Here is a 70,342-nt window from a genome sequence, read left to right on the forward strand (position 1 = left end):
TGTAGGACGTGAGAGAACAGAATCCCTGGAGCTGTTGGAGCGCTGAGGACATCTAGCTTTACCAAGGAAGAGTGCAGTGTGTTGCCCTCCCCTCTGAATACATTGACTGACTGGGAAAGGCTACTAGGCCTGGATGTTTCTTAGAAGGGCAGAGGAGCCTGCTGGTACTCACTGTATTTGTAGGCAAAAGGGTGCCTACACGAGGGTGCCTAGTGTCTAGAAAAGTGAAGAAACGTTAAAGTAGAGCAGAACTGCGAATACGACCTAATGGAAACTGTTAAGCACTTTCGCTTCAGCAGGGCTTTTCAGGCCTTAGCTTGAGGCAAGTACTCACGTCAAGTTTCCCTGTAGCTCTAGAGCATGACAGGAGGAGCTCCCACCCATGCTATGGAAGCACCGTGTTTCCTTAGAGAAAACTCCTTTTCTTTCCAGAGGGCTGCCTGCAGTGACTAGAGGCCAGTCAAAAACAGTGTTATTTAGGTATCTTCAGTGCAGCGTGGATAGAGGTTTTAAAATGGAAACGCAAGGTTTGTGCTCTCAGGTGTTCTTTTCCAGTGAACATGCAGCCGAACACCTTCTGATTTCTAACAAGTCAAAAGAGACTCTAGCTACACACTTGTCCCTTGCTGAATCAACTTTTCTTCACAGGGTGTTCTGCATGTATCGAACTCCCTCATCCTTGGAACGTTCTATGTATGCTATCGGGCCTAACCCTATTCTAAAGTCCTGCAGTGTAACAGGAAAATATTTGCTTTGGTTCCAGTAGGAATGCAAGCCTCTTTAACCTGTAGGTATGGTGTCCTTGGGTAAGAGTTCCTAGAAGGAAGGCGAAGCAGATTGCTTTTTTTAGTGTAGGTCCAATGAGGGCAATGAGGCAGACTTCCATGGCATGTAGGATGTGCGAGAACAGAATCCCTGGAGCTGTTGAAGAGCTGAGTCCACCTAGCTTCTTAAGGAAGGGTGCAGCGAGTTGCCCTACACTCTGAATACGTAGAGTTACTGGGAAAGGCTTTTATGTCTGGATGTGTCCTGGAAGGGCAAAGGAGACTGCTGGTACTCACTGTATTTGCAAGAAAAAGGGTGCCTACACGAGGGTGCCTAGTGTCAGGAAAAGTGAAGAAACGTTAAAGTAGAGCAGAACTGCGAATACGACCTAGTGGAAACTGCTAAGCGCTTTCGCTTCAGGAGGGCTTTTCAGGCCTTAGCTTGAGGCAAGTACTCACGTCAAGTTTCCCTGTAGCTCTAGAGCATGACAGGAGGAGCTCCCACCCATGCTATGGAAGCACCGTGTTTCCTTAGAGAAAACTCCTTTTCTTTCCAGAGGGCTGCCTGCAGTGACTAGAGGCCAGTCAAAAACAGTGTTATTTAGGTATCTTCAGTGCAGCGTGGATAGAGGTTTTAAAATGGAAACGCAAGGTTTGTGCTCTCAGGTGTTCTTTTCCAGTGAACATGCAGCCGAACACCTTCTGATTTCTAACAAGTCAAAAGAGACTCTAGCTACACACTTGTCCCTTGCTGAATCAACTTTTCTTCACAGGGTGTTCTGCATGTATCGAACTCCCTCATCCTTGGAACGTTCTATGTATGCTATCGGGCCTAACCCTATTCTAAAGTCATGCAGTGTAACAGGAAAATATTTGCTTTGGTTCCAGTAGGAATGCAAGCCTCTTTAACCTGTAGGTATGGTGTCCTTGGGTAAGAGTTCCTAGAAGGAAGGCGAAGCAGATTGCTTTTTTTGTGTAGGTCCAATGAGGGCAATGAGGCAGACTTCCATGGCATGTAGGACGTGCGAGAACAGAATCCCTGGAGCTGTTGAAGATCTGAGTCCACCTAGCTTCTTAAGGAAGGGTGCAGCGAGTTGCCCTACACTCTGAATACGTAGAGTTACTGGGAAAGGCTTTTATGTCTGGATGTGTCCTGGAAGGGCAAAGGAGACTGCTGGTACTCACTGTATTTGCAAGAAAAAGGGTGCCTACACGAGGGTGCCTAGTGTCAGGAAAAGTGAAGAAACGTTAAAGTAGAGCAGAACTGCGAATACGACCTAATGGAAACTGCTAAGCGCTTTCGCTTCAGGAGGGCTTTTCAGGCCTTAGCTTGAGGCAAGTACTCACGTCAAGTTTCCCTGTAGCTCTAGAGCATGACAGGAGGAGCTCCCACCCATGCTATGGAAGCACCGTGTTTCCTTAGAGAAAACTCCTTTTCTTTCCAGAGGGCTGCCTGCAGTGACTAGAGGCCAGTCAAAAACAGTGTTATTTAGGTATCTTCAGTGCAGCGTGGATAGAGGTTTTAAAATGGAAACGCAAGGTTTGTGCTCTCAGGTGTTCTTTTCCAGTGAACATGCAGCCGAACACCTTCTGATTTCTAACAAGTCAAAAGAGACTCTAGCTACACACTTGTCCCTTGCTGAATCAACTTTTCTTCACAGGGTGTTCTGCATGTATCGAACTCCCTCATCCTTGGAACGTTCTATGTATGCTATCGGGCCTAACCCTATTCTAAAGTCCTGCAGTGTAACAGGAAAATATTTGCTTTGGTTCCAGTAGGAATGCAAGCCTCTTTAACCTGTAGGTATGGTGTCCTTGGGTAAGAGTTCCTAGAAGGAAGGCGAAGCAGATTGCTTTTTTTAGTGTAGGTCCAATGAGGGCAATGAGGCAGACTTCCATGGCATGTAGGATGTGCGAGAACAGAATCCCTGGAGCTGTTGAAGAGCTGAGTCCACCTAGCTTCTTAAGGAAGGGTGCAGCGAGTTGCCCTACACTCTGAATACGTAGAGTTACTGGGAAAGGCTTTTATGTCTGGATGTGTCCTGGAAGGGCAAAGGAGACTGCTGGTACTCACTGTATTTGCAAGAAAAAGGGTGCCTACACGAGGGTGCCTAGTGTCAGGAAAAGTGAAGAAACGTTAAAGTAGAGCAGAACTGCGAATACGACCTAGTGGAAACTGCTAAGCGCTTTCGCTTCAGGAGGGCTTTTCAGGCCTTAGCTTGAGGCAAGTACTCACGTCAAGTTTCCCTGTAGCTCTAGAGCATGACAGGAGGAGCTCCCCCACATGCTATGGAAGCACCGTGTTTCCTTAGAGAAAACGCCTTTTTTTCCAGAGGGCTCCCTACAGTGACTAGAGGCCAGTCAAAAACAGTGTTATTTAGGGATCTTCAGGCTAGCATGGATAGTGATTTAAAATGGGAAAGCAAGGCTTGTGCCATCAGGTCTTCTATTCCGGTGAACATGCAGCCAAAACCCTTCTGAATTCTTACAAGTCAAAAGAGACTCTAGCTACACCCTTGTCCCTTGCTGAATCAACTTTTCTTCACAGGGTGTTCTGCATGTATCGAACGCCCTCATTCTTGGAAAGTTCTATGTATGCTATCAGGCCTAAGCCTATTTTAAAGCCCTGCAGTGTACCAGGAAAAACTGTGCTTTGGTTGCAGTAGGAATGCAAGCCTCCTTTCTCCTGTAGGTATGGGGTCCTTGGGTCAGAGTTCCTAGAGGACGGCGAAGCAGATTGTGTTTCTTAGTGTAGGTCCAATGAGGACACTGAGGCAGACTTCCATGGCATGTAGGACGTGCGAGAACAGAATCCCTGGAGCTGTTGAAGAGCTGAGTCCACCTAGCTTCTTAAGGAAGGGTGCAGCGAGTTGCCCTACACTCTGAATACGTAGAGTTACTGGGAAAGGCTTTTATGTCTGGATGTGTCCTGGAAGGGGAAAGGAGACTGCTGGTACTCACTGTATTTGCTAGAAAAAGGGGGGCTACACGAGGGTGCCTAGTGTCAGGAAAAGTGAAGAAACGTTAAAGCAGAGCAGAACTGCGAATACGACCTAATGGAAACTGCTAAGCGCTTTCGCTTCAGCAGGGCTTTTCAGGCCTTAGCTTGAGGTAAGTACTCACGTCAAGTTTCCCTGTAGCTCTAGAGCATGACAGGAGGAGCTCCCACCCATGCTATGGAAGCACCGTGTTTCCTTAGAGAAAACTCCTTTTCTTTCCAGAGGGCTGCCTGCAGTGACTAGAGGCCAGTCAAAAACAGTGTTATTTAGGTATCTTCAGTGCAGCGTGGATAGAGCTTTTCAACTGGGAAAGCAAGGTTTGTGCTCTCAGGTGTTCTTTTCCAGTGAACATGCAGCCGAACACCCTCTGATTTCTAACAAGTCAAAAGAGACTCTAGCTACACCCTTGTCCCTTGCTGAATCAACTTTTCTTCACAGGGTGTTCTGCATGTATCGAACGCCCTCATTCTTGGAAAGTTCTATGTATGCTATCAGGCCTAAGCCTATTTTAAAGCCCTGCAGTGTACCAGGAAAAACTGTGCTTTGGTTGCAGTAGGAATGCAAGCCTCCTTTCTCCTGTAGGTATGGGGTCCTTGGGTCAGAGTTCCTAGAGGACGGCGAAGCAGATTGTGTTTCTTAGTGTAGGTCCAATGAGGGCAATGAGGTAGACTTCCATGGCATGTAGGACGTGCGAGAACAGAATCCCTGGAGCTGTTGAAGAGCTGAGTCCACCTAGCTTCTTAAGGAAGGGTGCAGCGAGTTGCCCTACACTCTGAATACGTAGAGTTACTGGGAAAGGCTTTTATGTCTGGATGTGTCCTGGAAGGGGAAAGGAGACTGCTGGTACTCACTGTATTTGCAAGAAAAAGGGTGCCTACACGAGGGTACCTAGTGTCAGGAAAAGTGAAGAAACGTTAAAGCAGAGCAGAACTGCGAATACGACCTAATGGAAACTGCTAAGCGCTTTCGCTTCAGCAGGGCTTTTCAGGCCTTAGCTTGAGGCAAGTTCTCACGTCAAGTTTCCCTGTAGCTCTAGAGCATGACAGGAGGAGCTCCCACCCATGCTATGGAAGCACCGTGTTTTCTTAGAGAAAACTCCTTTTCTTTCCAGAGGGCTGCCTGCAGTGACTAGAGGCCAGTCAAAAACAGTGTTATTTAGGTATCTTCAATGCAGCATGGATAGAGCTTTTAAAATGGAAACGCAAGGTTTGTGCCATCAGGTGTTCTTTTCCAGTGAACATGCAGCCGAACACCTTCTGATTTCTAACAAGTCAAAAGAGACTCTAGCTACACCCTGGTCCCTTGCTGTATCAACTTTTCTTCACAGGGTGTTCTGCATGTATCGAACTCCTTCATCCTTGGAACGTTCTATGTATGCTATCGGGCCTAACCCTATTGTAAAGTCCTGCAGTGTAACAGGAAAAACTTTGCTTTGGTTCCAGTAGGAATGCAAGCCTCCTTTATCGTGTAGGTATGGGGTCCTTGGGTAAGAGTTTCTAGAAGGAAGGCGAAGCAGATTGCGTTTTTTAGTGTAGCTCCAATGAGGGCAATGAGGCAGACTTCCATGGCATGTAGGACGTGAGAGAACAGAATCCCTGGAGCTGTTGGAGCGCTGAGGACATCTAGCTTTACCAAGGAAGAGTGCAGTGTGTTGCCCTCCCCTCTGAATACATTGACTGACTGGGAAAGGCTACTAGGCCTGGATGTTTCTTAGAAGGGCAGAGGAGCCTGCTGGTACTCACTGTATTTGTAGGCAAAAGGGTGCCTACACGAGGGTGCCTAGTGTCTAGAAAAGTGAAGAAACGTTAAAGTAGAGCAGAACTGCGAATACGACCTAATGGAAACTGTTAAGCACTTTCGCTTCAGCAGGGCTTTTCAGGCCTTAGCTTGAGGCAAGTACTCACGTCAAGTTTCCCTGTAGCTCTAGAGCATGACAGGAGGAGCTCCCACCCATGCTATGGAAGCACCGTGTTTCCTTAGAGAAAACTCCTTTTCTTTCCAGAGGGCTGCCTGCAGTGACTAGAGGCCAGTCAAAAACAGTGTTATTTAGGTATCTTCAGTGCAGCGTGGATAGAGGTTTTAAAATGGAAACGCAAGGTTTGTGCTCTCAGGTGTTCTTTTCCAGTGAACATGCAGCCGAACACCTTCTGATTTCTAACAAGTCAAAAGAGACTCTAGCTACACACTTGTCCCTTGCTGAATCAACTTTTCTTCACAGGGTGTTCTGCATGTATCGAACTCCCTCATCCTTGGAACGTTCTATGTATGCTATCGGGCCTAACCCTATTCTAAAGTCCTGCAGTGTAACAGGAAAATATTTGCTTTGGTTCCAGTAGGAATGCAAGCCTCTTTAACCTGTAGGTATGGTGTCCTTGGGTAAGAGTTCCTAGAAGGAAGGCGAAGCAGATTGCTTTTTTTAGTGTAGGTCCAATGAGGGCAATGAGGCAGACTTCCATGGCATGTAGGATGTGCGAGAACAGAATCCCTGGAGCTGTTGAAGAGCTGAGTCCACCTAGATTCTTAAGGAAGGGTGCAGCGAGTTGCCCTACACTCTGAATACGTAGAGTTACTGGGAAAGGCTTTTATGTCTGGATGTGTCCTGGAAGGGCAAAGGAGACTGCTGGTACTCACTGTATTTGCAAGAAAAAGGGTGCCTACACGAGGGTGCCTAGTGTCAGGAAAAGTGAAGAAACGTTAAAGTAGAGCAGAACTGCGAATACGACCTAGTGGAAACTGCTAAGCGCTTTCGCTTCAGGAGGGCTTTTCAGGCCTTAGCTTGAGGCAAGTACTCACGTCAAGTTTCCCTGTAGCTCTAGAGCATGACAGGAGGAGCTCCCCCACATGCTATGGAAGCACCGTGTTTCCTTAGAGAAAACGCCTTTTTTTCCAGAGGGCTCCCTACAGTGACTAGAGGCCAGTCAAAAACAGTGTTATTTAGGGATCTTCAGGCTAGCATGGATAGTGATTTAAAATGGGAAAGCAAGGCTTGTGCCATCAGGTCTTCTATTCCGGTGAACATGCAGCCAAAACCCTTCTGAATTCTTACAAGTCAAAAGAGACTCTAGCTACACCCTTGTCCCTTGCTGAATCAACTTTTCTTCACAGGGTGTTCTACATGTATCGAACGCCCTCATTCTTGGAAAGTTCTATGTATGCTATCAGGCCTAAGCCTATTTTCAAGCCCTGCAGTGTACCAGGAAAAACTGTGCTTTGGTTGCAGTAGGAATGCAAGCCTCCTTTCTCCTGTAGGTATGGGGTCCTTGGGTCAGAGTTCCTAGAGGACGGCGAAGCAGATTGTGTTTCTTAGTGTAGGTCCAATGAGGGCAATGAGGCAGACTTCCATGGCATGTAGGACGTGCGAGAACAGAATCCCTGGAGCTGTTGAAGAGCTGAGTCCACCTAGCTTCTTAAGGAAGGGTGCAGCGAGTTGCCCTACACTCTGAATACGTAGAGTTACTGGGAAAGGCTTTTATGTCTGGATGTGTCCTGGAAGGGCAAAGGAGACTGCTGGTACTCACTGTATTTGCAAGAAAAAGGGTGCCTACACGAGGGTGCCTAGTGTCTAGAAAAGTGAAGAAACGTTAAAGTAGAGCAGAACTGCGAATACGACCTAATGGAAACTGTTAAGCACTTTCGCTTCAGCAGGGCTTTTCAGGCCTTAGCTTGAGGCAAGTACTCACGTCAAGTTTCCCTGTAGTTCTAGAGCATGACAGGAGGAGCTCCCACCCATGCTATGGAAGCACCGTGTTTCCTTAGAGAAAACTCCTTTTCTTTCCAGAGGGCTGCCTGCAGTGACTAGAGGCCAGTCAAAAACAGTGTTATTTAGGTATCTTCAGTGCAGCGTGGATAGAGGTTTTAAAATGGAAACGCAAGGTTTGTGCTCTCAGGTGTTCTTTTCCAGTGAACATGCAGCCGAACACCTTCTGATTTCTAACAAGTCAAAAGAGACTCTAGCTACACACTTGTCCCTTGCTGAATCAACTTTTCTTCACAGGGTGTTCTGCATGTATCGAACTCCCTCATCCTTGGAACGTTCTATGTATGCTATCGGGCCTAACCCTATTCTAAAGTCCTGCAGTGTAACAGGAAAATATTTGCTTTGGTTCCAGTAGGAATGCAAGCCTCTTTAACCTGTAGGTATGGTGTCCTTGGGTAAGAGTTCCTAGAAGGAAGGCGAAGCAGATTGCTTTTTTTGTGTAGGTCCAATGAGGGCAATGAGGCAGACTTCCATGCCATGTAGGACGTGCGAGAACAGAATCCCTGGAGCTGTTGAAGATCTGAGTCCACCTAGCTTCTTAAGGAAGGGTGCAGCGAGTTGCCCTACACTCTGAATACGTAGAGTTACTGGGAAAGGCTTTTATGTCTGGATGTGTCCTGGAAGGGCAAAGGAGACTGCTGGTACTCACTGTATTTGCAAGAAAAAGGGTGCCTACACGAGGGTGCCTAGTGTCAGGAAAAGTGAAGAAACGTTAAAGTAGAGCAGAACTGCGAATACGACCTAATGGAAACTGCTAAGCGCTTTCGCTTCAGGAGGGCTTTTCAGGCCTTAGCTTGAGGCAAGTACTCACGTCAAGTTTCCCTGTAGCTCTAGAGCATGACAGGAGGAGCTCCCACCCATGCTATGGAAGCACCGTGTTTCCTTAGAGAAAACTCCTTTTCTTTCCAGAGGGCTGCCTGCAGTGACTAGAGGCCAGTCAAAAACAGTGTTATTTAGGTATCTTCAGTGCAGCGTGGATAGAGCTTTTCAACTGGGAAAGCAAGGTTTGTGCTCTCAGGTGTTCTTTTCCAGTGAACATGCAGCCGAACACCTTCTGATTTCTAACAAGTCAAAAGAGACTCTAGCTACACACTTGTCCCTTGCTGAATCAACTTTTCTTCACAGGGTGTTCTGCATGTATCGAACGCCCTCATTCTTGGAAAGTTCTATGTATGCTATCAGGCCTAAGCCTATTTTCAAGCCCTGCAGTGTACCAGGAAAAACTGTGCTTTGGTTGCAGTAGGAATGCAAGCCTCCTTTCTCCTGCAGGTATGGGGTCCTTGGGTCAGAGTTCCTAGAGGACGGCGAAGCAGATTGTGTTTCTTAGTGTAGGTCCAATGAGGGCAATGAGGCAGACTTCCATGGCATGTAGGACGTGCGAGAACAGAATCCCTGGAGCTGTTGAAGAGCTGAGTCCACCTAGCTTCTTAAGGAAGGGTGCAGCGAGTTGCCCTACACTCTGAATACGTAGAGTTACTGGGAAAGGCTTTTATGTCTGGATGTGTCCTGGAAGGGGAAAGGAGACTGCTGGTACTCACTGTATTTGCAAGAAAAAGGGTGCCTACACGAGGGTGCCTAGTGTCAGGAAAAGTTAAAAAACGTTAAAGCAGAGCAGAACTGCGAATACGACCTAATGGAAACTGCTAAGCGCTTTCGCTTCAGCAGGGCTTTTCAGGCCTTAGCTTGAGGTAAGTACTCACGTCAAGTTTCCCTGTAGCTCTAGAGCATGACAGGAGGAGCTCCCACCCATGCTATGGAAGCACCGTGTTTCCTTAGAGAAAACTCCTTTTCTTTCCAGAGGGCTGCCTGCAGTGACTAGAGGCCAGTCAAAAACAGTGTTATTTAGGTATCTTCAGTGCAGCGTGGATAGAGCTTTTCAACTGGGAAAGCAAGGTTTGTGCTCTCAGGTGTTCTTTTCCAGTGAACATGCAGCCGAACACCTTCTGATTTCTAACAAGTCAAAAGAGACTCTAGCTACACACTTGTCCCTTGCTGAATCAACTTTTCTTCACAGGGTGTTCTGCATGTATCGAACGCCCTCATTCTTGGAAAGTTCTTTGTATGCTATCAGGCCTAAGCCTATTTTCAAGCCCTGCAGTGTACCAGGAAAAACTGTGCTTTGGTTGCAGTAGGAATGCAAGCCTCCTTTCTCCTGTAGGTATGGGGTCCTTGGGTCAGAGTTCCTAGAGGACGGCGAAGCAGATTGTGTTTCTTAGTGTAGGTCCAATGAGGGCAATGAGGCAGACTTCCATGGCATGTAGGACGTGCGAGAACAGAATCCCTGGAGCTGTTGAAGAGCTGAGTCCACCTAGCTTCTTAAGGAAGGGTGCAGCGAGTTGCCCTACACTCTGAATACGTAGAGTTACTGGGAAAGGCTTTTATGTCTGGATGTGTCCTGGAAGGGGAAAGGAGACTGCTGGTACTCACTGTATTTGCAAGAAAAAGGGTGGCTACACGAGGGTGCCTAGTGTCAGGAAAAGTGAAGAAACGTTAAAGCAGAGCAGAACTGCGAATACGACCTAATGGAAACTGCTAAGCGCTTTCGCTTCAGCAGGGCTTTTCAGGCCTTAGCTTGAGGTAAGTACTCACGTCAAGTTTCCCTGTAGCTCTAGAGCATGACAGGAGGAGCTCCCACCCATGCTATGGAAGCACCGTGTTTCCTTAGAGAAAACTCCTTTTCTTTCCGGAGGGCTGCCTGCAGTGACTAGAGGCCAGTCAAAAACAGTGTTATTTAGGTATCTTCAGTGCAGCGTGGATAGAGCTTTTCAACTGGGAAAGCAAGGTTTGTGCTCTCAGGTGTTCTTTTCCAGTGAACATGCAGCCGAACACCCTCTGATTTCTAACAAGTCAAAAGAGACTCTAGCTACACCCTTGTCCCTTGCTGAATCAACTTTTCTTCACAGGGTGTTCTGCATGTATCGAACGCCCTCATTCTTGGAAAGTTCTATGTATGCTATCAGGCCTAAGCCTATTTTAAAGCCCTGCAGTGTACCAGGAAAAACTGTGCTTTGGTTGCAGTAGGAATGCAAGCCTCCTTTCTCCTGTAGGTATGGGGTCCTTGGGTCAGAGTTCCTAGAGGACGGCGAAGCAGATTGTGTTTCTTAGTGTAGGTCCAATGAGGGCAATGAGGCAGACTTCCATGGCATGTAGGACGTGCGAGAACAGAATCCCTGGAGCTGTTGAAGAGCTGAGTCCACCTAGCTTCTTAAGGAAGGGTGCAGCGAGTTGCCCTACACTCTGAATACGTAGAGTTACTGGGAAAGGCTTTTATGTCTGGATGTGTCCTGGAAGGGCAAAGGAGACTGCTGGTACTCACTGTATTTGCAAGAAAAAGGGTGCCTACACGAGGGTGCCTAGTGTCTAGAAAAGTGAAGAAACGTTAAAGTAGAGCAGAACTGCGAATACGACCTAATGGAAACTGTTAAGCACTTTCGCTTCAGCAGGGCTTTTCAGGCCTTAGCTTGAGGCAAGTACTCACGTCAAGTTTCCCTGTAGCTCTAGAGCATGACAGGAGGAGCTCCCACCCATGCTATGGAAGCACCGTGTTTCCTTAGAGAAAACTCCTTTTCTTTCCAGAGGGCTGCCTGCAGTGACTAGAGGCCAGTCAAAAACAGTGTTATTTAGGTATCTTCAGTGCAGCGTGGATAGAGGTTTTAAAATGGAAACGCAAGGTTTGTGCTCTCAGGTGTTCTTTTCCAGTGAACATGCAGCCGAACACCTTCTGATTTCTAACAAGTCAAAAGAGACTCTAGCTACACACTTGTCCCTTGCTGAATCAACTTTTCTTCACAGGGTGTTCTGCATGTATCGAACTCCCTCATCCTTGGAACGTTCTATGTATGCTATCGGGCCTAACCCTATTCTAAAGTCCTGCAGTGTAACAGGAAAATATTTGCTTTGGTTCCAGTAGGAATGCAAGCCTCTTTAACCTGTAGGTATGGTGTCCTTGGGTAAGAGTTCCTAGAAGGAAGGCGAAGCAGATTGCTTTTTTTGTGTAGGTCCAATGAGGGCAATGAGGCAGACTTCCATGGCATGTAGGACGTGCGAGAACAGAATCCCTGGAGCTGTTGAAGATCTGAGTCCACCTAGCTTCTTAAGGAAGGGTGCAGCGAGTTGCCCTACACTCTGAATACGTAGAGTTACTGGGAAAGGCTTTTATGTCTGGATGTGTCCTGGAAGGGCAAAGGAGACTGCTGGTACTCACTGTATTTGCAAGAAAAAGGGTGCCTACACGAGGGTGCCTAGTGTCAGGAAAAGTGAAGAAACGTTAAAGTAGAGCAGAACTGCGAATACGACCTAATGGAAACTGCTAAGCGCTTTCGCTTCAGGAGGGCTTTTCAGGCCTTAGCTTGAGGCAAGTACTCACGTCAAGTTTCCCTGTAGCTCTAGAGCATGACAGGAGGAGCTCCCACCCATGCTATGGAAGCACCGTGTTTCCTTAGAGAAAACTCCTTTTCTTTCCAGAGGGCTGCCTGCAGTGACTAGAGGCCAGTCAAAAACAGTGTTATTTAGGTATCTTCAGTGCAGCGTGGATAGAGCTTTTCAACTGGGAAAGCAAGGTTTGTGCTCTCAGGTGTTCTTTTCCAGTGAACATGCAGCCGAACACCTTCTGATTTCTAACAAGTCAAAAGAGACTCTAGCTACACACTTGTCCCTTGCTGAATCAACTTTTCTTCACAGGGTGTTCTGCATGTATCGAACGCCCTCATTCTTGGAAAGTTCTATGTATGCTATCAGGCCTAAGCCTATTTTCAAGCCCTGCAGTGTACCAGGAAAAACTGTGCTTTGGTTGCAGTAGGAATGCAAGCCTCCTTTCTCCTGCAGGTATGGGGTCCTTGGGTCAGAGTTCCTAGAGGACGGCGAAGCAGATTGTGTTTCTTAGTGTAGGTCCAATGAGGGCAATGAGGCAGACTTCCATGGCATGTAGGACGTGCGAGAACAGAATCCCTGGAGCTGTTGAAGAGCTGAGTCCACCTAGCTTCTTAAGGAAGGGTGCAGCGAGTTGCCCTACACTCTGAATACGTAGAGTTACTGGGAAAGGCTTTTATGTCTGGATGTGTCCTGGAAGGGGAAAGGAGACTGCTGGTACTCACTGTATTTGCAAGAAAAAGGGTGCCTACACGAGGGTACCTAGTGTCAGGAAAAGTGAAGAAACGTTAAAGCAGAGCAGAACTGCGAATACGACCTAATGGAAACTGCTAAGCGCTTTCGCTTCAGCAGGGCTTTTCAGGCCTTAGCTTGAGGCAAGTTCTCACGTCAAGTTTCCCTGTACCTCTAGAGCATGACAGGAGGAGCTCCCACCCATGCTATGGAAGCACCGTGTTTTCTTAGAGAAAACTCCTTTTCTTTCCAGAGGGCTGCCTGCAGTGACTAGAGGCCAGTCAAAAACAGTGTTATTTAGGTATCTTCAATGCAGCATGGATAGAGCTTTTAAAATGGAAACGCAAGGTTTGTGCCATCAGGTGTTCTTTTCCAGTGAACATGCAGCCGAACACCTTCTGATTTCTAACAAGTCAAAAGAGACTCTAGCTACACCCTGGTCCCTTGCTGTATCAACTATTCTTCACAGGGTGTTCTGCATGTATCGAACTCCTTCATCCTTGGAACGTTCTATGTATGCTATCGGGCCTAACCCTATTGTAAAGTCCTGCAGTGTAACAGGAAAAACTTTGCTTTGGTTCCAGTAGGAATGCAAGCCTCCTTTATCGTGTAGGTATGGGGTCCTTGGGTAAGAGTTTCTAGAAGGAAGGCGAAGCAGATTGCGTTTTTTAGTGTAGCTCCAATGAGGGCAATGAGGCAGACTTCCATGGCATGTAGGACGTGAGAGAACAGAATCCCTGGAGCTGTTGGAGCGCTGAGGACATCTAGCTTTACCAAGGAAGAGTGCAGTGTGTTGCCCTCCCCTCTGAATACATTGACTGACTGCGAAAGGCTACTAGGCCTGGATGTTTCTTAGAAGGGCAGAGGAGCCTGCTGGTACTCACTGTATTTGTAGGCAAAAGGGTGCCTACACGAGGGTGCCTAGTGTCTAGAAAAGTGAAGAAACGTTAAAGTAGAGCAGAACTGCGTATACGACCTAATGGAAACTGTTAAGCACTTTCGCTTCAGCAGGGCTTTTCAGGCCTTAGCTTGAGGCAAGTACTCACGTCAAGTTTCCCTGTAGCTCTAGAGCATGACAGGAGGAGCTCCCACCCATGCTATGGAAGCACCGTGTTTCCTTAGAGAAAACTCCTTTTCTTTCCAGAGGGCTGCCTGCAGTGACTAGAGGCCAGTCAAAAACAGTGTTATTTAGGTATCTTCAGTGCAGCGTGGATAGAGGTTTTAAAATGGAAACGCAAGGTTTGTGCTCTCAGGTGTTCTTTTCCAGTGAACATGCAGCCGAACACCTTCTGATTTCTAACAAGTCAAAAGAGACTCTAGCTACACACTTGTCCCTTGCTGAATCAACTTTTCTTCACAGGGTGTTCTGCATGTATCGAACTCCCTCATCCTTGGAACGTTCTATGTATGCTATCGGGCCTAACCCTATTCTAAAGTCCTGCAGTGTAACAGGAAAATATTTGCTTTGGTTCCAGTAGGAATGCAAGCCTCTTTAACCTGTAGGTATGGTGTCCTTGGGTAAGAGTTCCTAGAAGGAAGGCGAAGCAGATTGCTTTTTTTAGTGTAGGTCCAATGAGGGCAATGAGGCAGACTTCCATGGCATGTAGGATGTGCGAGAACAGAATCCCTGGAGCTGTTGAAGAGCTGAGTCCACCTAGCTTCTTAAGGAAGGGTGCAGCGAGTTGCCCTACACTCTGAATACGTAGAGTTACTGGGAAAGGCTTTTATGTCTGGATGTGTCCTGGAAGGGCAAAGGAGACTGCTGGTACTCACTGTATTTGCAAGAAAAAGGGTGCCTACACGAGGGTGCCTAGTGTCAGGAAAAGTGAAGAAACGTTAAAGTAGAGCAGAACTGCGAATACGACCTAGTGGAAACTGCTAAGCGCTTTCGCTTCAGGAGGGCTTTTCAGGCCTTAGCTTGAGGCAAGTACTCACGTCAAGTTTCCCTGTAGCTCTAGAGCATGACAGGAGGAGCTCCCCCACATGCTATGGAAGCACCGTGTTTCCTTAGAGAAAACGCCTTTTTTTCCAGAGGGCTCCCTACAGTGACTAGAGGCCAGTCAAAAACAGTGTTATTTAGGGATCTTCAGGCTAGCATGGATAGTGATTTAAAATGGGAAAGCAAGGCTTGTGCCATCAGGTCTTCTATTCCGGTGAACATGCAGCCAAAACCCTTCTGAATTCTTACAAGTCAAAAGAGACTCTAGCTACACCCTTGTCCCTTGCTGAATCAACTTTTCTTCACAGGGTGTTCTACATGTATCGAACGCCCTCATTCTTGGAAAGTTCTATGTATGCTATCAGGCCTAAGCCTATTTTCAAGCCCTGCAGTGTACCAGGAAAACTGTGCTTTGGTTGCAGTAGGAATGCAAGCCTCCTTTCTCCTGTAGGTATGGGGTCCTTGGGTCAGAGTTCCTAGAGGACGGCGAAGCAGATTGTGTTTCTTAGTGTAGGTCCAATGAGGGCAATGAGGCAGACTTCCATGGCATGTAGGACGTGAGAGAACAGAATCCCTGGAGCTGTTGGAGCGCTGAGGACATCTAGCTTTACCAAGGAAGAGTGCAGTGTGTTGCCCTCCCCTCTGAATACATTGACTGACTGGGAAAGGCTACTAGGCCTGGATGTTTCTTAGAAGGGCAGAGGAGCCTGCTGGTACTCACTGTATTTGTAGGCAAAAGGGTGCCTACACGAGGGTGCCTAGTGTCTAGAAAAGTGAAGAAACGTTAAAGTAGAGCAGAACTGCGAATACGACCTAATGGAAACTGTTAAGCACTTTCGCTTCAGCAGGGCTTTTCAGGCCTTAGCTTGAGGCAAGTACTCACGTCAAGTTTCCCTGTAGCTCTAGAGCATGACAGGAGGAGCTCCCACCCATGCTATGGAAGCACCGTGTTTCCTTAGAGAAAACTCCTTTTCTTTCCAGAGGGCTGCCTGCAGTGACTAGAGGCCAGTCAAAAACAGTGTTATTTAGGTATCTTCAGTGCAGCGTGGATAGAGGTTTTAAAATGGAAACGCAAGGTTTGTGCTCTCAGGTGTTCTTTTCCAGTGAACATGCAGCCGAACACCTTCTGATTTCTAACAAGTCAAAAGAGACTCTAGCTACACACTTGTCCCTTGCTGAATCAACTTTTCTTCACAGGGTGTTCTGCATGTATCGAACTCCCTCATCCTTGGAAAGTTCTATGTATGCTATCGGGCCTAACCCTATTCTAAAGTCCTGCAGTGTAACAGGAAAATATTTGCTTTGGTTCCAGTAGGAATGCAAGCCTCTTTAACCTGTAGGTATGGTGTCCTTGGGTAAGAGTTCCTAGAAGGAATGCGAAGCAGATTGCTTTTTTTGTGTAGGTCCAATGAGGGCAATGAGGCAGACTTCCATGGCATGTAGGACGTGCGAGAACAGAATCCCTGGAGCTGTTGAAGATCTGAGTCCACCTAGCTTCTTAAGGAAGGGTGCAGCGAGTTGCCCTACACTCTGAATACGTAGAGTTACTGGGAAAGGCTTTTATGTCTGGATGTGTCCTGGAAGGGCAAAGGAGACTGCTGGTACTCACTGTATTTGCAAGAAAAAGGGTGCCTACACGAGGGTGCCTAGTGTCAGGAAAAGTGAAGAAACGTTAAAGTAGAGCAGAACTGCGAATACGACCTAATGGAAACTGCTAAGCGCTTTCGCTTCAGGAGGGCTTTTCAGGCCTTAGCTTGAGGCAAGTACTCACGTCAAGTTTCCCTGTAGCTCTAGAGCATGACAGGAGGAGCTCCCACCCATGCTATGGAAGCACCGTGTTTCCTTAGAGAAAACTCCTTTTCTTTCCAGAGGGCTGCCTGCAGTGACTAGAGGCCAGTCAAAAACAGTGTTATTTAGGTATCTTCAGTGCAGCGTGGATAGAGGTTTTAAAATGGAAACGCAAGGTTTGTGCTCTCAGGTGTTCTTTTCCAGTGAACATGCAGCCGAACACCTTCTGATTTCTAACAAGTCAAAAGAGACTCTAGCTACACACTTGTCCCTTGCTGAATCAACTTTTCTTCACAGGGTGTTCTGCATGTATCGAACTCCCTCATCCTTTGAACGTTCTATGTATGCTATCGGGCCTAACCCTATTCTAAAGTCCTGCAGTGTAACAGGAAAATATTTGCTTTGGTTCCAGTAGGAATGCAAGCCTCTTTAACCTGTAGGTATGGTGTCCTTGGGTAAGAGTTCCTAGAAGGAAGGCGAAGCAGATTGCTTTTTTTAGTGTAGGTCCAATGAGGGCAATGAGGCAGACTTCCATGGCATGTAGGATGTGCGAGAACAGAATCCCTGGAGCTGTTGAAGAGCTGAGTCCACCTAGCTTCTTAAGGAAGGGTGCAGCGAGTTGCCCTACACTCTGAATAAGTAGAGTTACTGGGAAAGGCTTTTATGTCTGGATGTGTCCTGGAAGGGCAAAGGAGACTGCTGGTACTCACTGTATTTGCAAGAAAAAGGGTGCCTACACGAGGGTGCCTAGTGTCAGGAAAAGTGAAGAAACGTTAAAGTAGAGCAGAACTGCGAATACGACCTAGTGGAAACTGCTAAGCGCTTTCGCTTCAGGAGGGCTTTTCAGGCCTTAGCTTGAGGCAAGTACTCACGTCAAGTTTCCCTGTAGCTCTAGAGCATGACAGGAGGAGCTCCCCCACATGCTATGGAAGCACCGTGTTTCCTTAGAGAAAACGCCTTTTTTTCCAGAGGGCTCCCTACAGTGACTAGAGGCCAGTCAAAAACAGTGTTATTTAGGGATCTTCAGGCTAGCATGGATAGTGATTTAAAATGGGAAAGCAAGGCTTGTGCCATCAGGTCTTCTATTCCGGTGAACATGCAGCCAAAACCCTTCTGAATTCTTACAAGTCAAAAGAGACTCTAGCTACACCCTTGTCCCTTGCTGAATCAACTTTTCTTCACAGGGTGTTCTACATGTATCGAACGCCCTCATTCTTGGAAAGTTCTATGTATGCTATCAGGCCTAAGCCTATTTTCAAGCCCTGCAGTGTACCAGGAAAAACTGTGCTTTGGTTGCAGTAGGAATGCAAGCCTCCTTTCTCCTGTAGGTATGGGGTCCTTGGGTCAGAGTTCCTAGAGGACGGCGAAGCAGATTGTGTTTCTTAGTGTAGGTCCAATGAGGGCAATGAGGCAGACTTCCATGGCATGTAGGACGTGCGAGAACAGAATCCCTGGAGCTGTTGAAGAGCTGAGTCCACCTAGCTTCTTAAGGAAGGGTGCAGCGAGTTGCCCTACACTCTGAATACGTAGAGTTACTGGGAAAGGCTTTTATGTCTGGATGTGTCCTGGAAGGGCAAAGGAGACTGCTGGTACTCACTGTATTTGCAAGAAAAAGGGTGCCTACACGAGGGTGCCTAGTGTCTAGAAAAGTGAAGAAACGTTAAAGTATAGCAGAACTGCGAATACGACCTAATGGAAACTGTTAAGCACTTTCGCTTCAGCAGGGCTTTTCAGGCCTTAGCTTGAGGCAAGTACTCACGTCAAGTTTCCCTGTAGCTCTAGAGCATGACAGGAGGAGCTCCCACCCATGCTATGGAAGCACCGTGTTTCCTTAGAGAAAACTCCTTTTCTTTCCAGAGGGCTGCCTGCAGTGACTAGAGGCCAGTCAAAAACAGTGTTATTTAGGTATCTTCAGTGCAGCGTGGATAGAGGTTTTAAAATGGAAACGCAAGGTTTGTGCTCTCAGGTGTTCTTTTCCAGTGAACATGCAGCCGAACACCTTCTGATTTCTAACAAGTCAAAAGAGACTCTAGCTACACACTTGTCCCTTGCTGAATCAACTTTTCTTCACAGGGTGTTCTGCATGTATCGAACTCCCTCATCCTTGGAACGTTCTATGTATGCTATCGGGCCTAACCCTATTCTAAAGTCATGCAGTGTAACAGGAAAATATTTGCTTTGGTTCCAGTAGGAATGCAAGCCTCTTTAACCTGTAGGTATGGTGTCCTTGGGTAAGAGTTCCTAGAAGGAAGGCGAAGCAGATTGCTTTTTTTGTGTAGGTCCAATGAGGGCAATGAGGCAGACTTCCATGGCATGTAGGACGTGCGAGAACAGAATCCCTGGAGCTGTTGAAGATCTGAGTCCACCTAGCTTCTTAAGGAAGGGTGCAGCGAGTTGCCCTACACTCTGAATACGTAGAGTTACTGGGAAAGGCTTTTATGTCTGGATGTGTCCTGGAAGGGCAAAGGAGACTGCTGGTACTCACTGTATTTGCAAGAAAAAGGGTGCCTACACGAGGGTGCCTAGTGTCAGGAAAATTGAAGAAACGTTAAAGTAGAGCAGAACTGCGAATACGACCTAATGGAAACTGCTAAGCGCTTTCGCTTCAGGAGGGCTTTTCAGGCCTTAGCTTGAGGCAAGTACTCACGTCAAGTTTCCCTGTAGCTCTAGAGCATGACAGGAGGAGCTCCCACCCATGCTATGGAAGCACCGTGTTTCCTTAGAGAAAACTCCTTTTCTTTCCAGAGGGCTGCCTGCAGTGACTAGAGGCCAGTCAAAAACAGTGTTATTTAGGTATCTTCAGTGCAGCGTGGATAGAGGTTTTAAAATGGAAACGCAAGGTTTGTGCTCTCAGGTGTTCTTTTCCAGTGAACATGCAGCCGAACACCTTCTGATTTCTAACAAGTCAAAAGAGACTCTAGCTACACACTTGTCCCTTGCTGAATCAACTTTTCTTCACAGGGTGTTCTGCATGTATCGAACTCCCTCATCCTTGGAACGTTCTATGTATGCTATCGGGCCTAACCCTATTCTAAAGTCCTGCAGTGTAACAGGAAAATATTTGCTTTGGTTCCAGTAGGAATGCAAGCCTCTTTAACCTGTAGGTATGGTGTCCTTGGGTAAGAGTTCCTAGAAGGAAGGCGAAGCAGATTGCTTTTTTTAGTGTAGGTCCAATGAGGGCAATGAGGCAGACTTCCATGGCATGTAGGATGTGCGAGAACAGAATCCCTGGAGCTGTTGAAGAGCTGAGTCCACCTAGCTTCTTAAGGAAGGGTGCAGCGAGTTGCCCTACACTCTGAATACGTAGAGTTACTGGGAAAGGCTTTTATGTCTGGATGTGTCCTGGAAGGGCAAAGGAGACTGCTGGTACTCACTGTATTTGCAAGAAAAAGGGTGCCTACACGAGGGTGCCTAGTGTCAGGAAAAGTGAAGAAACGTTAAAGTAGAGCAGAACTGCGAATACGACCTAGTGGAAACTGCTAAGCGCTTTCGCTTCAGGAGGGCTTTTCAGGCCTTAGCTTGAGGCAAGTACTCACGTCAAGTTTCCCTGTAGCTCTAGAGCATGACAGGAGGAGCTCCCCCACATGCTATGGAAGCACCGTGTTTCCTTAGAGAAAACGCCTTTTTTTCCAGAGGGCTCCCTACAGTGACTAGAGGCCAGTCAAAAACAGTGTTATTTAGGGATCTTCAGGCTAGCATGGATAGTGATTTAAAATGGGAAAGCAAGGCTTGTGCCATCAGGTCTTCTATTCCGGTGAACATGCAGCCAAAACCCTTCTGAATTCTTACAAGTCAAAAGAGACTCTAGCTACACCCTTGTCCCTTGCTGAATCAACTTTTCTTCACAGGGTGTTCTGCATGTATCGAACGCCCTCATTCTTGGAAAGTTCTATGTATGCTATCAGGCCTAAGCCTATTTTAAAGCCCTGCAGTGTACCAGGAAAAACTGTGCTTTGGTTGCAGTAGGAATGCAAGCCTCCTTTCTCCTGTAGGTATGGGGTCCTTGGGTCAGAGTTCCTAGAGGACGGCGAAGCAGATTGTGTTTCTTAGTGTAGGTCCAATGAGGACACTGAGGCAGACTTCCATGGCATGTAGGACGTGCGAGAACAGAATCCCTGGAGCTGTTGAAGAGCTGAGTCCACCTAGCTTCTTAAGGAAGGGTGCAGCGAGTTGCCCTACACTCTGAATACGTAGAGTTACTGGGAAAGGCTTTTATGTCTGGATGTGTCCTGGAAGGGGAAAGGAGACTGCTGGTACTCACTGTATTTGCTAGAAAAAGGGGGGCTACACGAGGGTGCCTAGTGTCAGGAAAAGTGAAGAAACGTTAAAGCAGAGCAGAACTGCGAATACGACCTAATGGAAACTGCTAAGCGCTTTCGCTTCAGCAGGGCTTTTCAGGCCTTAGCTTGAGGTAAGTACTCACGTCAAGTTTCCCTGTAGCTCTAGAGCATGACAGGAGGAGCTCCCACCCATGCTATGGAAGCACCGTGTTTCCTTAGAGAAAACTCCTTTTCTTTCCAGAGGGCTGCCTGCAGTGACTAGAGGCCAGTCAAAAACAGTGTTATTTAGGTATCTTCAGTGCAGCGTGGATAGAGCTTTTCAACTGGGAAAGCAAGGTTTGTGCTCTCAGGTGTTCTTTTCCAGTGAACATGCAGCCGAACACCCTCTGATTTCTAACAAGTCAAAAGAGACTCTAGCTACACCCTTGTCCCTTGCTGAATCAACTTTTCTTCACAGGGTGTTCTGCATGTATCGAACGCCCTCATTCTTGGAAAGTTCTATGTATGCTATCAGGCCTAAGCCTATTTTAAAGCCCTGCAGTGTACCAGGAAAAACTGTGCTTTGGTTGCAGTAGGAATGCAAGCCTCCTTTCTCCTGTAGGTATGGGGTCCTTGGGTCAGAGTTCATAGAGGACGGCGAAGCAGATTGTGTTTCTTAGTGTAGGTCCAATGAGGGCAATGAGGTAGACTTCCATGGCATGTAGGACGTGCGAGAACAGAATCCCTGGAGCTGTTGAAGAGCTGAGTCCACCTAGCTTCTTAAGGAAGGGTGCAGCGAGTTGCCCTACACTCTGAATACGTAGAGTTACTGGGAAAGGCTTTTATGTCTGGATGTGTCCTGGAAGGGGAAAGGAGACTGCTGGTACTCACTGTATTTGCAAGAAAAAGGGTGCCTACACGAGGGTACCTAGTGTCAGGAAAAGTGAAGAAACGTTAAAGCAGAGCAGAACTGCGAATACGACCTAATGGAAACTGCTAAGCGCTTTCGCTTCAGCAGGGCTTTTCAGGCCTTAGCTTGAGGCAAGTTCTCACGTCAAGTTTCCCTGTAGCTCTAGAGCATGACAGGAGGAGCTCCCACCCATGCTATGGAAGCACCGTGTTTTCTTAGAGAAAACTCCTTTTCTTTCCAGAGGGCTGCCTGCAGTGACTAGAGGCCAGTCAAAAACAGTGTTATTTAGGTATCTTCAATGCAGCATGGATAGAGCTTTTAAAATGGAAACGCAAGGTTTGTGCCATCAGGTGTTCTTTTCCAGTGAACATGCAGCCGAACACCTTCTGATTTCTAACAAGTCAAAAGAGACTCTAGCTACACCCTGGTCCCTTGCTGTATCAACTTTTCTTCACAGGGTGTTCTGCATGTATCGAACTCCTTCATCCTTGGAACGTTCTATGTATGCTATCGGGCCTAACCCTATTGTAAAGTCCTGCAGTGTAACAGGAAAAACTTTGCTTTGGTTCCAGTAGGAATGCAAGCCTCCTTTATCGTGTAGGTATGGGGTCCTTGGGTAAGAGTTTCTAGAAGGAAGGCGAAGCAGATTGCGTTTTTTAGTGTAGCTCCAATGAGGGCAATGAGGCAGACTTCCATGGCATGTAGGACGTGAGAGAACAGAATCCCTGGAGCTGTTGGAGCGCTGAGGACATCTAGCTTTACCAAGGAAGAGTGCAGTGTGTTGCCCTCCCCTCTGAATACATTGACTGACTGGGAAAGGCTACTAGGCCTGGATGTTTCTTAGAAGGGCAGAGGAGCCTGCTGGTACTCACTGTATTTGTAGGCAAAAGGGTGCCTACACGAGGGTGCCTAGTGTCTAGAAAAGTGAAGAAACGTTAAAGTAGAGCAGAACTGCGAATACGACCTAATGGAAACTGTTAAGCACTTTCGCTTCAGCAGGGCTTTTCAGGCCTTAGCTTGAGGCAAGTACTCACGTCAAGTTTCCCTGTAGCTCTAGAGCATGACAGGAGGAGCTCCCACCCATGCTATGGAAGCACCGTGTTTCCTTAGAGAAAACTCCTTTTCTTTCCAGAGGGCTGCCTGCAGTGACTAGAGGCCAGTCAAAAACAGTGTTATTTAGGTATCTTCAGTGCAGCGTGGATAGAGGTTTTAAAATGGAAACGCAAGGTTTGTGCTCTCAGGTGTTCTTTTCCAGTGAACATGCAGCCGAACACCTTCTGATTTCTAACAAGTCAAAAGAGACTCTAGCTACACACTTGTCCCTTGCTGAATCAACTTTTCTTCACAGGGTGTTCTGCATGTATCGAACTCCCTCATCCTTGGAACGTTCTATGTATGCTATCGGGCCTAACCCTATTCTAAAGTCCTGCAGTGTAACAGGAAAATATTTGCTTTGGTTCCAGTAGGAATGCAAGCCTCTTTAACCTGTAGGTATGGTGTCCTTGGGTAAGAGTTCCTAGAAGGAAGGCGAAGCAGATTGCTTTTTTTAGTGTAGGTCCAATGAGGGCAATGAGGCAGACTTCCATGGCATGTAGGATGTGCGAGAACAGAATCCCTGGAGCTGTTGAAGAGCTGAGTCCACCTAGCTTCTTAAGGAAGGGTGCAGCGAGTTGCCCTACACTCTGAATACGTAGAGTTACTGGGAAAGGCTTTTATGTCTGGATGTGTCCTGGAAGGGCAAAGGAGACTGCTGGTACTCACTGTATTTGCAAGAAAAAGGGTGCCTACACGAGGGTGCCTAGTGTCAGGAAAAGTGAAGAAACGTTAAAGTAGAGCAGAACTGCGAATACGACCTAGTGGAAACTGCTAAGCGCTTTCGCTTCAGGAGGGCTTTTCAGGCCTTAGCTTGAGGCAAGTACTCACGTCAAGTTTCCCTGTAGCTCTAGAGCATGACAGGAGGAGCTCCCCCACATGCTATGGAAGCACCGTGTTTCCTTAGAGAAAACGCCTTTTTTTCCAGAGGGCTCCCTACAGTGACTAGAGGCCAGTCAAAAACAGTGTTATTTAGGGATCTTCAGGCTAGCATGGATAGTGATTTAAAATGGGAAAGCAAGGCTTGTGCCATCAGGTCTTCTATTCCGGTGAACATGCAGCCAAAACCCTTCTGAATTCTTACAAGTCAAAAGAGACTCTAGCTACACCCTTGTCCCTTGCTGAATCAACTTTTCTTCACAGGGTGTTCTACATGTATCGAACGCCCTCATTCTTGGAAAGTTCTATGTATGCTATCAGGCCTAAGCCTATTTTCAAGCCCTGCAGTGTACCAGGAAAAACTGTGCTTTGGTTGCAGTAGGAATGCAAGCCTCCTTTCTCCTGTAGGTATGGGGTCCTTGGGTCAGAGTTCCTAGAGGACGGCGAAGCAGATTGTGTTTCTTAGTGTAGGTCCAATGAGGGCAATGAGGCAGACTTCCATGGCATGTAGGACGTGCGAGAACAGAATCCCTGGAGCTGTTGAAGAGCTGAGTCCACCTAGCTTCTTAAGGAAGGGTGCAGCGAGTTGCCCTACACTCTGAATACGTAGAGTTACTGGGAAAGGCTTTTATGTCTGGATGTGTCCTGGAAGGGCAAAGGAGACTGCTGGTACTCACTGTATTTGCAAGGAAAAGGGTGCCTACACGAGGGTGCCTAGTGTCTAGAAAAGTGAAGAAACGTTAAAGTAGAGCAGAACTGCGAATACGACCTAATGGAAACTGTTAAGCACTTTCGCTTCAGCAGGGCTTTTCAGGCCTTAGCTTGAGGCAAGTACTCACGTCAAGTTTCCCTGTAGTTCTAGAGCATGACAGGAGGAGCTCCCACCCATGCTATGGAAGCACCGTGTTTCCTTAGAGAAAACTCCTTTTCTTTCCAGAGGGCTGCCTGCAGTGACTAGAGGCCAGTCAAAAACAGTGTTATTTAGGTATCTTCAGTGCAGCGTGGATAGAGGTTTTAAAATGGAAACGCAAGGTTTGTGCTCTCAGGTGTTCTTTTCCAGTGAACATGCAGCCGAACACCTTCTGATTTCTAACAAGTCAAAAGAGACTCTAGCTACACACTTGTCCCTTGCTGAATCAACTTTTCTTCACAGGGTGTTCTGCATGTATCGAACTCCCTCATCCTTGGAACGTTCTATGTATGCTATCGGGCCTAACCCTATTCTAAAGTCCTGCAGTGTAACAGGAAAATATTTGCTTTGGTTCCAGTAGGAATGCAAGCCTCTTTAACCTGTAGGTATGGTGTCCTTGGGTAAGAGTTCCTAGAAGGAAGGCGAAGCAGATTGCTTTTTTTGTGTAGGTCCAATGAGGGCAATGAGGCAGACTTCCATGCCATGTAGGACGTGCGAGAACAGAATCCCTGGAGCTGTTGAAGATCTGAGTCCACCTAGCTTCTTAAGGAAGGGTGCAGCGAGTTGCCCTACACTCTGAATACGTAGAGTTACTGGGAAAGGCTTTTATGTCTGGATGTGTCCTGGAAGGGCAAAGGAGACTGCTGGTACTCACTGTATTTGCAAGAAAAAGGGTGCCTACACGAGGGTGCCTAGTGTCAGGAAAAGTGAAGAAACGTTAAAGTAGAGCAGAACTGCGAATACGACCTAATGGAAACTGCTAAGCGCTTTCGCTTCAGGAGGGCTTTTCAGGCCTTAGCTTGAGGCAAGTACTCACGTCAAGTTTCCCTGTAGCTCTAGAGCATGACAGGAGGAGCTCCCACCCATGCTATGGAAGCACCGTGTTTCCTTAGAGAAAACTCCTTTTCTTTCCAGAGGGCTGCCTGCAGTGACTAGAGGCCAGTCAAAAACAGTGTTATTTAGGTATCTTCAGTGCAGCGTGGATAGAGCTTTTCAACTGGGAAAGCAAGGTTTGTGCTCTCAGGTGTTCTTTTCCAGTGAACATGCAGCCGAACACCTTCTGATTTCTAACAAGTCAAAAGAGACTCTAGCTACACACTTGTCCCTTGCTGAATCAACTTTTCTTCACAGGGTGTTCTGCATGTATCGAACGCCCTCATTCTTGGAAAGTTCTATGTATGCTATCAGGCCTAAGCCTATTTTCAAGCCCTGCAGTGTACCAGGAAAAACTGTGCTTTGGTTGCAGTAGGAATGCAAGCCTCCTTTCTCCTGCAGGTATGGGGTCCTTGGGTCAGAGTTCCTAGAGGACGGCGAAGCAGATTGTGTTTCTTAGTGTAGGTCCAATGAGGGCAATGAGGCAGACTTCCATGGCATGTAGGACGTGCGAGAACAGAATCCCTGGAGCTGTTGAAGAGCTGAGTCCACCTAGCTTCTTAAGGAAGGGTGCAGCGAGTTGCCCTACACTCTGAATACGTAGAGTTACTGGGAAAGGCTTTTATGTCTGGATGTGTCCTGGAAGGGGAAAGGAGACTGCTGGTACTCACTGTATTTGCAAGAAAAAGGGTGCCTACACGAGGGTGCCTAGTGTCAGGAAAAGTGAAGAAACGTTAAAGCAGAGCAGAACTGCGAATACGACCTAATGGAAACTGCTAAGCGCTTTCGCTTCAGCAGGGCTTTTCAGGCCTTAGCTTGAGGTAAGTACTCACGTCAAGTTTCCCTGTAGCTCTAGAGCATGACAGGAGGAGCTCCCACCCATGCTATGGAAGCACCGTGTTTCCTTAGAGAAAACTCCTTTTCTTTCCAGAGGGCTGCCTGCAGTGACTAGAGGCCAGTCAAAAACAGTGTTATTTAGGTATCTTCAGTGCAGCGTGGATAGAGCTTTTCAACTGGGAAAGCAAGGTTTGTGCTCTCAGGTGTTCTTTTCCAGTGAACATGCAGCCGAACACCTTCTGATTTCTAACAAGTCAAAAGAGACTCTAGCTACACACTTGTCCCTTGCTGAATCAACTTTTCTTCACAGGGTGTTCTGCATGTATCGAACGCCCTCATTCTTGGAAAGTTCTTTGTATGCTATCAGGCCTAAGCCTATTTTCAAGCCCTGCAGTGTACCAGGAAAAACTGTGCTTTGGTTGCAGTAGGAATGCAAGCCTCCTTTCTCCTGTAGGTATGGGGTCCTTGGGTCAGAGTTCCTAGAGGACGGCGAAGCAGATTGTGTTTCTTAGTGTAGGTCCAATGAGGGCAATGAGGCAGACTTCCATGGCATGTAGGACGTGCGAGAACAGAATCCCTGGAGCTGTTGAAGAGCTGAGTCCACCTAGCTTCTTAAGGAAGGGTGCAGCGAGTTGCCCTACACTCTGAATACGTAGAGTTACTGGGAAAGGCTTTTATGTCTGGATGTGTCCTGGAAGGGGAAAGGAGACTGCTGGTACTCACTGTATTTGCAAGAAAAAGGGTGGCTACACGAGGGTGCCTAGTGTCAGGAAAAGTGAAGAAACGTTAAAGCAGAGCAGAACTGCGAATACGACCTAATGGAAACTGCTAAGCGCTTTTGCTTCAGCAGGGCTTTTCAGGCCTTAGCTTGAGGTAAGTACTCACGTCAAGTTTCCCTGTAGCTCTAGAGCATGACAGGAGGAGCTCCCACCCATGCTATGGAAGCACCGTGTTTCCTTAGAGAAAACTCCTTTTCTTTCCAGAGGGCTGCCTGCAGTGACTAGAGGCCAGTCAAAAACAGTGTTATTTAGGTATCTTCAGTGCAGCGTGGATAGAGCTTTTCAACTGGGAAAGCAAGGTTTGTGCTCTCAGGTGTTCTTTTCCAGTGAACATGCAGCCGAACACCCTCTGATTTCTAACAAGTCAAAAGAGACTCTAGCTACACCCTTGTCCCTTGCTGAATCAACTTTTCTTCACAGGGTGTTCTGCATGTATCGAACGCCCTCATTCTTGGAAAGTTCTATGTATGCTATCAGGCCTAAGCCTATTTTAAAGCCCTGCAGTGTACCAGGAAAAACTGTGCTTTGGTTGCAGTAGGAATGCAAGCCTCCTTTCTCCTGTAGGTATGGGGTCCTTGGGTCAGAGTTCCTAGAGGACGGCGAAGCAGATTGTGTTTCTTAGTGTAGGTCCAATGAGGGCAATGAGGTAGACTTCCATGGCATGTAGGACGTGCGAGAACAGAATCCCTGGAGCTGTTGAAGAGCTGAGTCCACCTAGCTACTTAAGGAAGGGTGCAGCGAGTTGCCCTACACTCTGAATACGTAGAGTTACTGGGAAAGGCTTTTATGTCTGGATGTGTCCTGGAAGGGGAAAGGAGACTGCTGGTACTCACTGTATTTGCAAGAAAAAGGGTGCCTACACGAGGGTACCTAGTGTCAGGAAAAGTGAAGAAACGTTAAAGCAGAGCAGAACTGCGAATACGACCTAATGGAAACTGCTAAGCGCTTTCGCTTCAGCAGGGCTTTTCAGGCCTTAGCTTGAGGCAAGTTCTCACGTCAAGTTTCCCTGTAGCTCTAGAGCATGACAGGAGGAGCTCCCACCCATGCTATGGAAGCACCGTGTTTTCTTAGAGAAAACTCCTTTTCTTTCCAGAGGGCTGCCTGCAGTGACTAGAGGCCAGTCAAAAACAGTGTTATTTAGGTATCTTCAATGCAGCATGGATAGAGCTTTTAAAATGGAAACGCAAGGTTTGTGCCATCAGGTGTTCTTTTCCAGTGAACATGCAGCCGAACACCTTCTGATTTCTAACAAGTCAAAAGAGACTCTAGCTACACCCTGGTCCCTTGCTGTATCAACTTTTCTTCACAGGGTGTTCTGCATGTATCGAACTCCTTCATCCTTGGAACGTTCTATGTATGCTATCGGGCCTAACCCTATTGTAAAGTCCTGCAGTGTAACAGGAAAAACTTTGCTTTGGTTCCAGTAGGAATGCAAGCCTCCTTTATCGTGTAGGTATGGGGTCCTTGGGTAAGAGTTTCTAGAAGGAAGGCGAAGCACATTGCGTTTTTTAGTGTAGCTCCAATGAGGGCAATGAGGCAGACTTCCATGGCATGTAGGACGTGAGAGAACAGAATCCCTGGAGCTGTTGGAGCGCTGAGGACATCTAGCTTTACCAAGGAAGAGTGCAGTGTGTTGCCCTCCCCTCTGAATACATTGACTGACTGGGAAAGGCTACTAGGCCTGGATGTTTCTTAGAAGGGCAGAGGAGCCTGCTGGTACTCACTGTATTTGTAGGCAAAAGGGTGCCTACACGAGGGTGCCTAGTGTCTAGAAAAGTGAAGAAACGTTAAAGTAGAGCAGAACTGCGAATACGACCTAATGGAAACTGTTAAGCACTTTCGCTTCAGCAGGGCTTTTCAGGCCTTAGCTTGAGGCAAGTACTCACGTCAAGTTTCCCTGTAGCTCTAGAGCATGACAGGAGGAGCTCCCACCCATGCTATGGAAGCACCGTGTTTCCTTAGAGAAAACTCCTTTTCTTTCCAGAGGGCTGCCTGCAGTGACTAGAGGCCAGTCAAAAACAGTGTTATTTAGGTATCTTCAGTGCAGCGTGGATAGAGGTTTTAAAATGGAAACGCAAGGTTTGTGCTCTCAGGTGTTCTTTTCCAGTGAACATGCAGCCGAACACCTTCTGATTTCTAACAAGTCAAAAGAGACTCTAGCTACACACTTGTCCCTTGCTGAATCAACTTTTCTTCACAGGGTGTTCTGCATGTATCGAACTCCCTCATCCTTGGAACGTTCTATGTATGCTATCGGGCCTAACCCTATTCTAAAGTCCTGCAGTGTAACAGGAAAATATTTGCTTTGGTTCCAGTAGGAATGCAAGCCTCTTTAACCTGTAGGTATGGTGTCCTTGGGTAAGAGTTCCTAGAAGGAAGGCGAAGCAGATTGCTTTTTTTAGTGTAGGTCCAATGAGGGCAATGAGGCAGACTTCCATGGCATGTAGGATGTGCGAGAACAGAATCCCTGGAGCTGTTGAAGAGCTGAGTCCACCTAGCTTCTGAAGGAAGGGTGCAGCGAGTTGCCCTACACTCTGAATACGTAGAGTTACTGGGAAAGGCTTTTATGTCTGGATGTGTCCTGGAAGGGCAAAGGAGACTGCTGGTACTCACTGTATTTGCAAGAAAAAGGGTGCCTACACGAGGGTGCCTAGTGTCAGGAAAAGTGAAGAAACGTTAAAGTAGAGCAGAACTGCGAATACGACCTAGTGGAAACTGCTAAGCGCTTTCGCTTCAGGAGGGCTTTTCAGGCCTTAGCTTGAGGCAAGTACTCACGTCAAGTTTCCCTGTAGCTCTAGAGCATGACAGGAGGAGCTCCCCCACATGCTATGGAAGCACCGTGTTTCCTTAGAGAAAACGCCTTTTTTTCCAGAGGGCTCCCTACAGTGACTAGAGGCCAGTCAAAAACAGTGTTATTTAGGGATCTTCAGGCTAGCATGGATAGTGATTTAAAATGGGAAAGCAAGGCTTGTGCCATCAGGTCTTCTATTCCGGTGAACATGCAGCCAAAACCCTTCTGAATTCTTACAAGTCAAAAGAGACTCTAGCTACACCCTTGTCCCTTGCTGAATCAACTTTTCTTCACAGGGTGTTCTACATGTATCGAACGCCCTCATTCTTGGAAAGTTCTATGTATGCTATCAGGCCTAAGCCTATTTTCAAGCCCTGCAGTGTACCAGGAAAAACTGTGCTTTGGTTGCAGTAGGAATGCAAGCCTCCTTTCTCCTGTAGGTATGGGGTCCTTGGGTCAGAGTTCCTAGAGGACGGCGAAGCAGATTGTGTTTCTTAGTGTAGGTCCAATGAGGGCAATGAGGCAGACTTCCATGGCATGTAGGACGTGCGAGAACAGAATCCCTGGAGCTGTTGAAGAGCTGAGTCCACCTAGCTTCTTAAGGAAGGGTGCAGCGAGTTGCCCTACACTCTGAATACGTAGAGTTACTGGGAAAGGCTTTTATGTCTGGATGTGTCCTGGAAGGGCAAAGGAGACTGCTGGTACTCACTGTATTTGCAAGAAAAAGGGTGCCTACACGAGGGTGCCTAGTGTCTAGAAAAGTGAAGAAACGTTAAAGTAGAGCAGAACTGCGAATACGACCTAATGGAAACTGTTAAGCACTTTCGCTTCAGCAGGGCTTTTCAGGCCTTAGCTTGAGGCAAGTACTCACGTCAAGTTTCCCTGTAGCTCTAGAGCATGACAGGAGGAGCTCCCACCCATGCTATGGAAGCACCGTGTTTCCTTAGAGAAAACTCCTTTTCTTTCCAGAGGGCTGCCTGCAGTGACTAGAGGCCAGTCAAAAACAGTGTTATTTAGGTATCTTCAGTGCAGCGTGGATAGAGGTTTTAAAATGGAAACGCAAGGTTTGTGCTCTCAGGTGTTCTTTTCCAGTGAACATGCAGCCGAACACCTTCTGATTTCTAACAAGTCAAAAGAGACTCTAGCTACACACTTGTCCCTTGCTGAATCAACTTTTCTTCACAGGGTGTTCTGCATGTATCGAACTCCCTCATCCTTGGAACGTTCTATGTATGCTATCGGGCCTAACCCTATTCTAAAGTCATGCAGTGTAACAGGAAAATATTTGCTTTGGTTCCAGTAGGAATGCAAGCCTCTTTAAACTGTAGGTATGGTGTCCTTGGGTAAGAGTTCCTAGAAGGAAGGCGAAGCAGATTGCTTTTTTTGTGTAGGTCCAATGAGGGCAATGAGGCAGACTTCCATGGCATGTAGGACGTGCGAGAACAGAATCCCTGGAGCTGTTGAAGAGCTGAGTCCACCTAGCTTCTTAAGGAAGGGTGCAGCGAGTTGCCCTACACTCTGAATACGTAGAGTTACTGGGAAACGCTTTTATGTCTGGATGTGTCCTGGAAGGGGAAAGGAGACTGCTGGTACTCACTGTATTTGCAAGAAAAAGGGTGCCTACACGAGGGTGCCTAGTGTCAGGAAAAGTGAAGAAACGTTAAAGTAGAGCAGAACTGCGAATACGACCTAATGGAAACTGCTAAGCGCTTTCGCTTCAGGAGGGCTTTTCAGGCCTTAGCTTGAGGCAAGTACTCACGTCAAGTTTCCCTGTAGCTCTAGAGCATGACAGGAGGAGCTCCCACCCATGCTATGGAAGCACCGTGTTTCCTTAGAGAAAACTCCTTTTCTTTCCAGAGGGCTGCCTGCAGTGACTAGAGGCCAGTCAAAAACAGTGTTATTTAGGTATCTTCAGTGCAGCGTGGATAGAGCTTTTCAACTGGGAAAGCAAGGTTTGTGCTCTCAGGTGTTCTTTTCCAGTGAACATGCAGCCGAACACCTTCTGATTTCTAACAAGTCAAAAGAGACTCTAGCTACACCCTTGTCCCTTGCTGAATCAACTTTTCTTCACAGGGTGTTCTGCATGTATCGAACGCCCTCATTCTTGGAAAGTTCTATGTATGCTATCAGGCCTAAGCCTATTTTGAAGCCCTGCAGTGTACCAGGAAAAACTGTGCTTTGGTTGCAGTAGGAATGCAAGCCTCCTTTCTCCTGTAGGTATGGGGTCCTTGGGTCAGAGTTCCTAGAGGACGGCGAAGCAGATTGTGTTTCTTAGTGTAGGTCCAATGAGGGCAATGAGGCAGACTTCCATGGCATGTAGGACGTGCGAGAACAGAATCCCTGGAGCTGTTGAAGAGCTGAGTCCACCTAGCTTCTTAAGGAAGGGTGCAGCGAGTTGCCCTACACTCTGAATACGTAGAGTTACTGGGAAAGGCTTTTATGTCTGGATGTGTCCTGGAAGGGCAAAGGAGACTGCTGGTACTCACTGTATTTGCAAGAAAAAGGGTGCCTACACGAGGGTGCCTAGTGTCAGGAAAAGTGAAGAAACGTTAAAGCAGAGCAGAACTGCGAATACGACCTAATGGAAACTGCTAAGCGCTTTCGCTTCAGCAGGGCTTTTCAGGCCTTAGCTTGAGGTAAGTACTCACGTCAAGTTTCCCTGTAGCTCTAGAGCATGACAGGAGGAGCTCCCACCCATGCTATGGAAGCATCGTGTTTCCTTAGAGAAAACTCCTTTTCTTTCCAGAGGGCTGCCTGCAGTGACTAGAGGCCAGTCAAAAACAGTGTTATTTAGGTATCTTCAGTGCAGCGTGGATAGAGCTTTTCAACTGGGAAAGCAAGGTTTGTGCTCTCAGGTGTTCTTTTCCAGTGAACATGCAGCCGAACACCCTCTGATTTCTAACAAGTCAAAAGAGACTCTAGCTACACCCTTGTCCCTTGCTGAATCAACTTTTCTTCACAGGGTGTTCTGCATGTATCGAACGCCCTCATTCTTGGAAAGTTCTATGTATGCTATCAGGCCTAAGCCTATTTTAAAGCCCTGCAGTGTACCAGGAAAAACTGTGCTTTGGTTGCAGTAGGAATGCAAGCCTCCTTTCTCCTGTAGGTATGGGGTCCTTGGGTCAGAGTTCCTAGAGGACGGCGAAGCAGATTGTGTTTCTTAGTGTAGGTCCAATGAGGGCAATGAGGTAGACTTCCATGGCATGTAGGACGTGCGAGAACAGAATCCCTGGAGCTGTTGAAGAGCTGAGTCCACCTAGCTTCTTAAGGAAGGGTGCAGCGAGTTGCCCTACACTCTGAATACGTAGAGTTACTGGGAAAGGCTTTTATGTCTGGATGTGTCCTGGAAGGGGAAAGGAGACTGCTGGTACTCACTGTATTTGCAAGAAAAAGGGTGCCTACACGAGGGTACCTAGTGTCAGGAAAAGTGAAGAAACGTTAAAGCAGAGCAGAACTGCGAATACGACCTAATGGAAACTGCTAAGCGCTTTCGCTTCAGCAGGGCTTTTCAGGCCTTAGCTTGAGGCAAGTTCTCACGTCAAGTTTCCCTGTAGCTCTAGAGCATGATAGGAGGAGCTCCCACCCATGCTATGGAAGCACCGTGTTTTCTTAGAGAAAACTCGTTTTCTTTCCAGAGGGCTGCCTGCAGTGACTAGAGGCCAGTCAAAAACAGTGTTATTTAGGTATCTTCAATGCAGCATGGATAGAGCTTTTAAAATGGAAACGCAAGGTTTGTGCCATCAGGTGTTCTTTTCCAGTGAACATGCAGCCGAACACCTTCTGATTTCTAACAAGTCAAAAGAGACTCTAGCTACACCCTGGTCCCTTGCTGTATCAACTTTTCTTCACAGGGTGTTCTGCATGTATCGAACTCCTTCATCCTTGGAACGTTCTATGTATGCTATCGGGCCTAACCCTATTGTAAAGTCCTGCAGTGTAACAGGAAAAACTTTGCTTTGGTTCCAGTAGGAAGGCAAGCCTCCTTTATCGTGTAGGTATGGGGTCCTTGGGTAAGAGTTTCTAGAAGGAAGGCGAAGCAGATTGCGTTTTTTAGTGTAGCTCCAATGAGGGCAATGAGGCAGACTTCCATGGCATGTAGGACGTGAGAGAACAGAATCCCTGGAGCTGTTGGAGCGCTGAGGACATCTAGCTTTACCAAGGAAGAGTGCAGTGTGTTGCCCTACCCTCTGAATACATTGACTGACTGGGAAAGGCTACTAGGCCTGGATGTTTCTTAGAAGGGCAGAGGAGCCTGCTGGTACTCACTGTATTTGTAGGCAAAAGGGTGCCTACACGAGGGTGCCTAGTGTCTAGAAAAGTGAAGAAACGTTAAAGTAGAGCAGAACTGCGAATACGACCTAATGGAAACTGTTAAGCACTTTCGCTTCAGCAGGGCTTTTCAGGCCTTAGCTTGAGGCAAGTACTCACGTCAAGTTTCCCTGTAGCTCTAGAGCATGACAGGAGGAGCTCCCACCCATGCTATGGAAGCACCGTGTTTCCTTAGAGAAAACTCCTTTTCTTTCCAGAGGGCTGCCTGCAGTGACTAGAGGCCAGTCAAAAACAGTGTTATTTAGGTATCTTCAGTGCAGCGTGGATAGAGGTTTTAAAATGGAAACGCAAGGTTTGTGCTCTCAGGTGTTCTTTTCCAGTGAACATGCAGCCGAACACCTTCTGATTTCTAACAAGTCAAAAGAGACTCTAGCTACACACTTGTCCCTTGCTGAATCAACTTTTCTTCACAGGGTGTTCTGCATGTATCGAACTCCCTCATCCTTGGAACGTTCTATGTATGCTATCGGGCCTAACCCTATTCTAAAGTCCTGCAGTGTAACAGGAAAATATTTGCTTTGGTTCCAGTAGGAATGCAAGCCTCTTTAACCTGTAGGTATGGTGTCCTTGGGTAAGAGTTCCTAGAAGGAAGGCGAAGCAGATTGCTTTTTTTAGTGTAGGTCCAATGAGGGCAATGAGGCAGACTTCCATGGCATGTAGGATGTGCGAGAACAGAATCCCTGGAGCTGTTGAAGAGCTGAGTCCACCTAGCTTCTGAAGGAAGGGTGCAGCGAGTTGCCCTACACTCTGAATACGTAGAGTTACTGGGAAAGGCTTTTATGTCTGGATGTGTCCTGGAAGGGCAAAGGAGACTGCTGGTACTCACTGTATTTGCAAGAAAAAGGGTGCCTACACGAGGGTGCCTAGTGTCAGGAAAAGTGAAGAAACGTTAAAGTAGAGCAGAACTGCGAATACGACCTAGTGGAAACTGCTAAGCGCTTTCGCTTCAGGAGGGCTTTTCAGGCCTTAGCTTGAGGCAAGTACTCACGTCAAGTTTCCCTGTAGCTCTAGAGCATGACAGGAGGAGCTCCCCCACATGCTATGGAAGCACCGTGTTTCCTTAGAGAAAACGCCTTTTTTTCCAGAGGGCTCCCTACAGTGACTAGAGGCCAGTCAAAAACAGTGTTATTTAGGGATCTTCAGGCTAGCATGGATAGTGATTTAAAATGGGAAAGCAAGGCTTGTGCCATCAGGTCTTCTATTCCGGTGAACATGCAGCCAAAACCCTTCTGAATTCTTACAAGTCAAAAGAGACTCTAGCTACACCCTTGTCCCTTGCTGAATCAACTTTTCTTCACAGGGTGTTCTACATGTATCGAACGCCCTCATTCTTGGAAAGTTCTATGTATGCTATCAGGCCTAAGCCTATTTTCAAGCCCTGCAGTGTACCAGGAAAAACTGTGCTTTGGTTGCAGTAGGAATGCAAGCCTCCTTTCTCCTGTAGGTATGGGGTCCTTGGGTCAGAGTTCCTAGAGGACGGCGAAGCAGATTGTGTTTCTTAGTGTAGGTCCAATGAGGGCAATGAGGCAGACTTCCATGGCATGTAGGACGTGCGAGAACAGAATCCCTGGAGCTGTTGAAGAGCTGAGTCCACCTAGCTTCTTAAGGAAGGGTGCAGCGAGTTGCCCTACACTCTGAATACGTAGAGTTACTGGGAAAGGCTTTTATGTCTGGATGTGTCCTGGAAGGGCAAAGGAGACTGCTGGTACTCACTGTATTTGCAAGAAAAAGGGTGCCTACACGAGGGTGCCTAGTGTCTAGAAAAGTGAAGAAACGTTAAAGTAGAGCAGAACTGCGAATACGACCTAATGGAAACTGTTAAGCACTTTCGCTTCAGCAGGGCTTTTCAGGCCTTAGCTTGAGGCAAGTACTCACATCAAGTTTCCCTGTAGCTCTAGAGCATGACAGGAGGAGCTCCCACCCATGCTATGGAAGCACCGTGTTTCCTTAGAGAAAACTCCTTTTCTTTCCAGAGGGCTGCCTGCAGTGACTAGAGGCCAGTCAAAAACAGTGTTATTTAGGTATCTTCAGTGCAGCGTGGATAGAGGTTTTAAAATGGAAACGCAAGGTTTGTGCTCTCAGGTGTTCTTTTCCAGTGAACATGCAGCCGAACACCTTCTGATTTCTAACAAGTCAAAAGAGACTCTAGCTACACACTTGTCCCTTGCTGAATCAACTTTTCTTCACAGGGTGTTCTGCATGTATCGAACTCCCTCATCCTTGGAACGTTCTATGTATGCTATCGGGCCTAACCCTATTCTAAAGTCATGCAGTGTAACAGGAAAATATTTGCTTTGGTTCCAGTAGGAATGCAAGCCTCTTTAACCTGTAGGTATGGTGTCCTTGGGTAAGAGTTCCTAGAAGGAAGGCGAAGCAGATTGCTTTTTTTGTGTAGGTCCAATGAGGGCAATGAGGCAGACTTCCATGGCATGTAGGACGTGCGAGAACAGAATCCCTGGAGCTGTTGAAGATCTGAGTCCACCTAGCTTCTTAAGGAAGGGTGCAGCGAGTTGCCCTACACTCTGAATACGTAGAGTTACTGGGAAAGGCTTTTATGTCTGGATGTGTCCTGGAAGGGCAAAGGAGACTGCTGGTACTCACTGTATTTGCAAGAAAAAGGGTGCCTACACGAGGGTGCCTAGTGTCAGGAAAAGTGAAGAAACGTTAAAGTAGAGCAGAACTGCGAATACGACCTAATGGAAACTGCTAAGCGCTTTCGCTTCAGGAGGGCTTTTCAGGCCTTAGCTTGAGGCAAGTACTCACGTCAAGTTTCCCTGTAGCTCTAGAGCATGACAGGAGGAGCTCCCACCCATGCTATGGAAGCACCGTGTTTCCTTAGAGAAAACTCCTTTTCTTTCCAGAGGGCTGCCTGCAGTGACTAGAGGCCAGTCAAAAACAGTGTTATTTAGGTATCTTCAGTGCAGCGTGGATAGAGCTTTTCAACTGGGAAAGCAAGGTTTGTGCTCTCAGGTGTTCTTTTCCAGTGAACATGCAGCCGAACACCTTCTGATTTCTAACAAGTCAAAAGAGACTCTAGCTACACCCTTGTCCCTTGCTGAATCAACTTTTCTTCACAGGGTGTTCTGCATGTATCGAACGCCCTCATTCTTGGAAGGTTCTATGTATGCTATCAGGCCTAAGCCTATTTTAAAGCCCTGCAGTGTACCAGGAAAAACTGTGCTTTGGTTGCAGTAGGAATGCAAGCCTCCTTTCTCCTGTAGGTATGGGGTCCTTGGGTCAGAGTTCCTAGAGGACGGCGAAGCAGATTGTGTTTCTTAGTGTAGGTCCAATGAGGGCAATGAGGCAGACTTCCATGGCATGTAGGACGTGCGAGAACAGAATCCCTGGAGCTGTTGAAGAGCTGAGTCCACCTAGCTTCTTAAGGAAGGGTGCAGCGAGTTGCCCTACACTCTGAATACGTAGAGTTACTGGGAAACGCTTTTATGTCTGGATGTGTCCTGGAAGGGGAAAGGAGACTGCTGGTACTCACTGTATTTGCAAGAAAAAGGGTGCCTACACGAGGGTGCCTAGTGTCAGGAAAAGTGAAGAAACGTTAAAGTAGAGCAGAACTGCGAATACGACCTAATGGAAACTGCTAAGCGCTTTCGCTTCAGGAGGGCTTTTTAGGCCTTAGCTTGAGGCAAGTACTCACGTCAAGTTTCCCTGTAGCTCTAGAGCATGACAGGAGGAGCTCCCACCCATGCTATGGAAGCACCGTGTTTCCTTAGAGAAAACTCCTTTTCTTTCCAGAGGGCTGCCTGCAGTGACTAGAGGCCAGTCAAAAACAGTGTTATTTAGGTATCTTCAGTGCAGCGTGGATAGAGCTTTTCAACTGGGAAAGCAAGGTTTGTGCTCTCAGGTGTTCTTTTCCAGTGAACATGCAGCCGAACACCTTCTGATTTCTAACAAGTCAAAAGAGACTCTAGCTACACCCTTGTCCCTTGCTGAATCAACTTTTCTTCACAGGGTGTTCTGCATGTATCGAACGCCCTCATTCTTGGAAGGTTCTATGTATGCTATCAGGCCTAAGCCTATTTTAAAGCCCTGCAGTGTACCAGGAAAAACTGTGCTTTGGTTGCAGTAGGAATGCAAGCCTCCTTTCTCCTGTAGGTATGGGGTCCTTGGGTCAGATTTCCTAGAGGACGGCGAAGCAGATTGTGTTTCTTAGTGTAGGTCCAATGAGGGCAATGAGGCAGACTTCCATGGCATGTAGGACGTGCGAGAACAGAATCCCTGGAGCTGTTGAAGAGCTGAGTCCACCTAGCTTCTTAAGGAAGGGTGCAGCGAGTTGCCCTACACTCTGAATACGTAGAGTTACTGGGAAACGCTTTTATGTCTGGATGTGTCCTGGAAGGGGAAAGGAGACTGCTGGTACTCACTGTATTTGCAAGAAAAAGGGTGCCTACACGAGGGTGCCTAGTGTCAGGAAAAGTGAAGAAACGTTAAAGTAGAGCAGAACTGCGAATACGACCTAATGGAAACTGCTAAGCGCTTTCGCTTCAGGAGGGCTTTTTAGGCCTTATCTTGAGGCAAGTACTCACGTCAAGTTTCCCTGTAGCTCTAGAGCATGACAGGAGGAGCTCCCACCCATGCTATGGAAGCACCGTGTTTCCTTAGAGAAAACTCCTTTTCTTTCCAGAGGGCTGCCTGCAGTGACTAGAGGCCAGTCAAAAACAGTGTTATTTAGGTATCTTCAGTGCAGCGTGGATAGAGCTTTTCAACTGGGAAAGCAAGGTTTGTGCTCTCAGGTGTTCTTTTCCAGTGAACATGCAGCCGAACACCTTCTGATTTCTAACAAGTCAAAAGAGACTCTAGCTACACCCTTGTCCCTTGCTGAATCAACTTTTCTTCACAGGGTGTTCTGCATGTATCGAACGCCCTCATTCTTGGAAAGTTCTATGTATGCTATCAGGCCTAAGCCTATTTTAAAGCCCTGCAGTGTACCAGGAAAAACTGTGCTTTGGTTGCAGTAGGAATGCAAGCCTCCTTTCTCCTGTAGGTATGGGGTCCTTGGGTCAGAGTTCCTAGAGGACGGCGAAGCAGATTGTGTTTCTTAGTGTAGGTCCAATGAGGGCAATGAGGCAGACTTCCATGGCATGTAGGACGTGCGAGAACAGAATCCCTGGAGCTGTTGAAGAGCTGAGTCCACCTAGCTTCTTAAGGAAGGGTGCAGCGAGTTGCCCTATACTCTGAATACGTAGAGTTACTGGGAAAGGCTTTTATGTCTGGATGTGTCCTGGAAGGGCAAAGGAGACTGCTGGTACTCACTGTACTTGCAAGAAAAAGGGTGCCTACACGAGGGTGCCTAGTGTCAGGAAAAGTGAAGAAACGTTAAAGCAGAGCAGAACTGCGAATACGACCTAATGGAAACTGCTAAGCGCTTTCGCTTCAGCAGGGCTTTTCAGGCCTTAGCTTGAGGCAAGTACTCACGTCAATTTTCCCTGTAGCTCTAGAGCATGACAGGAGGAGCTCCCACCCATGCTATGGAAGCACCGTGTTTCCTTAGAGAAAACTCCTTTTCTTTCCAGAGGGCTGCCTGCAGTGACTAGAGGCCAGTCAAAAACAGTGTTATTTAGGTATCTTCAGTGCAGCGTGGATAGAGCTTTTCAACTGGGAAAGCAAGGTTTGTGCTCTCAGGTGTTCTTTTCCAGTGAACATGCAGCCGAACACCTTCTGATTTCTAACAAGTCAAAAGAGACTCTAGCTACACACTTGTCCCTTGCTGAATCAACTTTTCTTCACAGGGTGTTCTGCATGTATCGAACGCCCTCATTCTTGGAAAGTTCTATGTATGCTATCAGGCCTAAGCCTATTTTCAAGCCCTGCAGTGTACCAGGAAAAACTGTGCTTTGGTTGCAGTAGGAATGCAAGCCTCCTTTCTCCTGTAGGTATGGGGTCCTTGGGTCAGAGTTCCTAGAGGACGGCGAAGCAGATTGTGTTTCTTAGTGTAGGTCCAATGAGGGCAATGAGGCAGACTTCCATGGCATGTAGGACGTGCGAGAACAGAATCCCTGGAGCTGTTGAAGAGCTGAGTCCACCTAGCTTCTTAAGGAAGGGTGCAGCGAGTTGCCCTACACTCTGAATACGTAGAGTTACTGGGAAAGGCTTTTATGTCTGGATGTGTCCTGGAAGGGGAAAGGAGACTGCTGGTACTCACTGTATTTGCAAGAAAAAGGGTGCCTACACGAGGGTGCCTAGTGTCAGGAAAAGTGAAGAAACGTTAAAGCAGAGCAGAACTGCGAATACGACCTAATGGAAACTGCTAAGCGCTTTCGCTTCAGCAGGGCTTTTCAGGCCTTAGCTTGAGGTAAGTACTCACGTCAAGTTTCCCTGTAGCTCTAGAGCATGACAGGAGGAGCTCCCACCCATGCTATGGAAGCACCGTGTTTCCTTAGAGAAAACTCCTTTTCTTTCCAGAGGGCTGCCTGCAGTGACTAGAGGCCAGTCAAAAACAGTGTTATTTAGGTATCTTCAATGCAGCATGGATAGAGCTTTTAAAATGGAAACGCAAGGTTTGTGCCATCAGGTGTTCTTTTCCAGTGAACATGCAGCCGAACACCTTCTGATTTCTAACAAGTCAAAAGAGACTCTAGCTACACCCTGGTCCCTTGCTGTATCAACTTTTCTTCACAGGGTGTTCTGCATGTATCGAACTCCTTCATCCTTGGAACGTTCTATGTATGCTATCGGGCCTAACCCTATTGTAAAGTCCTGCAGTGTAACAGGAAAAACTTTGCTTTGGTTCCAGTAGGAATGCAAGCCTCCTTTATCGTGTAGGTATGGGGTCCTTGGGTAAGAGTTTCTAGAAGGAAGGCGAAGCAGATTGCGTTTTTTAGTGTAGCTCCAATGAGGGCAATGAGGCAGACTTCCATGGCATGTAGGACGTGAGAGAACACAATCCCTGGAGCTGTTGGAGCGCTGAGGACATCTAGCTTTACCAAGGAAGAGTGCAGTGTGTTGCCCTCCCCTCTGAATACATTGACTGACTGGGAAAGGCTACTAGGCCTGGATGTTTCTTAGAAGGGCAGAGGAGCCTGCTGGTACTCACTGTATTTGTAGGCAAAAGGGTGCCTACACGAGGGTGCCTAGTGTCTAGAAAATTGAAGAAACGTTAAAGTAGAGCAGAACTGCGAATACGACCTAATGGAAACTGTTAAGCACTTTCGCTTCAGCAGGGCTTTTCAGGCCTTAGCTTGAGGCAAGTACTCACGTCAAGTTTCCCTGTAGCTCTAGAGCATGACAGGAGGAGCTCCCTCCCATGCTATGGAAGCACCGTGTTTCCTTAGAGAAAACTCCTTTTCTTTCCAGAGGGCTGCCTGCAGTGACTAGAGGCCAGTCAAAAACAGTGTTATTTAGGTATCTTCAGTGCAGCGTGGATAGAGGTTTTAAAATGGAAACGCAAGGTTTGTGCTCTCAGGTGTTCTTTTCCAGTGAACATGCAGCCGAACACCTTCTGATTTCTAACAAGTCAAAAGAGACTCTAGCTACACACTTGTCCCTTGCTGAATCAACTTTTCTTCACAGGGTGTTCTGCATGTATCGAACTCCCTCATCCTTGGAACGTTCTATGTATGCTATCGGGCCTAACCCTATTCTAAAGTCCTGCAGTGTAACAGGAAAATATTTGCTTTGGTTCCAGTAGGAATGCAAGCCTCTTTATCCTGTAGGTATGGTGTCCTTGGGTAAGTGTTCCTAGAAGGAAGGCGAAGCAGATTGCTTTTTTTAGTGTAGGTCCAATGAGGGCAATGAGGCAGACTTCCATGGCATGTAGGATGTGCGAGAACAGAATCCCTGGAGCTGTTGAAGAGCTGAGTCCACCTAGCTTCTTAAGGAAGGGTGCAGCGAGTTGCCCTACACTCTGAATACGTAGAGTTACTGGGAAAGGCTTTTATGTCTGGATGTGTCCTGGAAGGGCAAAGGAGACTGCTGGTACTCACTGTATTTGCAAGAAAAAGGGTGCCTACACGAGGGTGCCTAGTGTCAGGAAAAGTGAAGAAACGTTAAAGTAGAGCAGAACTGCGAATACGACCTAGTGGAAACTGCTAAGCGCTTTCGCTTAAGGAGGGCTTTTCAGGCCTTAGCTTGAGGCAAGTACTCACGTCAAGTTTCCCTGTAGCTCTAGAGCATGACAGGAGGAGCTCCCCCACATGCTATGGAAGCACCGTGTTTCCTTAGAGAAAACGCCTTTTTTTCCAGAGGGCTCCCTACAGTGACTAGAGGCCAGTCAAAAACAGTGTTATTTAGGGATCTTCAGGCTAGCATGGATAGTGATTTAAAATGGGAAAGCAAGGCTTGTGCCATCAGGTCTTCTATTCCGGTGAACATGCAGCCAAAACCCTTCTGAATTCTTACAAGTCAAAAGAGACTCTAGCTACACCCTTGTCCCTTGCTGAATCAACTTTTCTTCACAGGGTGTTCTACATGTATCGAACGCCCTCATTCTTGGAAAGTTCTATGTATGCTATCAGGCCTAAGCCTATTTTCAAGCCCTGCAGTGTACCAGGAAAAACTGTGCTTTGGTTGCAGTAGGAATGCAAGCCTCCTTTCTCCTGTAGGTATGGGGTCCTTGGGTCAGAGTTCCTAGAGGACGGCGAAGCAGATTGTGTTTCTTAGTGTAGGTCCAATGAGGGCAATGAGGCAGACTTCCATGGCATGTAGGACGTGCGAGAACAGAATCCCTGGAGCTGTTGAAGAGCTGAGTCCACCTAGCTTCTTAAGGAAGGGTGCAGCGAGTTGCCCTACACTCTGAATACGTAGAGTTACTGGGAAAGGCTTTTATGTCTGGATGTGTCCTGGAAGGGCAAAGGAGACTGCTGGTACTCACTGTATTGGCAAGAAAAAGGGTGCCTACACGAGGGTGCCTAGTGTCTAGAAAAGTGAAGAAACGTTAAAGTAGAGCAGAACTGCGAATACGACCTAATGGAAACTGTTAAGCACTTTCGCTTCAGCAGGGCTTTTCAGGCCTTAGCTTGAGGCAAGTACTCACGTCAAGTTTCCCTGTAGCTCTAGAGCATGACAGGAGGAGCTCCCACCCATGCTATGGAAGCACCGTGTTTCCTTAGAGAAAACTCCTTTTCTTTCCAGAGGGCTGCCTGCAGTGACTAGAGGCCAGTCAAAAACAGTGTTATTTAGGTATCTTCAGTGCAGCGTGGATAGAGGTTTTAAAATGGAAACGCAAGGTTTGTGCTCTCAGGTGTTCTTTTCCAGTGAACATGCAGCCGAACACCTTCTGATTTCTAACAAGTCAAAAGAGACTCTAGCTACACACTTGTCCCTTGCTGAATCAACTTTTCTTCACAGGGTGTTCTGCATGTATCGAACTCCCTCATCCTTGGAACGTTCTATGTATGCTATCGGGCCTAACCCTATTCTAAAGTCATGCAGTGTAACAGGAAAATATTTGCTTTGGTTCCAGTAGGAATGCAAGCCTCTTTAACCTGTAGGTATGGTGTCCTTGGGTAAGAGTTCCTAGAAGGAAGGCGAAGCAGATTGCTTTTTTTGTGTAGGTCCAATGAGGGCAATGAGGCAGACTTCCATGGCATGTAGGACGTGCAAGAACAGAATCCCTGGAGCTGTTGAAGATCTGAGTCCACCTAGCTTCTTAAGGAAGGGTGCAGCGAGTTGCCCTACACTCTGAATACGTAGAGTTACTGGGAAAGGCTTTTATGTCTGGATGTGTCCTGGAAGGGCAAAGGAGACTGCTGGTACTCACTGTATTTGCAAGAAAAAGGGTGCCTACACGAGGGTGCCTAGTGTCAGGAAAAGTGAAGAAACGTTAAAGTAGAGCAGAACTGCGAATACGACCTAATGGAAACTGCTAAGCGCTTTCGCTTCAGGAGGGCTTTTCAGGCCTTAGCTTGAGGCAAGTACTCACGTCAAGTTTCCCTGTAGCTCTAGAGCATGACAGGAGGAGCTCCCACCCATGCTATGGAAGCACCGTGTTTCCTTAGAGAAAACTCCTTTTCTTTCCAGAGGGCTGCCTGCAGTGACTAGAGGCCAGTCAAAAACAGTGTTATTTAGGTATCTTCAGTGCAGCGTGGTTAGAGCTTTTCAACTGGGAAAGCAAGGTTTGTGCTCTCAGGTGTTCTTTTCCAGTGAACATGCAGCCGAACACCTTCTGATTTCTAACAAGTCAAAAGAGACTCTAGCTACACCCTTGTCCCTTGCTGAATCAACTTTTCTTCACAGGGTGTTCTGCATGTATCGAACGCCCTCATTCTTGGAAAGTTCTATGTATGCTATCAGGCCTAAGCCTATTTTAAAGCCCTGCAGTGTACCAGGAAAAACTGTGCTTTGGTTGCAGTAGGAATGCAAGCCTCCTTTCTCCTGTAGGTATGGGGTCCTTGGGTCAGAGTTCCTAGAGGACGGCGAAGCAGATTGTGTTTCTTAGTGTAGGTCCAATGAGGGCAATGAGGCAGACTTCCATGGCATGTAGGACGTGCGAGAACAGAATCCCTGGAGCTGTTGAAGAGCTGAGTCCACCTAGCTTCTTAAGGAAGGGTGCAGCGAGTTGCCCTACACTCTGAATACGTAGAGTTACTGGGAAACGCTTTTATGTCTGGATGTGTCCTGGAAGGGGAAAGGAGACTGCTGGTACTCACTGTATTTGCAAGAAAAAGGGTGCCTACACGAGGGTGCCTAGTGTCAGGAAAAGTGAAGAAACGTTAAAGTAGAGCAGAACTGCGAATACGACCTAATGGAAACTGCTAAGCGCTTTCGCTTCAGGAGGGGTTTTCAGGCCTTAGCTTCAGGCAAGTACTCACGTCAAGTTTCCCTGTAGCTCTAGAGCATGACAGGAGGAGCTCCCACCCATGCTATGGAAGCACCGTGTTTCCTTAGAGAAAACTCCTTTTCTTTCCAGAGGGCTGCCTGCAGTGACTAGAGGCCAGTCAAAAACAGTGTTATTTAGGTATCTTCAGTGCAGCGTGGATAGAGCTTTTCAACTGGGAAAGCAAGGTTTGTGCTCTCAGGTGTTCTTTTCCAGTGAACATGCAGCCGAACACCTTCTGATTTCTAACAAGTCAAAAGAGACTCTAGCTACACCCTTGTCCCTTGCTGAATCAACTTTTCTTCACAGGGTGTTCTGCATGTATCGAACGCCCTCATTCTTGGAAAGTTCTATGTATGCTATCAGGCCTAAGCCTATTTTAAAGCCCTGCAGTGTACCAGGAAAAACTGTGCTTTGGTTGCAGTAGGAATGCAAGCCTCCTTTCTCCTGTAGGTATGGGGTCCTTGGGTCAGAGTTCCTAGAGGACGGCGAAGCAGATTGTGTTTCTTAGTGTAGGTCCAATGAGGGCAATGAGGCAGACTTCCATGGCATGTAGGACGTGCGAGAACAGAATCCCTGGAGCTGTTGAAGAGCTGAGTCCACCTAGCTTCTTAAGGAAGGGTGCAGCGAGTTGCCCTACACTCTGAATACGTAGAGTTACTGGGAAAGGCTTTTATGTCTGGATGTGTCCTGGAAGGGCAAAGGAGACTGCTGGTACTCACTGTATTTGCAAGAAAAAGGGTGCCTACACGAGGGTACCTAGTGTCAGGAAAAGTGAAGAAACGTTAAAGCAGAGCAGAACTGCGAATACGACCTAATGGAAACTGCTAAGCGCTTTCGCTTCAGCAGGGCTTTTCAGGCCTTAGCTTGAGGCAAGTTCTCACGTCAAGTTTCCCTGTAGCTCTAGAGCATGACAGGAGGAGCTCCCACCCATGCTATGGAAGCACCGTGTTTTCTTAGAGAAAACTCCTTTTCTTTCCAGAGGGCTGCCTGCAGTGACTAGAGGCCAGTCAAAAACAGTGTTATTTAGGTATCTTCAGTGCAGCATGGATAGAGCTTTTAAAATGGAAACGCAAGGTTTGTGCCATCAGGTGTTCTTTTCCAGTGAACATGCAGCCGAACACCTTCTGATTTCTAACAAGTCAAAAGAGACTCTAGCTACACCCTGGTCCCTTGCTGTATCAACTTTTCTTCACAGGGTGTTCTGCATGTATCGAACTCCTTCATCCTTGGAACGTTCTATGTATGCTATCGGGCCTAACCCTATTGTAAAGTCCTGCAGTGTAACAGGAAAAACTTTGCTTTGGTTCCAGTAGGAATGCAAGCCTCCTTTATCCTGTAGGTATGGGGTCCTTGGGTAAGAGTTTCTAGAAGGAAGGCGAAGCAGATTGCGTTTTTTAGTGTAGCTCCAATGAGGGCAATGAGGCAGACTTCCATGGCATGTAGGACGTGAGAGAACAGAATCCCTGGAGCTGTTGGAGCGCTGAGGACATCTAGCTTTACCAAGGAAGAGTGCAGTGTGTTGCCCTACCCTCTGAATACATTGACTGACTGGGAAAGGCTACTAGGCCTGGATGTTTCTTAGAAGGGCAGAGGAGCCTGCTGGTACTCACTGTATTTGTAGGCAAAAGGGTGCCTACACGAGGGTGCCTAGTGTCTAGAAAAGTGAAGAAACGTTAAAGTAGAGCAGAACTGCGAATACGACCTAATGGAAACTGTTAAGCACTTTCGCTTCAGCAGGGCTTTTCAGGCCTTAGCTTGAGGCAAGTACTCACGTCAAGTTTCCCTGTAGCTCTAGAGCATGACAGGAGGAGCTCCCACCCATGCTATGGAAGCACCGTGTTTCCTTAGAGAAAACTCCTTTTCTTTCCAGAGGGCTGCCTGCAGTGACTAGAGGCCAGTCAAAAACAGTGTTATTTAGGTATCTTCAGTGCAGCGTGGATAGAGGTTTTAAAATGGAAACGCAAGGTTTGTGCTCTCAGGTGTTCTTTTCCAGTGAACATGCAGCCGAACACCTTCTGATTTCTAACAAGTCAAAAGAGACTCTAGCTACACACTTGTCCCTTGCTGAATCAACTTTTCTTCACAGGGTGTTCTGCATGTATCGAACTCCCTCATCCTTGGAACGTTCTATGTATGCTATCGGGCCTAACCCTATTCTAAAGTCCTGCAGTGTAACAGGAAAATATTTGCTTTGGTTCCAGTAGGAATGCAAGCCTCTTTAACCTGTAGGTATGGTGTCCTTGGGTAAGAGTTCCTAGAAGGAAGGCGAAGCAGATTGCTTTTTTTAGTGTAGGTCCAATGAGGGCAATGAGGCAGACTTCCATGGCATGTAGGATGTGCGAGAACAGAATCCCTGGAGCTGTTGAAGAGCTGAGTCCACCTAGCTTCTTAAGGAAGGGTGCAGCGAGTTGCCCTACACTCTGAATACGTAGAGTTACTGGGAAAGGCTTTTATGTCTGGATGTGTCCTGGAAGGGCAAAGGAGACTGCTGGTACTCACTGTATTTGCAAGAAAAAGGGTGCCTACACGAGGGTGCCTAGTGTCAGAAAAAGTGAAGAAACGTTAAAGTAGAGCAGAACTGCGAATACGACCTAGTGGAAACTGCTAAGCGCTTTCGCTTCAGGAGGGCTTTTCAGGCCTTAGCTTGAGGCAAGTACTCACGTCAAGTTTCCCTGTAGCTCTAGAGCATGACAGGAGGAGCTCCCCCACATGCTATGGAAGCACCGTGTTTCCTTAGAGAAAACGCCTTTTTTTCCAGAGGGCTCCCTACAGTGACTAGAGGCCAGTCAAAAACAGTGTTATTTAGGGATCTTCAGGCTAGCATGTATAGTGATTTAAAATGGGAAAGCAGGGCTTGTGCCATCAGGTCTTCTATTCCGGTGAACATGCAGCCAAAACCCTTCTGAATTCTTACAAGTCAAAAGAGACTCTAGCTACACCCTTGTCCCTTGCTGAATCAACTTTTCTTCACAGGGTGTTCTACATGTATCGAACGCCCTCATTCTTGGAAAGTTCTATGTATGCTATCAGGCCTAAGCCTATTTTCAAGCCCTGCAGTGTACCAGGAAAAACTGTGCTTTGGTTGCAGTAGGAATGCAAGCCTCCTTTCTCCTGTAGGTATGGGGTCCTTGGGTCAAAGTTCCTAGAGGACGGCGAAGCAGATTGTGTTTCTTAGTGTAGGTCCAATGAGGGCAATGAGGTAGACTTCCATGGCATGTAGGACGTGCGAGAACAGAATCCCTGGAGCTGTTGAAGAGCTGAGTCCACCTAGCTTCTTAAGGAAGGGTGCAGCGAGTTGCCCTACACTCTGAATACGTAGAGTTACTGGGAAAGGCTTTTATGTCTGGATGTGTCCTGGAAGGGGAAAGGAGACTGCTGGTACTCACTGTATTTGCAAGAAAAAGGGTGCCTACACGAGGGTACCTAGTGTCAGGAAAAGTGAAGAAACGTTAAAGCAGAGCAGAACTGCGAATACGACCTAATGGAAACTGCTAAGCGCTTTCGCTTCAGCAGGGCTTTTCAGGCCTTAGCTTGAGGCACGTTCTCACGTCAAGTTTCCCTGTAGCTCTAGAGCATGACAGGAGGAGCTCCCACCCATGCTATGGCAGCACCGTGTTTTCTTAGAGAAAACTCCTTTTCTTTCCAGAGGGCTGCCTGCAGTGACTAGAGGCCAGTCAAAAACAGTGTTATTTAGGTATCTTCAGTGCAGCATGGATAGAGATTTTAAAATGGAAACGCAAGGTTTGTGCCATCAGGTGTTCTTTTCCAGTGAACATGCAGCCGAACACCTTCTGATTTCTAACAAGTCAAAAGAGACTCTAGCTACACCCTGGTCCCTTGCTGTATCAACTTTTCTTCACAGGGTGTTCTGCATGTATCGAACTCCTTCATCCTTGGAACGTTCTATGTATGCTATCGGGCCTAACCCTATTGTAAAGTCCTGCAGTGTAACAGGAAAAACTTTGCTTTGGTTCCAGTAGGAATGCAAGCCTCCTTTATCGTGTAGGTATGGGGTCCTTGGGTAAGAGTTTCTAGAAGGAAGGCGAAGCAGATTGCGTTTTTTAGTGTAGCTCCAATGAGGGCAATGAGGCAGACTTCCATGGCATGTAGGACGTGAGAGAACAGAATCCCTGGAGCTGTTGGAGCGCTGAGGACATCTAGCTTTTCCAAGGAAGAGTGCAGTGTGTTGCCCTACCCTCTGAATACATTGATTGACTGGGAAAGGCTACTAGGCCTGGATGTTTCTTAGAAGGGCAGAGGAGCCTGCTGGTACTCACTGTATTTGTAGGCAAAAGGGTGCCTACACGAGGGTGCCTAGTGTCAGGAAAAGTGAAGAAACGTTAAAGTAGAGCAGAACTGCGAATACGACCTAGTGGAAACTGCTAAGCGCTTTCGCTTCAGGAGGGCTTTTCAGGCCTTAGCTTGAGGCAAGTACTCACGTCAAGTTTCCCTGTAGCTCTAGAGCATGACAGGAGGAGCTCCCCCACATGCTATGGAAGCACCGTGTTTCCTTAGAGAAAACGCCTTTTTTTCCAGAGGGCTCCCTACAGTGACTAGAGGCCAGTCAAAAACAGTGTTATTTAGGGATCTTCAGGCTAGCATGTATAGTGATTTAAAATGGGAAAGCAAGGCTTGTGCCATCAGGTCTTCTATTCCGGTGAACATGCAGCCAAAACCCTTCTGAATTCTTACAAGTCAAAAGAGACTCTAGCTACACCCTTGTCCCTTGCTGAATCAACTTTTCTTCACAGGGTGTTCTACATGTATCGAACGCCCTCATTCTTGGAAAGTTCTATGTATGCTATCAGGCCTAAGCCTATTTTAAAGCCCTGCAGTGTACCAGGAAAAACTGTGCTTTGGTTGCAGTAGGAATGCAAGCCTCCTTTCTCCTGTAGGTATGGGGTCCTTGGGTCAGAGTTCCTAGAGGACGGCGAAGCAGATTGTGTTTCTTAGTGTAGGTCCAATGAGGGCAATGAGGCAGACTTCCATGGCATGTAGGACGTGCGAGAACAGAATCCCTGGAGCTGTTGAAGAGCTGAGTCCACCTAGCTTCTTAAGGAAGGGTGCAGCGAGTTGCCCTACACTCTGAATACGTAGAGTTACTGGGAAAGGCTTTTATGTCTGGATGTGTCCTGGAAGGGCAAAGGAGACTGCTGGTACTCACTGTATTTGCAAGAAAAAGGGTGCCTACACGAGGGTGCCTAGTGTCTAGAAAAGTGAAGAAACGTTAAAGTATAGCAGAACTGCGAATACGACCTAATGGAAACTGTTAAGCACTTTCGCTTCAGCAGGGCTTTTCAGGCCTTAGCTTGAGGCAAGTACTCACGTCAAGTTTCCCTGTAGCTCTAGAGCATGACAGGAGGAGCTCCCACCCATGCTATGGAAGCACCGTGTTTCCTTAGAGAAAACTCCTTTTCTTTCCAGAGGGCTGCCTGCAGTGACTAGAGGCCAGTCAAAAACAGTGTTATTTAGGTATCTTCAGTGCAGCGTGGATAGAGGTTTTAAAATGGAAACGCAAGGTTTGTGCTCTCAGGTGTTCTTTTCCAGTGAACATGCAGCCGAACAACTTCTGATTTCTAACAAGTCAAAAGAGACTCTAGCTACACACTTGTCCCTTGCTGAATCAACTTTTCTTCACAGGGTGTTCTGCATGTATCGAACTCCCTCATCCTTGGAACGTTCTATGTATGCTATCGGGCCTAACCCTATTCTAAAGTCATGCAGTGTAACAGGAAAATATTTGCTTTGGTTCCAGTAGGAATGCAAGCCTCTTTAACCTGTAGGTATGGTGTCCTTGGGTCAAAGTTCCTAGAGGACGGCGAAGCAGATTGTGTTTCTTAGTGTAGGTCCAATGAGGGCAATGAGGCAGACTTCCATGGCATGTAGGACGTGCGAGAACAGAATCCCTGGAGCTGTTGAAGAGCTGAGTCCACCTAGCTTCTTAAGGAAGGGTGCAGCGAGTTGCCCTACACTCTGAATACGTAGAGTTACTGGGAAACGCTTTTATGTCTGGATGTGTCCTGGAAGGGGAAAGGAGACTGCTGGTACTCACTGTATTTGCAAGAAAAAGGGTGCCTACACGAGGGTGCCTAGTGTCAGGAAAAGTGAAGAAACGTTAAAGTAGAGCAGAACTGCGAATACGACCTAATGGAAACTGCTAAGCGCTTTCGCTTCAGGAGGGCTTTTCAGGCCTTAGCTTGAGGCAAGTACTCACGTCAAGTTTCCCTGTAGCTCTAGAGCATGACAGGAGGAGCTCCCACCCATGCTATGGAAGCACCGTGTTTCCTTAGAGAAAACTCCTTTTCTTTCCAGAGGGCTGCCTGCAGTGACTAGAGGCCAGTCAAAAACAGTGTTATTTAGGTATCTTCAGTGCAGCGTGGATAGAGCTTTTCAACTGGGAAAGCAAGGTTTGTGCTCTCAGGTGTTCTTTTCCAGTGAACATGCAGCCGAACACCTTCTGATTTCTAACAAGTCAAAAGAGACTCTAGCTACACCCTTGTCCCTTGCTGAATCAACTTTTCTTCACAGGGTGTTCTGCATGTATCGAACGCCCTCATTCTTGGAAAGTTCTATGTATGCTATCAGGCCTAAGCCTATTTTAAAGCCCTGCAGTGTACCAGGAAAAACTGTGCTTTGGTTGCAGTAGGAATGCAAGCCTCCTTTCTCCTGTAGGTATGGGGTCCTTGGGTCAGAGTTCCTAGAGGACGGCGAAGCAGATTGTGTTTCTTAGTGTAGGTCCAATGAGGGCAATGAGGCAGACTTCCATGGCATGTAGGACGTGCGAGAACAGAATCCCTGGAGCTGTTGAAGAGCTGAGTCCACCTAGCTTCTTAAGGAAGGGTGCAGCGAGTTGCCCTACACTCTGAATACGTAGAGTTACTGGGAAAGGCTTTTATGTCTGGATGTGTCCTGGAAGGGCAAAGGAGACTGCTGGTACTCACTGTATTTGCAAGAAAAAGGGTGCCTACACGAGGGTGCCTAGTGTCAGGAAAAGTGAAGAAACGTTAAAGCAGAGCAGAACTGCGAATACGACCTAATGGAAACTGCTAAGCGCTTTCGCTTCAGCAGGGCTTTTCAGGCCTTAGCTTGAGGCAAGTACTCACGTCAAGTTTCCCTGTAGCTCTAGAGCATGACAGGAGGAGCTCCCACCCATGCTATGGAAGCACCGTGTTTCCTTAGAGAAAACTCCTTTTCTTTCCAGAGGGCTGCCTGCAGTGACTAGAGGCCAGTCAAAAACAGTGTTATTTAGGTATCTTCAGTGCAGCGTGGATAGAGCTTTTCTACTGGGAAAGCAAGGTTTGTGCTCTCAGGTGTTCTTATCCAGTGAACATGCAGCCGAACACCTTCTGATTTCTAACAAGTCAAAAGAGACTCTAGCTACACACTTGTCCCTTGCTGAATCAACTTTTCTTCACAGGGTGTTCTGCATGTATCGAACGCCCTCATTCTTGGAAAGTTCTATGTATGCTATCAGGCCTAAGCCTATTTTCAAGCCTTGCAGTGTACCAGGAAAAACTGTGCTTTGGTTGCAGTAGGAATGCAAGCCTCCTTTCTCCTGTAGGTATGGGGTCCTTGGGTCAGAGTTCCTAGAGGACGGCGAAGCAGATTGTGTTTCTTAGTGTAGGTCCAATGAGGGCAATGAGGCAGACTTCCATGGCATGTAGGACGTGCGAGAACAGAATCCCTGGAGCTGTTGAAGAGCTGAGTCCACCTAGCTTCTTAAGGAAGGGTGCAGCGAGTTGCCCTACACTCTGAATACGTAGAGTTACTGGGAAAGGCTTTTATGTCTGGATGTGTCCTGGAAGGGGAAAGGAGACTGCTGGTACTCACTGTATTTGCAAGAAAAAGGGTGCCTACACGAGGGTGCCTAGTGTCAGGAAAAGTGAAGAAACGTTAAAGCAGAGCAGAACTGCGAATACGACCTAATGGAAACTGCTAAGCGCTTTCGCTTCAGCAGGGCTTTTCAGGCCTTAGCTTGAGGTAAGTACTCACGTCAAGTTTCCCTGTAGCTCTAGAGCATGACAGGAGGAGCTCCCACCCATGCTATGGAAGCACCGTGTTTCCTTAGAGAAAACTCCTTTTCTTGCCAGAGGGCTGCCTGCAGTGACTAGAGGCCAGTCAAAAACAGTGTTATTTAGGTATCTTCAGTGCAGCGTGGATAGAGCTTTTCAACTGGGAAAGCAAGGTTTGTGCTCTCAGGTGTTCTTTTCCAGTGAACATGCAGCCGAACACCCTCTGATTTCTAACAAGTCAAAAGAGACTCTAGCTACACCCTTGTCCCTTGCTGAATCAACTTTTCTTCACAGGGTGTTCTGCATGTATCGAACGCCCTCATTCTTGGAAAGTTCTATGTATGCTATCAGGCCTAAGCCTATTTTAAAGCCCTGCAGTGTACCAGGAAAAACTGTGCTTTGGTTGCAGTAGGAATGCAAGCCTCCTTTCTCCTGTAGGTATGGGGTCCTTGGGTCAGAGTTCCTAGAGGACGGCGAAGCAGATTGTGTTTCTTAGTGTAGGTCCAATGAGGGCAATGAGGTAGACTTCCATGGCATGTAGGACGTGCGAGAACAGAATCCCTGGAGCTGTTGAAGAGCTGAGTCCACCTAGCTTCTTAAGGAAGGGTGCAGCGAGTTGCCCTACACTCTGAATACGTAGAGTTACTGGGAAAGGCTTTTATGTCTGGATGTGTCCTGGAAGGGGAAAGGAGACTGCTGGTACTCACTGTATTTGCAAGAAAAAGGGTGCCTACACGAGGGTACCTAGTGTCAGGAAAAGTGAAGAAACGTTAAAGCAGAGCAGAACTGCGAATACGACCTAATGGAAACTGCTAAGCGCTTTCGCTTCAGCAGGGCTTTTCAGGCCTTAGCTTGAGGCAAGTTCTCACGTCAAGTTTCCCTGTAGCTCTAGAGCATGACAGGAGGAGCTCCCACCCATGCTATGGAAGCACCGTGTTTTCTTAGAGAAAACTCCTTTTCTTTCCAGAGGGCTGCCTGCAGTGACTAGAGGCCAGTCAAAAACAGTGTTATTTAGGTATCTTCAATGCAGCATGGATAGAGCTTTTAAAATGGAAACGCAAGGTTTGTGCCATCAGGTGTTCTTTTCCAGTGAACATGCAGCCGAACACCTTCTGATTTCTAACAAGTCAAAAGAGACTCTAGCTACACCCTGGTCCCTTGCTGTATCAACTTTTCTTCACAGGGTGTTCTGCATGTATCGAACTCCTTCATCCTTGGAACGTTCTATGTATGCTATCGGGCCTAACCCTATTGTAAAGTCCTGCAGTGTAACAGGAAAAACTTTGCTTTGGTTCCAGTAGGAATGCAAGCCTCCTTTATCGTGTAGGTATGGGGTCCTTGGGTAAGAGTTTCTAGAAGGAAGGCGAAGCAGATTGCGTTTTTTAGTGTAGCTCCAATGAGGGCAATGAGGCAGACTTCCATGGCATGTAGGACGTGAGAGAACAGAATCCCTGGAGCTGTTGGAGCGCTGAGGACATCTAGCTTTACCAAGGAAGAGTGCAGTGTGTTGCCCTCCCCTCTGAATACATTGACTGACTGGGAAAGGCTACTAGGCCTGGATGTTTCTTAGAAGGGCAGAGGAGCCTGCTGGTACTCACTGTATTTGCAAGAAAAAGGGTGCCTACACGAGGGTGCCTAGTGTCTAGAAAAGTGAAGAAACGTTAAAGTAGAGCAGAACTGCGAATACGACCTAATGGAAACTGTTAAGCACTTTCGCTTCAGCAGGGCTTTTCAGGCCTTAGCTTGAGGCAAGTACTCACGTCAAGTTTCCCTGTAGCTCTAGAGCATGACAGGAGGAGCTCCCACCCATGCTATGGAAGCACCGTGTTTCCTTAGAGAAAACTCCTTTTCTTTCCAGAGGGCTGCCTGCAGTGACTAGAGGCCAGTCAAAAACAGTGTTATTTAGGTATCTTCAGTGCAGCGTGGATAGAGGTTTTAAAATGGAAACGCAAGGTTTGTGCTCTCAGGTGTTCTTTTCCAGTGAACATGCAGCCGAACACCTTCTGATTTCTAACAAGTCAAAAGAGACTCTAGCTACACACTTGTCCCTTGCTGAATCAACTTTTCTTCACAGGGTGTTCTGCATGTATCGAACTCCCTCATCCTTGGAACGTTCTATGTATGCTATCGGGCCTAACCCTATTCTAAAGTCCTGCAGTGTAACAGGAAAATATTTGCTTTGGTTCCAGTAGGAATGCAAGCCTCTTTAACCTGTAGGTATGGTGTCCTTGGGTAAATGTTCCTAGAAGGAAGGCGAAGCAGATTGCTTTTTTTAGTGTAGGTCCAATGAGGGCAATGAGGCAGACTTCCATGGCATGTAGGATGTGCGAGAACAGAATCCCTGGAGCTGTTGAAGAGCTGAGTCCACCTAGCTTCTGAAGGAAGGGTGCAGCGAGTTGCCCTACACTCTGAATACGTAGAGTTACTGGGAAAGGCTTTTATGTCTGGATGTGTCCTGGAAGGGCAAAGGAGACTGCTGGTACTCACTGTATTTGCAAGAAAAAGGGTGCCTACACGAGGGTGCCTAGTGTCAGGAAAAGTGAAGAAACGTTAAAGTAGAGCAGAACTGCGAATACGACCTAGTGGAAACTGCTAAGCGCTTTCGCTTCAGGAGGGCTTTTCAGGCCTTAGCTTGAGGCAAGTACTCACGTCAAGTTTCCCTGTAGCTCTAGAGCATGACACGAGGAGCTCCCCCACATGCTATGGAAGCACCGTGTTTCCTTAGAGAAAACGCCTTTTTTTCCAGAGGGCTCCCTACAGTGACTAGAGGCCAGTCAAAAACAGTGTTATTTAGGGATCTTCAGGCTAGCATGGATAGTGATTTAAAATGGGAAAGCAAGGCTTGTGCCATCAGGTCTTCTATTCCGGTGAACATGCAGCCAAAACCCTTCTGAATTCTTACAAGTCAAAAGAGACTCTAGCTACACCCTTGTCCCTTGCTGAATCAACTTTTCTTCACAGGGTGTTCTACATGTATCGAACGCCCTCATTCTTGGAAAGTTCTATGTATGCTATCAGGCCTAAGCCTATTTTCAAGCCCTGCAGTGTACCAGGAAAAACTGTGCTTTGGTTGCAGTAGGAATGCAAGCCTCCTTTCTCCTGTAGGTATGGGGTCCTTGGGTCAGAGTTCCTAGAGGACGGCGAAGCAGATTGTGTTTCTTAGTGTAGGTCCAATGAGGGCAATGAGGCAGACTTCCATGGCATGTAGGACGTGCGAGAACAGAATCCCTGGAGCTGTTGAAGAGCTGAGTCCACCTAGCTTCTTAAGGAAGGGTGCAGCGAGTTGCCCTACACTCTGAATACGTAGAGTTACTGGGAAAGGCTTTTATGTCTGGATGTGTCCTGGAAGGGCAAAGGAGACTGCTGGTACTCACTGTATTTGCAAGAAAAAGGGTGCCTACACGAGGGTGCCTAGTGTCTAGAAAAGTGAAGAAACGTTAAAGTAGAGCAGAACTGCGAATACGACCTAATGGAAACTGTTAAGCACTTTCGCTTCAGCAGGGCTTTTCAGGCCTTAGCTTGAGGCAAGTACTCACGTCAAGTTTCCCTGTAGCTCTAGAGCATGACAGGAGGAGCTCCCACCCATGCTATGGAAGCACCGTGTTTCCTTAGAGAAAACTCCTTTTCTTTCCAGAGGGCTGCCTGCAGTGACTAGAGGCCAGTCAAAAACAGTGTTATTTAGGTATCTTCAGTGCAGCGTGGATAGAGGTTTTAAAATGGAAACGCAAGGTTTGTGCTCTCAGGTGTTCTTTTCCAGTGAACATGCAGCCGAACACCTTCTGATTTCTAACAAGTCAAAAGAGACTCTAGCTACACACTTGTCCCTTGCTGAATCAACTTTTCTTCACAGGGTGTTCTGCATGTATCGAACTCCCTCATCCTTGGAACGTTCTATGTATGCTATCGGGCCTAACCCTATTCTAAAGTCATGCAGTGTAACAGGAAAATATTTGCTTTGGTTCCAGTAGGAATGCAAGCCTCTTTAACCTGTAGGTATGGTGTCCTTGGGTAAGAGTTCCTAGAAGGAAGGCGAAGCAGATTGCTTTTTTTGTGTAGGTCCAATGAGGGCAATGAGGCAGACTTCCATGGCATGTAGGACGTGCAAGAACAGAATCCCTGGAGCTGTTGAAGATCTGAGTCCACCTAGCTTCTTAAGGAAGGGTGCAGCGAGTTGCCCTACACTCTGAATACGTAGAGTTACTGGGAAAGGCTTTTATGTCTGGATGTGTCCTGGAAGGGCAAAGGAGACTGCTGGTACTCACTGTATTTGCAAGAAAAAGGGTGCCTACACGAGGGTGCCTAGTGTCAGGAAAAGTGAAGAAACGTTAAAGTAGAGCAGAACTGCGAATACGACCTAGTGGAAACTGCTAAGCGCTTTCGCTTCAGGAGGGCTTTTCAGGCCTTAGCTTGAGGCAAGTACTCACGTCAAGTTTCCCTGTAGCTCTAGAGCATGACAGGAGGAGCTCCCACCCATGCTATGGAAGCACCGTGTTTCCTTAGAGAAAACTCCTTTTCTTTCCAGAGGGCTGCCTGCAGTGACTAGAGGCCAGTCAAAAACAGTGTTATTTAGGTATCTTCAGTGCAGCGTGGATAGAGCTTTTCAACTGGGAAAGCAAGGTTTGTGCTCTCAGGTGTTCTTTTCCAGTGAACATGCAGCCGAACACCTTCTGATTTCTAACAAGTCAAAAGAGACTCTAGCTACACCCTTGTCCCTTGCTGAATCAACTTTTCTTCACAGGGTGTTCTGCATGTATCGAACGCCCTCATTCTTGGAAAGTTCTATGTATGCTATCAGGCCTAAGCCTATTTTAAAGCCCTGCAGTGTACCAGGAAAAACTGTGCTTTGGTTGCAGTAGGAATGCAAGCCTCCTTTCTCCTGTAGGTATGGGGTCCTTGGGTCAGAGTTCCTAGAGGACGGCGAAGCAGATTGTGTTTCTTAGTGTAGGTCCAATGAGGGCAATGAGGCAGACTTCCATGGCATGTAGGACGTGCGAGAACAGAATCCCTGGAGCTGTTGAAGAGCTGAGTCCACCTAGCTTCTTAAGGAAGGGTGCAGCGAGTTGCCCTACACTCTGAATACGTAGAGTTACTGGGAAACGCTTTTATGTCTGGATGTGTCCTGGAAGGGGAAAGGAGACTGCTGGTACTCACTGTATTTGCAAGAAAAAGGGTGCCTACACGAGGGTGCCTAGTGTCAGGAAAAGTGAAGAAACGTTAAAGTAGAGCAGAACTGCGAATACGACCTAATGGAAACTGCTAAGCGCTTTCGCTTCAGGAGGGCTTTTCAGGCCTTAGCTTGAGGCAAGTACTCACGTCAAGTTTCCCTGTAGCTCTAGAGCATGACAGGAGGAGCTCCCACCCATGCTATGGAAGCACCGTGTTTCCTTAGAGAAAACTCCTTTTCTTTCCAGAGGGCTGCCTGCAGTGACTAGAGGCCAGTCAAAAACAGTGTTATTTAGGTATCTTCAGTGCAGCGTGGATAGAGCTTTTCAACTGGGAAAGCAAGGTTTGTGCTCTCAGGTGTTCTTTTCCAGTGAACATGCAGCCGAACACCTTCTGATTTCTAACAAGTCAAAAGAGACTCTAGCTACACCCTTGTCCCTTGCTGAATCAACTTTTCTTCACAGGGTGTTCTGCATGTATCGAACGCCCTCATTCTTGGAAAGTTCTATGTATGCTATCAGGCCTAAGCCTATTTTCAAGCCCTGCAGTGTACCAGGAAAAACTGTGCTTTGGTTGCAGTAGGAATGCAAGCCTCCTTTCTCCTGTAGGTATGGGGTCCTTGGGTCAGAGTTCCTAGAGGACGGCGAAGCAGATTGTGTTTCTTAGTGTAGGTCCAATGAGGGCAATGAGGCAGACTTCCATGGCATGTAGGACGTGCGAGAACAGAATCCCTGGAGCTGTTGAAGAGCTGAGTCCACCTAGCTTCTTAAGGAAGGGTGCAGCGAGTTGCCCAACACTCTGAATACGTAGAGTTACTGGGAAACGCTTTTATGTCTGGATGTGTCCTGGAAGGGGAAAGGAGACTGCTGGTACTCACTGTATTTGCAAGAAAAAGGGTGCCTACACGAGGGTGCCTAGTGTCAGGAAAAGTGAAGAAACGTTAAAGTAGAGCAGAACTGCGAATACGACCTAATGGAAACTGCTAAGCGCTTTCGCTTCAGGAGGGCTTTTCAGGCCTTAGCTTGAGGCAAGTACTCACGTCAAGTTTCCCTGTAGCTCTAGAGCATGACAGGAGGAGCTCCCACCCATGCTATGGAAGCACCGTGTTTCCTTAGAGAAAACTCCTTTTCTTTCCAGAGGGCTGCCTGCAGTGACTAGAGGCCAGTCAAAAACAGTGTTATTTAGGTATCTTCAGTGCAGCGTGGATAGAGCTTTTCAACTGGGAAAGCAAGGTTTGTGCTCTCAGGTGTTCTTTTCCAGTGAACATGCAGCCGAACACCTTCTGATTTCTAACAAGTCAAAAGAGACTCTAGCTACACCCTTGTCCCTTGCTGAATCAACTTTTCTTCACAGGGTGTTCTGCATGTATCGAACGCCCTCATTCTTGGAAAGTTCTATGTATGCTATCAGGCCTAAGCCTATTTTAAAGCCCTGCAGTGTACCAGGAAAAACTGTGCTTTGGTTGCAGTAGGAATGCAAGCCTCCTTTCTCCTGTAGGTATGGGGTCCTTGGGTCAGAGTTCCTAGAGGACGGCGAAGCAGATTGTGTTTCTTAGTGTAGGTCCAATGAGGGCAATGAGGCAGACTTCCATGGCATGTAGGACGTGCGAGAACAGAATCCCTGGAGCTGTTGAAGAGCTGAGACCACCTAGCTTCTTAAGGAAGGGTGCAGCGAGTTGCCCTACACTCTGAATACGTAGAGTTACTGGGAAAGGCTTTTATGTCTGGATGTATCCTGGAAGGGCAAAGGAGACTGCTGGTACTCACTGTATTTGCAAGAAAAAGGGTGCCTACACGAGGGTGCCTAGTGTCAGGAAAAGTGAAGAAACGTTAAAGCAGAGCAGAACTGCGAATACGACCTAATGGAAACTGCTAAGCGCTTTCGCTTCAGCAGGGCTTTTCAGGCCTTAGCTTGAGGCAAGTACTCACGTCAAGTTTCCCTGTAGCTCTAGAGCATGACAGGAGGAGCTCCCACCCATGCTATGGAAGCACCGTGTTTCCTTAGAGAAAACTCCTTTTCTTTCCAGAGGGCTACCTGCAGTGACTAGAGGCCAGTCAAAAACAGTGTTATTTAGGTATCTTCAGTGCAGCGTGGATAGAGCTTTTCAACTGGGAAAGCAAGGTTTGTGCTCTCAGGTGTTCTTTTCCAGTGAACATGCAGCCGAACACCCTCTGATTTCTAACAAGTCAAAAGAGACTCTAGCTACACCCTTGTCCCTTGCTGAATCAACTTTCCTTCACAGGGTGTTCTGCATGTATCGAACGCCCTCATTCTTGGAAAGTTCTATGTATGCTATCAGGCCTAAGCCTATTTTAAAGCCCTGCAGTGTACCAGGAAAAACTGTGCTTTGGTTGCAGTAGGAATGCAAGCCTCCTTTCTCCTGTAGGTATGGTGTCCTTGGGTCAGAGTTCCTAGAGGACGGCGAAGCAGATTGTGTTTCTTAGTGTAGGTCCAATGAGGGCAATGAGGTAGACTTCCATGGCATGTAGGACGTGCGAGAACAGAATCCCTGGAGCTGTTGAAGAGCTGAGTCCACCTAGCTTCTTAAGGAAGGGTGCAGCGAGTTGCCCTACACTCTGAATACGTAGAGTTACTGGGAAAGGCTTTTATGTCTGGATGTGTCCTGGAAGGGGAAAGGAGACTGCTGGTACTCACTGTATTTGCAAGAAAAAGGGTGCCTACACGAGGGTACCTAGTGTCAGGAAAAGTGAAGAAACGTTAAAGCAGAGCAGAACTGCGAATACGACCTAATGGAAACTGCTAAGCGCTTTCGCTTCAGCAGGGCTTTTCAGGCCTTAGCTTGAGGCAAGTTCTCACGTCAAGTTTCCCTGTAGCTCTAGAGCATGACAGGAGGAGCTCCCACCCATGCTATGGAAGCACCGTGTTTTCTTAGAGAAAACTCCTTTTCTTTCCAGAGGGCTGCCTGCAGTGACTAGAGGCCAGTCAAAAACAGTGTTATTTAGGTATCTTCAGTGCAGCATGGATAGAGCTTTTAAAATGGAAACGCAAGGTTTGTGCCATCAGGTGTTCTTTTCCAGTGAACATGCAGCCGAACACCTTCTGATTTCTAACAAGTCAAAAGAGACTCTAGCTACACCCTGGTCCCTTGCTGTATCAACTTTTCTTCACAGGGTGTTCTGCATGTATCGAACTCCTTCATCCTTGGAACGTTCTATGTATGCTATCGGGCCTAACTCTATTGTAAAGTCCTGCAGTGTAACAGGAAAAACTTTGCTTTGGTTCCAGTAGGAATGCAAGCCTCCTTTATCCTGTAGGTATGGGGTCCTTGGGTAAGAGTTTCTAGAAGGAAGGCGAAGCAGATTGCGTTTTTTGGTGTAGCTCCAATGAGGGCAATGAGGCAGACTTCCATGGCATGTAGGACGTGAGAGAACAGAATCCCTGGAGCTGTTGGAGCGCTGAGGCCATCTAGCTTTACCAAGGAAGAGTGCAGTGTGTTGCCCTCCCCTCTGAATACATTGACTGACTGGGAAAGGCTACTAGTTCTGGATGTTTCTTAGAAGGGCAGAGGAGCCTGCTGGTACTCACTGTATTTGTAGGCAAAAGGGTGCCTACACGAGGGTGCCTAGTGTCTAGAAAAGTGAAGAAACGTTAAAGTAGAGCAGAACTGCGAATACGACCGAATGGAAACTGTTAAGCACTTTCGCTTCAGCAGGGCTTTTCAGGCCTTAGCTTGAGGCAAGTACTCACGTCAAGTTTCCCTGTAGCTCTAGAGCATGACAGGAGGAGCTCCCACCCATGCTATGGAAGCACCGTGTTTCCTTAGAGAAAACTCCTTTTCTTTCCAGAGGGCTGCCTGCAGTGACTAGAGGCCAGTCAAAAACAGTGTTATTTAGGTATCTTCAGTGCAGCGTGGATAGAGGTTTTAAAATGGAAACGCAAGGTTTGTGCTCTCAGGTGTTCTTTTCCAGTGAACATGCAGCCGAACACCTTCTGATTTCTAACAAGTCAAAAGAGACTCTAGCTACACACTTGTCCCTTGCTGAATCAACTTTTCTTCACAGGGTGTTCTGCATGTATCGAACTCCCTCATCCTTGGAACGTTCTATGTATGCTATCGGGCCTAACCCTATTCTAAAGTCCTGCAGTGTAACAGGAAAATATTTGCTTTGGTTCCAGTAGGAATGCAAGCCTCTTTAACCTGTAGGTATGGTGTCCTTGGGTAAGAGTTCCTAGAAGGAAGGCGAAGCAGATTGCTTTTTTTAGTGTAGGTCCAATGAGGGCAATGAGGCAGACTTCCATGGCATGTAGGATGTGCGAGAACAGAATCCCTGGAGCTGTTGAAGAGCTGAGTCCACCTAGCTTCTTAAGGAAGGGTGCAGCGAGTTGCCCTACACTCTGAATACGTAGAGTTACTGGGAAAGGCTTTTATGTCTGGATGTGTCCTGGAAGGGCAAAGGAGACTGCTGGTACTCACTGTATTTGCAAGAAAAAGGGTGCCTACACGAGGGTGCCTAGTGTCAGGAAAAGTGAAGAAACGTTAAAGTAGAGCAGAACTGCGAATACGACCTAGTGGAAACTGCTAAGCGCTTTCGCTTCAGGAGGGCTTTTCAGGCCTTAGCTTGAGGCAAGTACTCACGTCAAGTTTCCCTGTAGCTCTAGAGCATGACAGGAGGAGCTCCCCCACATGCTATGGAAGCACCGTGTTTCCTTAGAGAAAACGCCTTTTCTTTCCAGAGGGCTCCCTACAGTGACTAGAGGCCAGTCAAAAACAGTGTTATTTAGGGATCTTCAGGCTAGCATGGATAGTGATTTAAAATGGGAAAGCAAGGCTTGTGCCATCAGGTCTTCTATTCCGGTGAACATGCAGCCAAAACCCTTCTGAATTCTTACAAGTCAAAAGAGACTCTAGCTACACCCTTGTCCCTTGCTGAATCAACTTTTCTTCACAGGGTGTTCTACATGTATCGAACGCCCTCATTCTTGGAAAGTTCTATGTATGCTATCAGGCCTAAGCCTATTTTCAAGCCCTGCAGTGTACCAGGAAAAACTGTGCTTTGGTTGCAGTAGGAATGCAAGCCTCCTTTCTCCTGTAGGTATGGGGTCCTTGGGTCAGAGTTCCTAGAGGACGGCGAAGCAGATTGTGTTTCTTAGTGTAGGTCCAATGAGGGCAATGAGGCAGACTTCCATGGCATGTAGGACGTGCTAGATAAGAATCCCTGGAGCTGTTGAAGAGCTGAGTCCACCTAGCTTCTTAAGGAAGGGTGCAGCGAGTTGCCCTACACTCTGAATACGTAGAGTTACTGGGAAAGGCTTTTATGTCTGGATGTGTCCTGGAAGGGCAAAGGAGACTGCTGGTACTCACTGTATTTGCAAGAAAAAGGGTGCCTACACGAGGGTGCCTAGTGTCTAGAAAAGTGAAGAAACGTTAAAGTATAGCAGAACTGCGAATACGACCTAATGGAAACTGTTAAGCACTTTCGCTTCAGCAGGGCTTTTCAGGCCTTAGCTTGAGGCAAGTACTCACGTCAAGTTTCCCTGTAGCTCTAGAGCATGACAGGAGGAGCTCCCACCCATGCTATGGAAGCACCGTGTTTCCTTAGAGAAAACTCCTTTTCTTTCCAGAGGGCTGCCTGCAGTGACTAGAGGCCAGTCAAAAACAGTGTTATTTAGGTATCTTCAGTGCAGCGTGGATAGAGGTTTTAAAATGGAAACGCAAGGTTTGTGCTCTCAGGTGTTCTTTTCCAGTGAACATGCAGCCGAACACCTTCTGATTTCTAACAAGTCAAAAGAGACTCTAGCTACACACTTGTCCCTTGCTGAATCAACATTTCTTCACAGGGTGTTCTGCATGTATCGAACTCCCTCATCCTTGGAACGTTCTATGTATGCTATCGGGCCTAACCCTATTCTAAAGTCATGCAGTGTAACAGGAAAATATTTGCTTTGGTTCCAGTAGGAATGCAAGCCTCTTTAACCTGTAGGTATGGTGTCCTTGGGTCAGAGTTCCTAGAGGACGGCGAAGCAGATTGTGTTTCTTAGTGTAGGTCCAATGAGGGCAATGAGGCAGACTTCCATGGCATGTAGGACGTGCGAGAACAGAATCCCTGGAGCTGTTGAAGAGCTGAGTCCACCTAGCTTCTTAAGGAAGGGTGCAGCGAGTTGCCCTACACTCTGAATACGTAGAGTTACTGGGATAGGCTTTTATGTCTGGATGTGTCCTGGAAGGGGAAAGGAGACTGCTGGTACTCACTGTATTTGCAAGAAAAAGGGTGCCTACACGAGGGTGCCTAGTGTCAGGAAAAGTGAAGAAACGTTAAAGCAGAGCAGAACTGCGAATACGACCTAATGGAAACTGCTAAGCGCTTTCGCTTCAGCAGGGCTTTTCAGGCCTTAGCTTGAGGCAAGTACTCACGTCAAGTTTCCCTGTAGCTCTAGAGCATGACAGGAGGAGCTCCCACCCATGCTATGGAAGCACCGTGTTTCCTTAGAGAAAACGCCTTTTCTTTCCAGAGGGCTCCCTACAGTGACTAGAGGCCAGTCAAAAACAGTGTTATTTAGGGATCTTCAGGCTAGCATGGACAGAGATTTAAAATGGAAACGCAAGGCTTGTGCCATCAGGTGTTCTTTTCCGGTGAACATGCAGCCGAACACCTTCTGATTTCTAACAAGTCAAAAGAGACTCTAGCTACACCCTGGTCCCTTGCTGTATCAACTTTTCTTCACAGGGTGTTCTGCATGTATCGAACTCCTTCATCCTTGGAACGTTCTATGTATGCTATCGGGCCTAACCCTATTGTAAAGTCCTGCAGTGTAACAGGAAAAACTTTGCTTTGGTTCCAGTAGGAATGCAAGCCTCCTTTATCGTGTAGGTATGGGGTCCTTGGGTAAGAGTTTCTAGAAGGAAGGCGAAGCAGATTGCGTTTTTTAGTGTAGCTCCAATGAGGGCAATGAGGCAGACTTCCATGGCATGTAGGACGTGAGAGAACAGAATCCCTGGAGCTGTTGCAGCGCTGAGGACATCTAGGTTTACCAAGGAAGAGTGCAGTGTGTTGCCCTCCCCTCTGAATACATTGACTGACTGGGAAAGGCTACTAGGCCTGGATGTTTCTTAGAAGGGCAGAGGAGCCTGCTGGTACTCACTGTATTTGTAGGCAAAAGGGTGCCTACACGAGGGTGCCTAGTGTCTAGAAAAGTGAAGAAACGTTAAAGTATAGCAGAACTGCGAATACGACCTAATGGAAACTGTTAAGCACTTTCGCTTCAGCAGGGCTTTTCAGGCCTTAGCTTGAGGCAAGTACTCACGTCAAGTTTCCCTGTAGCTCTAGAGCATGACAGGAGGAGCTCCCACCCATGCTATGGAAGCACCGTGTTTCCTTAGAGAAAACTCCTTTTCTTTCCAGAGGGCTGCCTGCAGTGACTAGAGGCCAGTCAAAAACAGTGTTATTTAGGTATCTTCAGTGCAGCGTGGATAGAGGTTTTAAAATGGAAACGCAAGGTTTGTGCTCTCAGGTGTTCTTTTCCAGTGAACATGCAGCCGAACACCTTCTGATTTCTAACAAGTCAAAAGAGACTCTAGCTACACACTTGTCCCTTGCTGAATCAACTTTTCTTCACAGGGTGTTCTGCATGTATCGAACTCCCTCATCCTTGGAACGTTCTATGTATGCTATCGGGCCTAACCCTATTCTAAAGTCATGCAGTGTAACAGGAAAATATTTGCTTTGGTTCCAGTAGGAATGCAAGCCTCTTTAACCTGTAGGTATGTTGTTCTTGGGTCAGAGTTCCTAGAGGACGGCGAAGCAGATTGTGTTTCTTAGTGTAGGTCCAATGAGGGCAATGAGGCAGACTTCCATGGCATGTAGGACGTGCGAGAACAGAATCCCTGGAGCTGTTGAAGAGCTGAGTCGACCTAGCTTCTTAAGGAAGGGTGCAGCGAGTTGCCCTACACTCTGAATACGTAGAGTTACTGGGAAAGGCTTTTATGTCTGGATGTGTCCTGGAAGGGCAAAGGAGACTGCTGGTACTCACTGTATTTGCAAGAAAAAGGGTGCCTACACGAGGGTGCCTAGTGTCAGGAAAAGTGAAGAAACGTTAAAGTAGAGCAGAACTGCGAATACGACCTAGTGGAAACTGCTAAGCGCTTTCGCTTCAGGAGGGCTTTTCAGGCCTTAGCTTGAGGCAAGTACTCACGTCAAGTTTCCCTGTAGCTCTAGAGCATGACAGGAGGAGCTCCCCCACATGCTATGGAAGCACCGTGTTTCCTTAGAGAAAACGCCTTTTCTTTCCAGAGGGCTCCCTACAGTGACTAGAGGCCAGTCAAAAACAGTGTTATTTAGGGATCTTCAGGCTAGCATGGATAGTGATTTAAAATGGGAAAGCAAGGCTTGTGCCATCAGGTCTTCTATTCCGGTGAACATGCAGCCAAAACCCTTCTGAATTCTTACAAGTCAAAAGAGACTCTAGCTACACCCTTGTCCCTTGCTGAATCAACTTTTCTTCACAGGGTGTTCTACATGTATCGAACGCCCTCATTCTTGGAAAGTTCTATGTATGCTATCAGGCCTAAGCCTATTTTCAAGCCTTGCAGTGTACCAGGAAAAACTGTGCTTTGGTTGCAGTAGGAATGCAAGCCTCCTTTCTCCTGTAGGTATGGGGTCCTTGGGTCAGAGTTCCTAGAGGACGGCAAAGCAGATTGTGTTTCTTAGTGTAGGTCCAATGAGGGCAATGAGGCAGACTTCCATGGCATGTAGGACGTGCGAGAACAGAATCCCTGGAGCTGTTGAAGAGCTGAGTCCACCTAGCTTCTTAAGGAAGGGTGCAGCGAGTTGCCCTACACTCTGAATACGTAGAGTTACTGGGAAAGGCTTTTATGTCTGGATGTGTCCTGGAAGGGCAAAGGAGACTGCTGGTACTCACTGTATTTGCAAGAAAAAGGGTGCCTACACGAGGGTGCCTAGTGTCAGGAAAAGTGAAGAAACGTTAAAGCAGAGCAGAACTGCGAATACGACCTAATGGAAACTGCTAAGCGCTTTCGCTTCAGCAGGGCTTTTCAGGCCTTAGCTTGAGGCAAGTACTCACGTCAAGTTTCCCTGTAGCTCTAGAGCATGACAGGAGGAGCTCCCACCCATGCTATGGAAGCACCGTGTTTCCTTAGAGAAAACTCCTTTTCTTTCCAGAGGGCTGCCTGCAGTGACTAGAGGCCAGTCAAAAACAGTGTTATTTAGGTATCTTCAGTGCAGCGTGGATAGAGCTTTTCTACTGGGAAAGCAAGGTTTGTGCTCTCAGGTGTTCTTATCCAGTGAACATGCAGCCGAACACCTTCTGATTTCTAACAAGTCAAAAGAGACTCTAGCTACACACTTGTCCCTTGCTGAATCAACTTTTCTTCACAGGGTGTTCTGCATGTATCGAACGCCCTCATTCTTGGAAAGTTCTATGTATGCTATCAGGCCTAAGCCTATTTTCAAGCCTTGCAGTGTACCAGGAAAAACTGTGCTTTGGTTGCAGTAGGAATGCAAGCCTCCTTTCTCCTGTAGGTATGGGGTCCTTGGGTCAGAGTTCCTAGAGGACGGCGAAGCAGATTGTGTTTCTTAGTGTAGGTCCAATGAGGGCAATGAGGCAGACTTCCATGGCATGTAGGACGTGCGAGAACAGAATCCCTGGAGCTGTTGAAGAGCTGAGTCCACCTAGCTTCTTAAGGAAGGGTGCAGCGAGTTGCCCTACACTCTGAATACGTAGAGTTACTGGGAAAGGCTTTTATGTCTGGATGTGTCCTGGAAGGGGAAAGGAGACTGCTGGTACTCACTGTATTTGCAAGAAAAAGGGTGCCTACACGAGGGTGCCTAGTGTCAGGAAAAGTGAAGAAACGTTAAAGCAGAGCAGAACTGCGAATACGACCTAATGGAAACTGCTAAGCGCTTTCGCTTCAGCAGGGCTTTTCAGGCCTTAGCTTGAGGTAAGTACTCACGTCAAGTTTCCCTGTAGCTCTAGAGCATGACAGGAGGAGCTCCCACCCATGCTATGGAAGCACCGTGTTTCCTTAGAGAAAACTCCTTTTCTTGCCAGAGGGCTGCCTGCAGTGACTAGAGGCCAGTCAAAAACAGTGTTATTTAGGTATCTTCAGTGCAGCGTGGATAGAGCTTTTCAACTGGGAAAGCAAGGTTTGTGCTCTCAGGTGTTCTTTTCCAGTGAACATGCAGCCGAACACCCTCTGATTTCTAACAAGTCAAAAGAGACTCTAGCTACACCCTTGTCCCTTGCTGAATCAACTTTTCTTCACAGGGTGTTCTGCATGTATCGAACGCCCTCATTCTTGGAAAGTTCTATGTATGCTATCAGGCCTAAGCCTATTTTAAAGCCCTGCAGTGTACCAGGAAAAACTGTGCTTTGGTTGCAGTAGGAATGCAAGCCTCCTTTCTCCTGTAGGTATGGGGTCCTTGGGTCAGAGTTCCTAGAGGACGGCGAAGCAGATTGTGTTTCTTAGTGTAGGTCCAATGAGGGCAATGAGGTAGACTTCCATGGCATGTAGGACGTGCGAGAACAGAATCCCTGGAGCTGTTGAAGAGCTGAGTCCACCTAGCTTCTTAAGGAAGGGTGCAGCGAGTTGCCCTACACTCTGAATACGTAGAGTTACTGGGAAAGGCTTTTATGTCTGGATGTGTCCTGGAAGGGGAAAGGAGACTGCTGGTACTCACTGTATTTGCAAGAAAAAGGGTGCCTACACGAGGGTACCTAGTGTCAGGAAAAGTGAAGAAACGTTAAAGCAGAGCAGAACTGCGAATACGACCTAATGGAAACTGCTAAGCGCTTTCGCTTCAGCAGGGCTTTTCAGGCCTTAGCTTGAGGCAAGTTCTCACGTCAAGTTTCCCTGTAGCTCTAGAGCATGACAGGAGGAGCTCCCACCCATGCTATGGAAGCACCGTGTTTTCTTAGAGAAAACTCCTTTTCTTTCCAGAGGGCTGCCTGCAGTGACTAGAGGCCAGTCAAAAACAGTGTTATTTAGGTATCTTCAATGCAGCATGGATAGAGCTTTTAAAATGGAAACGCAAGGTTTGTGCCATCAGGTGTTCTTTTCCAGTGAACATGCAGCCGAACACCTTCTGATTTCTAACAAGTCAAAAGAGACTCTAGCTACACCCTGGTCCCTTGCTGTATCAACTTTTCTTCACAGGGTGTTCTGCATGTATCGAACTCCTTCATCCTTGGAACGTTCTATGTATGCTATCGGGCCTAACCCTATTGTAAAGTCCTGCAGTGTAACAGGAAAAACTTTGCTTTGGTTCCAGTAGGAATGCAAGCCTCCTTTATCGTGTAGGTATGGGGTCCTTGGGTAAGAGTTTCTAGAAGGAAGGCGAAGCAGATTGCGTTTTTTAGTGTAGCTCCAATGAGGGCAATGAGGCAGACTTCCATGGCATGTAGGACGTGAGAGAACAGAATCCCTGGAGCTGTTGGAGCGCTGAGGACATCTAGCTTTACCAAGGAAGAGTGCAGTGTGTTGCCCTCCCCTCTGAATACATTGACTGACTGGGAAAGGCTACTAGGCCTGGATGTTTCTTAGAAGGGCAGAGGAGCCTGCTGGTACTCACTGTATTTGCAAGAAAAAGGGTGCCTACACGAGGGTGCCTAGTGTCTAGAAAAGTGAAGAAACGTTAAAGTAGAGCAGAACTGCGAATACGACCTAATGGAAACTGTTAAGCACTTTCGCTTCAGCAGGGCTTTTCAGGCCTTAGCTTGAGGCAAGTACTCACGTCAAGTTTCCCTGTAGCTCTAGAGCATGACAGGAGGAGCTCCCACCCATGCTATGGAAGCACCGTGTTTCCTTAGAGAAAACTCCTTTTCTTTCCAGAGGGCTGCCTGCAGTGACTAGAGGCCAGTCAAAAACAGTGTTATTTAGGTATCTTCAGTGCAGCGTGGATAGAGGTTTTAAAATGGAAACGCAAGGTTTGTGCTCTCAGGTGTTCTTTTCCAGTGAACATGCAGCCGAACACCTTCTGATTTCTAACAAGTCAAAAGAGACTCTAGCTACACACTTGTCCCTTGCTGAATCAACTTTTCTTCACAGGGTGTTCTGCATGTATCGAACTCCCTCATCCTTGGAACGTTCTATGTATGCTATCGGGCCTAACCCTATTCTAAAGTCCTGCAGTGTAACAGGAAAATATTTGCTTTGGTTCCAGTAGGAATGCAAGCCTCTTTAACCTGTAGGTATGGTGTCCTTGGGTAAGAGTTCCTAGAAGGAAGGCGAAGCAGATTGCTTTTTTTAGTGTAGGTCCAATGAGGGCAATGAGGCAGACTTCCATGGCATGTAGGATGTGCGAGAACAGAATCCCTGGAGCTGTTGAAGAGCTGAGTCCACCTAGCTTCTGAAGGAAGGGTGCAGCGAGTTGCCCTACACTCTGAATACGTAGAGTTACTGGGAAAGGCTTTTAT

This window comes from Eschrichtius robustus, chromosome 21 (assembly GCF_028021215.1).
Source record: "Eschrichtius robustus isolate mEscRob2 chromosome 21, mEscRob2.pri, whole genome shotgun sequence".
Lineage (NCBI taxonomy): Eukaryota > Metazoa > Chordata > Mammalia > Artiodactyla > Eschrichtiidae > Eschrichtius > Eschrichtius robustus.